The sequence below is a fragment of the Lolium perenne genome, chromosome 4 (genome assembly GCF_019359855.2).
Source record: "Lolium perenne isolate Kyuss_39 chromosome 4, Kyuss_2.0, whole genome shotgun sequence".
NCBI classification, from domain to species: Eukaryota; Viridiplantae; Streptophyta; class Magnoliopsida; order Poales; family Poaceae; genus Lolium; species Lolium perenne.
In genome coordinates this window covers 80,304,435-80,376,523 of record NC_067247.2, presented here as the reverse complement: position 1 = coordinate 80,376,523, position 72,089 = coordinate 80,304,435, and the positions used below count along the sequence as shown (strand labels likewise).

At 45.7% G+C, this 72,089-nt stretch overlaps 4 protein-coding genes across 4 annotated transcripts; all 4 read left to right on the top strand.

Annotated features, from left to right (window-relative positions):
- Positions 1–20,601: 20,601 nt before the first annotated feature.
- LOC139830004 (malonyl-CoA:anthocyanidin 5-O-glucoside-6''-O-malonyltransferase-like) lies at positions 20,602–22,365 on the top strand. Its single transcript, XM_071818681.1, has one exon. It carries the CDS (start codon positions 20,725–20,727, stop codon positions 22,105–22,107), a length of 1,383 nt encoding a protein of 460 aa, XP_071674782.1. The 5' UTR covers positions 20,602–20,724; the 3' UTR covers positions 22,108–22,365.
- An 8,941-nt stretch (positions 22,366–31,306) lies between these two features.
- Positions 31,307–33,022, top strand: LOC127293090 (malonyl-CoA:anthocyanidin 5-O-glucoside-6''-O-malonyltransferase). The gene has a single exon (XM_051322643.2). It carries the CDS (start codon positions 31,405–31,407, stop codon positions 32,806–32,808), a length of 1,404 nt encoding a protein of 467 aa, XP_051178603.2. The 5' UTR covers positions 31,307–31,404; the 3' UTR covers positions 32,809–33,022.
- Positions 33,023–38,660: 5,638 nt separating this feature from the next.
- On the top strand, positions 38,661–42,412 carry LOC127293093 (phosphatidylinositol transfer protein PDR17). Its single transcript, XM_051322649.2, has 6 exons — positions 38,661–39,020; positions 40,333–40,425; positions 41,068–41,244; positions 41,349–41,447; positions 41,571–41,816; positions 41,946–42,412. The coding sequence occupies exons 2-6, from the start codon at positions 40,363–40,365 to the stop codon at positions 42,210–42,212; spliced, it is 852 nt and encodes a 283-aa protein (XP_051178609.1). The 5' UTR covers positions 38,661–39,020; positions 40,333–40,362; the 3' UTR covers positions 42,213–42,412.
- Positions 42,413–44,569: 2,157 nt separating this feature from the next.
- On the top strand, positions 44,570–45,058 carry LOC139839006 (uncharacterized). The gene has a single exon (XM_071829040.1). The coding sequence runs from the start codon at positions 44,570–44,572 to the stop codon at positions 45,056–45,058; it is 489 nt and encodes a 162-aa protein (XP_071685141.1).
- The last annotated feature ends 27,031 nt before the right edge of the window (positions 45,059–72,089 follow it).

Genomic DNA, 72,089 nt, shown 5'->3' with positions numbered 1-72,089 from the left:
TTTGATGACGGGAGTTCATCACCACCATCGCCGAAGGAGTAATTCATCATCGGTTTTGGCATCCCCTTGGTTTGTTCCAAGCTTGGGGGAGTGCCGCGGTATCACATTATCACTACCTTTTACTTTTATTGTCAAGTAGTGTCATATCATGAGTAGGGAAGTTATCATATAAGATGGGTTGCGTTTGGAAGTATCTCTCCTTTAGTTGGTTGTCTATGTATCCCTTGGTGTGAGTTATCGTTATGGAATATTAATGAGAAGTCTTATCATTTACATATTGCACATCTTATTTTAGTTTGCAATCTTTACTATATGATTCACCTTGTTGTTAGTATTGGTATCACTTTGGGAGCGTTGAATAAATCTATTTGGTTTTGGCAAACTTAGCATGGGTCAATAGCAACAACACCTTAAGGTTTAAATAGAAAAGAGAAATACATGTAGATGTTTCATTGTCTTTCTTGTTAGCTCATAGCTTATTATTCTGAAGTTAAAATTGTTTGTGCTTACAAGGAAGATGCATGATTGTTTCTATCACATGTATATTAGTTTGTTTCCCTCGACTCTTATGCTTGCTAATTAACCTTGCTAGCCAAAGACCTGTACTGAGAGGGAATACTTCTCGTGCATCCAAACCTTAACCCAAACCTATGCCATTTGTGTCCACCATACCTACCTACTACATGGTATTTTCTGCCATTCCGAGTAAATACTTCATGTGCTACCTTTAAACAATTCAAAACTTAGTATCTCTTATTTGTGTTAATGTTTCATAGCTCATGAGGAAGTATGTGGTGTTTTATCTTTCAATCTTGTTGGGCAACTTTCACCAATGGACTAGTGGCTACATCCGCTTATCCAATAATTCTGCAAAAAGAGCTGGCAATGGGATTCCCAGTCCCAAATTAATTAAATTAAATAGACACTCCTCCATGGTATGTGATTGATGGACGGCACCCGAAGGATTCGGTTAGCCATGGCTTGTGTAAGCAAAGGTTGGGGGGAGTGTCATCATCATAATAAAACTAAAATAAAAAGGCACTCCTTCATGGTATGAGATTGTTGGCAGCACCCGAGGATTCGGTTAGCCATGGTTTGTGAAAGAAAGGTTGGAAGGAGTGCCACACAAAATGAAAATAATATGGGAGCCGCTCTTAGGAGGTTGTCCGGCAAGGGGTTAGAGTACCCGCTACCGATCGTTGACAACAACAAACACTTCTCAAAATGTTACTTTTATTCTCTTTATATGATTGCAAAACTGAAAAAGCTCTAGCACATGATTTAATCCCTGCTTCCCTCTGCGAAGGGCCTGTCTTTTACTTTATGTTGAGTCAGTAAACCTATTTCCCTCCATCTCAAGCAAGCATTTGAGTAGTTTTGATCAAACCATTATATTGTGATTTGCTACATCATGTCTTTTATTCTTCCTTGTTTAGTACAAGTTTTATCTGAATGAATATAGCTTTGCAAGTTATCAATGATCATGAGAAGACCATTATGATTGAGTATGCAAGTTGTGCCTTATAAACTCTAACATGAGAGCGCTGCTCAATAAGATAAATATAATCGTTAGTTGTTCTCGACCAAGAACGAAGTTTGCCATCACCAATCATGATTTCTCATGCACCTTTACTTGTGATTACCCTATACTTGTTTCAATATGAGTTATAAGAGGTTGTCTACTATAATGTCCTGTGTGAATGAATATGATGCTTCTTGTCCGTATTTTATTTATCGACTCTTCACTCCATAAACATGTGGTCATGTCTATCGAGCTCAGGTTCGCTTGGGGACAAGCGAAGTCTAAGCTTGGGGGGAGTTGATACGTCCAATTTGCATCACTATTTTATATCATAATTTGCTGTTATTCATTGATATATTTCATATTGGGACACATTACTTATGTTATTTCATCTATTTTGCATGTTTCATCATTATTGGAGGATCGAACACCGGAGCCGAGGATTCTCGCTGGAAAAAGCACCGTCGAACGCAATATTTCGGAAGATCAACTCTCGAAGGAAATTATACCAAAAATCCTATTTTTCAAGATGACGGAGGAAGCCGGAAGGAGGAGCCAGAGGAGCCAGGGTGGGCCCACACCCTAGGGCGGCGCGGCCTGTGCCCCGGCCGCGCCGCCATGTGGTGTGGAGGGCCCACGGCCCCTTTCGCCTCCTTTTCTTCGCCAAACCCTTCGTCCCGAAGACCTAAGCCACAGAGGGTACCTCGCGAAGAGTTACAGCCGCCTCTGCGGGGCGGAGAACACCAGAGAGAAAAGAGCTCTCCGGCGGGCAGGAATCCGCCGGGGAAATTCCCTCCGGGAGGGGGAAATCGACGCCATCGTCACCGTCATCGAGCTGGACATCATCGCCATCACCATCATCATCATCTCCACCATCATCACCGCCGTCATCACCGCTGGACACCATCACCGCCATAGCAATTTGGGTTTGATCTTGATTGTTTGATAGGGGAAACTCTCCCGGTATCGATTTCTACTTGTTGTTGATGCTATTGAGTGAAACCATTGAACCAAGTTTATGTTCAGATTGTTATTCATCATCATATCACCTCTGATCATGTTCCGTATGATGTCTCGTGAGTAGTTCGTTTAGTTCTTGAGGACATGGGTGAAGTCTAAATGTTAGTAGTGAACTATGGATGAGTAATATTCAATGGTGTGATATTTAAGTTGTGGTGTTATTCTTCTAGTGGTGTCATGTGAACGTCGACTACATGACACTTCACCATTTATGGGCCTAGGGGAATGCATCTTGTATTCGTTTGCCAATTGCGGGGTTGCCGGAGTGACAGAAACCTAAACCCCCGTTGGTATATCGATGCAGGAGGGATCGCAGGATCTCAGAGTTTAAGGCTGTGGTTAGATTTATTTCTTAATTACTTTCTTGTAGTTGCGGATGCTTGCAAGGGGTATAATCACAAGTATGTATTAGTCCTAGGAAGGGCGGTACATTAGCATAGGTTCACCCACACAACACTTATCACAACAATGAAGATTATTTAGCCGTATGTAGCGAAAGCACTAGACTAAAATCCCGTGTGTCCTCGAGAACGTTTGGTCATTATAAGTAAACAAACCGGCTTGTCCTTTGTGCTAAAAAGGATTGGGCCACTCGCTGCAATTGTTACTCTCGCACTTTACATACTCGTACTTTATTCAACTGTTACATTAAACCCCCCTGAATACTTGTCTGTGAGCATTTACAGTGAATCCTTCATCGAAACTGCTTGTCAACACCTTCTGCTCCTCGTTGGGATCGACATTCTTACTTATCGAAGATACTACGATACACCCCCTATACTTGTGGGTCATCAGAGTCACAAGTATCAACTTGGCCAGAGCCTCTACTAGCAACGGAGAGCATGCAAGAACATAAATAACATATATGATAGATTGATAATCAACTTGACATAATATTCAATATTCATCGGATCCCAACAAACACAACATGTAGCATTACAAATAGATGATCTTGATCATGATAGGCAGCTCACAAGATCTAACATGATAGCACAATGAGGAGAAGACGACCATCTAGCTACTGCTATGGACCCATAGTCTAGGGGTGAACTACTCACACATCGATCCGGAGGTGATCATGGCGATGAAGAGCCCTCCGGGAGATGATTCCCCTCTCCAGCAGGGTGCCGGAGGCGATCTCATGAATCCCCCGAGATGGGATTGGCGGCGGCGGCGTCTCTGGAAGGTTTTCCGTATCGTGGCTCTCGGTACTGGGGTATTCGCGATGAAGGCTTTAAGTAGGCGGAAGGGCAGGTCAGGGGGCGTCACGAGGGGCCCACACGCTAGGGCCGCGCGGCCAGCACCTGGGCCGCGCCGCCCTAGTGTGGCGTCGCCTCGTGGCCCCACTTCGTATCTCCCTCGGTCTTCTGGAAGCTTCGTGGAAAAATAAGCCCATGGGCGTTGATTTCGTCCAATTCCGAGAATATTTCCTTACTAGGATTTCTGAAACCAAAAACAGCAGAAAATAGCAACTGGCTCTTCGGCATCTCGTCAATAGGTTAGTGCCGTAAAATGCGTAATAATGACATATAATGTGCATAAAACATGTGAGTATCATCATAAAAGTAGCATGGAACATAAGAAATTATAGATACGTTTGAGACGTATCATCTCTCAACTAGCATGACGAGACTGATAAGAAATAAATTATATAAAGAACAAACCTTATCCTTATGAAATTCACTTGAGCTAGATGATGCTAATCTTGACCACACCAAGATGGAACTCTTTTCTTGATTGTGCTTGCTTGAAGAAGACATACGAATTGCTCCACATACTCCATTACGGGATAACAACAATTTACACATGTCTTCACAGATCCTTGATCACCAATTAGGTAGCAAGATTCAAGCATATGATCTATCCTAGATAGTTCATCTCTAACTTGCACTTCATTTCTTCTTTCTTTATCTTCTTGATGTCCCGAAGATACATAAGAGGGCTCATTCAATCTTCTTCTTGAAGACATACTTGCCAGGGGGTGCATCAGGGTGACCCGCTCTCACCTATCCTATTTGACTTCATGGTGGATAGGCTGGCTAAGATGCTCGCCAAGACCAATGCAGCGGTCCATATTTTGGGGTGGTGTCGCATCTCATTCCAGTGGGTGTGACACACCTGCAGTATGCAAACAACACCATGGTTCTGATCGAACTCTCTGATATGGGAATCACTAACCTCAAGTTTCTCCTGCTTTGCTTGAGAACATGTTGGGTTTGAAGATAAACTTTGACAAGAGTTAGGTTTCCATCATAGGGGTCGACGCTGGGGAGCAACGCACAATAGCAATGATGCTTAATTTCAAATTGGGTAAGCTCCAGTCCCCATGAAATACTTGGGACTTTCGGTTAGTGATACGTCTCAAACGTATCTATAATTTCTTATGTTCCATGCTAGTTTTATGACAATACCTACATGTTTTGTTCACACTTTATATCGTTTTGATGCGTTTTCCGGAACTAACCTATTGACGAGATGCCGAAGCGCCAGTTCCTGTTTTCTGCTGTTTTTGGTTTCAAAAATCCTAGTAAGGAAATATTCTCGGAATTCGACGAAATCAACGCCCAGCATCTTAGAATTCCACGAAGCTTCCAGAACACCCGAGAGGAACCAGAGGAGGGCCACAGGGCCACCAGACAGTAGGGCGGCGCGGCCAAGGAGCCAGGCGCGCCCCCCTACTGTGTGGGTCCTCCGTAACCCCTCCGACTCCGCCTCTTCGCCTATAAAAAGCTCCCTGACCTAAAACATCGATACGGAAAAGCCACGGTACGAGAAACCTTCCAGAGCCGCCGCCATCGCGAAGCCAAGATCTGGGGGACAGGAGTCTCTGTTCCGGCATGCCACCGGGACAGGGAAGTGCCCCCGGAAGGCTTCTCCATCAACACCACCGCCATCTTCATCAACGCTGCTGTCTCCCATGAGGAGGGAGTAGTTCTCCATCGAGGCTAAGGGCTGTACCGGTAGCTATGTGGTTAATCTCTCTCCTATGTACTTCAATACAATGATCTCATGAGCTGCCTTACATGATTGAGATTCATATGAGCTTTGTATCACTGTTAGTCTATGTGCTACTCTTGTGATGTTATTAAAGTAGTCTATTCCTCCTTCACGGTGTAATGGTGACAGTGTGTGCATCGTGTAGTTCTTGGCGTAGGTTATGATCATAATCTCTTGCAGGTTATGGAGTTAATTATTACTATGATAGTATTGATGTGATCTATTCCCCCTTCATAGTGTAAAGGTGACAGTGTGTATGCTATGTTAGTACTCGGTTTAAATTGCAAAGATCTATTATGCTCTAAAGGTTACTTAAATATGAATGCCGAATGTTGTGGAGCTTGTTAACTCCGGCATTGAGGTGCTCTTGTAGCCCTACACAACGAATGGTGTTCATTATCAAACAAGAGTATATGTAGCACAAAGGAAGAGAACTTATTTATTATGTGATCAATGTTGAGAGTGTCCACTAGTGAAAGTATGATCCCTAGGCCTTGTTTCCAAATATTGCAATCATCGCTTGTTTACTGTTTTACTGCATCTTTATGTCCTGCAATATTACTACCATCAACTGCACGCCAGCAAGCACTTTTCTGGCGCCGTTACTACTGCTCATATTCATCCATACCACTTGTATTTCACTATCTCTTCGCCGAACTAGTGCACCTATACATCTGACAAGTGTATTAGGTGTGTTGGGGACACAAGAGACTTCTTGTATCGTGATTGCAGGGTTGCTTGAGAGGGATATCTTTGACCTCTTCCTCCCTGAGTTCGATAAACCTTGGGTGATCCACTTAAGGGAAACTTGCTGCTGTTCTACAAACCTCTGCTCTTGGAGGCCCAACACTGTCTACAAGAATAGAAGCACCCGTAGACATCAAGCACTTTTCTGGCGCCGTTGCCGGGGAGGTAAGGTAAAAGGCACTCATACTCCGGTCCCAGGTAACTAAGTACTTTTCTGTTGCCGGTGTGTGAGTGCTCGAAGCTATTTCCTTTAGATCCTACAATTGCATCTTTTTGTTTCTTGTTAAACACTAGTAAGGCATAATGGAAAACATCTGTGAGCTTTTTAAACTATTTCCTGAGTCAAGACATGAATGGTTTAATGCGAAAATTACAAAACCTATGGAACCTTATTTGCATGCTAGTAGCAATGATATTAGTATGAACGCTTTGAACACCATTGTTGCTAATGATATAGAAAATTCTAAGCTTGGGGAGGTCGGTTTTGATGAAAATGATCTCTTTAGCCCTCCGGGTATTGAGGAGAAAGTTTATGTTGATTATGATATGCCTCCCATATATGATGATTATAATGATAGTGGTCTTCTGGTGCCGCCTACTATGGAGGATAAAGTTTATTATGATGATACTATACCTCCTATATTTGATGATGAGAATAATAATGATAGCTACTTTGTTGAATTTGCTCCCACTACAACTAATAAAATTGATTATGCTTATGTGGAGAGTAATAATTTTATGCATATAGCTCATGAAAAGAATGTTTTATGTGATACTTATATTGTTGAGTTTGTTCATGATGCCTCTGAAAGTTATTATGAGAGAGGAAAATATGGTTGTAGAAATTTTCATGTTACTAAAACACCTCTCTATATGCTGAAATTTTTGAAGTTACACTGGTTTTATCTTCCTATGCTTGTTACTTTGCTCTTCATGAATTTGTTTATTTACAAGATTCCTATGCATAGGAAGCATGTTAGACTTAAATGTGTTTTGAATTTGCTTTTTGATGCTCTCTTTTGCTTCAACTCTTATTTCTTGGGAGTGCATCATTAAAACTGCTGAGCCTATCTTAATGGCTATAAAGAAAGCACTTCTTGGGAGATAACCCATGTGTTTATTTTACTACAGTACTCTTGTTTTATATTTGAGTCTTGGAAGTTGTTACTACTGTAGCAACCTCTCCTTATCTTATTTTATTGCATTGTTGTGCCAAGTAAAGTCTTTGATAGCAAGGTTCATACTAGATTTGGATTACTGCACAGAAACAGATTTCTGTCTGTCACGAATTTGGGCAGGGTTCTCTGTAGGCAACTCAGAAAAATCTGCAAATTTACGTGCGTGATCCTCAGATATGTACGCAACTTTCATTCAATTTGAGCATTTTCATCTGAGCAAGTCCAGTGCCTCTAAAAAATTCGTCTTTACGGACTGTTCTGTTTTGACAGATTCTGCCTTTTATTTCGCATTGCCTCTTTTGCTGTATTGGATGGATTTCTTTGTTCCATTGACTTCCAGTAGCTTTGAGCAATGTCCAGAAGTGTTAAGAATGATTGTGTCACCTCAGAATATATGAATTTTCGATTATGCACTAACCCTCTAATGAGTTTGTTTTAAGTTTGGTGTGGAGGAAGTTTTCAAGGGTCAAGAGAGGAGGATGATATACTATGATCAAGAAGAGTGAAAAGTCTAAGCTTGGGGATGCCCCCGTGGTTCATCCCTGCATATTTCAAGAAGACTCAAGCGTCTAAGCTTGGGGATGCCCAAGGCATCCCCTTCTTCATCAACAATTTATCAGGTTTCTTCTCTTGAAACTATATTTTTATTCGGTCACATCTTATGTACTTTACTTGGAGCGTCTGTTTGTTTTTATTTTCATTTTGTTATTTTCCTTCTCTGAATAAATTCATGCTTGTGTGGGAGAGAGACACGCTCCGCTTGTTCATATGAACACTGGTGTTCTTAGTTCTATCTTTAATGTTCATGACGGAGTTGAAAACCGCTTCGTTAATTGCTATATGGTTGGAAACAGAAAATGCTGCATGTGGTAATTGGTATAATGTCTTGAATAATTTTATACTTGGCAATTGTTGTGCTCATATGGATTATGTTTAAGCTCTTGCATCATGTACTTTGTACCCATTAATGAAGAACTACATAGAGCTTGTTAAAATTTGGTTTGCATGATTGTTCTCTAGAGTCTAGATATATTCTGGTTAAGGTGTTTGAACAACAAGGAAGACGATGTAAAGTCTTATAATTCTTACAATATGTTCATATGTGAGTCTTGCTGCACCGGTTTATACTTAAGTTTGCTTCAAACAACTTTGCTAGCCTAGCCTTGTATTGAGAGGAATTCTTCTCGTGCATCCAAATCCTTGAGCCAAAAACTATGCCATTTGTGTCCACCATACCTACCTACCACATGGTATTTCTCTGCCATTCCAAAGTAAATTACATGAGTGCTACCTTTAAAAATTCTATCCTTTGCCTTTACAATACATAGCTCATGGGAAAATAGCCTTAAAAACTATTGTGGTGAAGAATATGTACTTATGTGTCTTATTTCTTAATAAGTTGCTTGTTGAGCGGTAACCATGTTTCTGGGGACGCCATCAACTTTTACCTTTGTTGAATATCATGTGAGTTGCTATGCATGTTCGTCTTGTCTGAAGTAAGGGCGATTTTCATGATCAAATGGTTTGAGTATGCATATTGTTAGAGAAGAACATTGGGCCGCTAACTAAAGCCATGAATCATGGTGGAATTTTCAGTTTGGACACAAATCCTCAATCTCTTATTAGAATATTATCTGTTGTTGAATGCTTAAGCATTAAAGAGGAGTCCATTATCTGTTGTCTATGTTGTCCCGGTATGGATGTCTAAGTTGAGAATAATCAAAAGCGAGAAATCCAATGCGAACTTTCTCCTTAGACCTCTGTACAGGCGGCATAGAGGTACCCCTTTGTGACACTTGGTTGAAACATATGCTATGCAATGATAATCCGTGTTAATCCAAGCTAATTAGGACAAGGTGCGGGCACTATTAGTATTCTATGCATGAGGCTTGCAACTTATAGGATGTCTTATACATAACACATATGATTTATTACTACCGTTGACAAAATTGTTTCTATGTTTTCAAAATGAAAAGCTCTAACACATGATTTAATCCCTGCTTCCCTCTGCGAAGGGCCTATCTTCTACTTTATTGTTGAGTCAGTTTACCCACTTCTTTCTATCTTAGAAGCAAACACTTGTGTCAACTGTGCATTGATTCTTACATGTCTACCTATTGCACTTGTTATATTACTTTGTGTTGACAATTATCCATGAGATAAACATGTTACGAGTTGAAAGCAACCGCTGAAACTTATATCTTCCTTTGTGTTGCTTCAAAGCTTTCTACTTTGAATCTATTGCTTTATGAGTTAACTCTTATGCAAGACTTATTGATGCTTGTCTTGAAAGTACTATTCATGAAAAGTCTTTGTTATATGGTTCAGTTGTCTACTCATTGTCTTTACTATTGCTTCGAATCACTGCATTCATCTCATATTCTTTACAATAATGTTGATCAAGATTATGTTGGTAGCATGTCACTTAAGAAATTATCATTGTTATCGTTTACCTACTCGAGGGCGAGTAGGAACTAAGCTTGGGGATGCTTGATACGTCTCAAACGTATCTATAATTTCTTATGTTCCATGCTAGTTTTGTGACAATACCTACATGTTTTGTTCACACTTTATATCGTTTTGATGCGTTTTCCGGAACTAACCTATTGACGAGATGCCGAAGTGCCAGTTCCTGTTTTCTGCTGTTTTTGGTTTCAGAAATCCTAGTAAGGAAATATTCTCGGAATTGGACGAAATCAACGCCCAACATCTTAGAATTCCACGAAGCTTCCAGAACACCCGAGAGGAACCAGAGGAGGGCAACAGGGCCACCAGACAGTAGGGCGGCGCGGCCAAGGAGCCAGACGCGCCCCCCTACTGTGTGGGTCCTCCGTAACCCCTCCAACTCCGCCTCTTCGCCTATAAAAAGCTCCCTGACCTAAAACATCGATACGGAAAAGCCACGGTACGAGAAACCTTCCAGAGCCACCGCCATCGCGAAGCCAAGATCTGGGGGACAGGAGTCTCTGTTTCGGCACGCCGCCGGGACGGGGAAGTGCCCCCGGAAGGCTTCTCCATCAACACCATCGCCATCTTCATCAACGCTGCTGTCTCCCATGAGGAGGGAGTAGTTCTCCATCGAGGCTAAGGGCTGTACCTGTAGCTATGTGGTTAATCTCTCTCCTATGTACTTCAATACAATGATCTCATGAGCTGCCTTACATGATTGAGATTCATATGAGCTTTGTATCACTATTAGTCTATTTGCTACTCTTGTGATGTTATTAAAGTAGTCTATTCCTCCTTCACGGTGTAATGGTGACAGTGTGTGCATCGTGTAGTTCTTGGCGTAGGTTATGATCATAATCTCTTGCAGGTTATGGAGTTAATTATTACTATGATAGTATTGATGTGATCTATTCCCCCTTCATAGTGTAAAGGTGACAGTGTGTATGCTATGTTAGTACTCGGTTTAAATTGCAAAGATCTATTATGCTCTAAAGGTTACTTAAATATGAATGCCGAATGTTGTGGAGCTTGTTAACTCCAGAATTGAGGTGCTCTTGTAGCCCTACACAACGAATGGTGTTCATTATCAAACAAGAGTATATGTAGCACAAAGGAAGAGAACTTATTTATTATGTGATCAATGTTGAGAGTGTCCACTAGTGAAAGTATGATCCCTAGGCCTTGTTTCCAAATACTGCAATCATCGCTTGTTTACTGTTTTACTGCATCTTTACTTCCTGCAATATTACTACCATCAACTGCACGCCAGCAAGCACTTTTATGGCGCTGTTACTACTGCTCATATTCATCCATACCACTTGTATTTCACTATCTCTTCACCGAACTAGTGCACCTATACATCTGACAAGTGTATTAGGTGTGTTGGGGACACAAGAGACTTCTTGTATCGTGATTGCAGGGTTGCTTGAGAGGGATATCTTTGACCTCTTCCTCCCTGAGTTCGATAAACCTTGGGTGATCCACTTAAGGGAAACTTGCTGCTGTTCTACAAACCTCTGCTCTTGGAGGCCCAACACTGTCTACAAGAATAGAAGCACCTGTAGACATCAGTTAGCAGCAAGCCTCTAAATGTCACGGACTGGGACTTTCTCCCTAAAAAGGTAGGTCATAGGCTTAACCCGTGGCAAGACCTTTTCCTTGCCTCAGCAGCTAGGCTTGAGTTGTGAATTCATGTGTGTCTAACATTTCTATGTTTGCCACATGGGCATCTATATGTTGCATGAGTCAACACACTTCAACATGGATAGACCTGGGTCCTGCTTCTTTTGGGAAGGAGTGGGCAATAACCGAAAATACCACATGGTGGATTAGGTCACTGTGTACAAACCGAAGTAGTTTGGGGTTTGGGTATCCTCAACACTAGTTTTATGGATATTGCGCTAATGCTAAAATGGATATGGAAGCTATATCAGGTTGCAAAGGGTTTATGGGCTGACCTTATTCGCGCAAATTACCTGAGAGGTATGACCTATTCTCTGTGGAAGTGCCAACCCGTGACTCCCAGTTTAATGTGATCTAGAAAATCAAATGTTATTTCAAACTTGGGTCCAAGCACAGGGTGTGCAATGGAAAACACACTTTCTTTTGGCTTGATTAGTGGACTCTGACAACCCCCCCTTTGCGCTAGATTCCCTCTCATGTTTAGCTGCTACGCCAACCCCTTCAACATTGTGTATGACACTAGGGAGGTTGGGGATGCCGCTGTTGCATGGGGCATCTGCCTTAGGAGACAATTTTGCCTCAGTCGGTGAGTGGGACAACCTATGCTGTGAGATCCAGGGGCTCCCCGTATCCTCTATGGAGGACACTATATACTGGCCCTTGAGGCGTCTGGTATCTACTTGGCATGGTCCATACATGTGGGGCTCACTCAAGGGGCTAACATTTCATACTTTAGAGAAGTGTGGGGGACTAGGGTGCCACCTAAGATCAAAGTCTTCCTCTAGCAACTCACCCGAGTAAAACTTCCGTCCAGTGATCAAGATGCCAAATAGATGGGTCCATCTAATGGTTTGTGTAGTCTCTGTTGGGAACTAGAGGGCTGCAACCACATTTTCTTCACATGTAGTATGGCGGGGTTCATGTGGGATGGGGTTAGGGAACTCATCAACTGCAATTGGAACCCGACTAGGGCTGGTGGTTTCATAGCTATATACCATGGACCCCTTTGTAGGTTGGTGTGGTTTATGTTTGCGGCCCAATGCTAGGCGCTTTGGAATATTCGCAATAACCATAGAAGGGATTATGATTAGCAACCCGCATGATGCGTTCTTTCATATGTCACTTGACATGCACTGTTGGAGGGTGTTGGTCAGACAGAGGGAAATGTTGTTGCTAGACGAGGCGCTGGGCGAGGTGAGGAGGCTACATGCGAGGGCTAGGGGATGTGCGTCCTTTTTAATATCTATCTATTCGTCCCGCTACGAGGCTTATGTATCCCGTATTTGCACTGCTCCTTGTATGCCTTGGGTTTCTGCTTTGCCGTTTCGGACTCATGAGTTGAGATGAAGTGTCGTGTGTGTTGATGTTGTAAGAATATGTTCTGATCGTTGGTGGCTTCATATAGAAAGTTTGGCCAGAGGGACTTATGTTAAAAAATACATACTTTCAATAGGCTCAACCTTCTCTCATGACCAATCTCTGAATCACTCCTTGATTAATGCCTTGGTCATCACTTCATCTTCTTATTTCATCCTTGAAGCCAACATAAGGTTCAAGAATTGTCTATGGATAAATCCTACAAACATAACTCAATGAAAATATTAGTACATATGGATTGCCATTAATTACCAGAAACATACATGGGGATCCAAGAACTTTCAATCTCCCGAATTTTGGTAACTGGTGACAATCTTTTTGAGAGGGTTTATATAGATAATTTAAAGAACAAATCAATTTGAATACATAGAGCAAACTCCCCCATGATATATGCATGTGTGAATGAACTTGAATTTCATTACATATATTGGCAATCAAAGCCTAGTTGAGTTTCCTCTAAACATTCAACCATGCAAAGTAACAAGATTAAAAGCATGAAAGAAAAATGTGCTTAAGCACAAAAAAGCATGAAAGCCAATTCCCTTAAACCCTCGAAACTTCTCCCCCATTGGCATCAATTGACGAAATGGGTGAAAAATTTAGAAGGACAATATAGTGAAAGTTCCTCCATAAGATATGCATTTCTCATAATGTTAGTGGAATAAAATGCACGTACCCAATGGCGAATACTTATAGGGGAATCCAAATTTATTGAGTATCAAAGAGTTCCGCATGATAACAAGGTGAAGAGGCTTCTACAAATGAAGCAAGGAATAAAATAATGGGATTTCTATTTCTGTGCCCTCGGGTCCTTAGTTGTGCTCAGTTTTCCCCAGCTCCTTAGTTTTTCCTCAGTTTTACCCTAGCCTTTGTCTGAAACCCGCAGAAGGAGCAGAAGCAGCTCGGACGGCAGGATTCCGTTAAGTTGACGGTTCCGTGCTGACGAGTGGGGTCGTGTCGTTTGTGGGGCCGCGTCGTGTGGGGCTGGTAGGAAGGAACCGCGTGGGACAGGACGAGACCATGTTTGTGTGGCCGTAGCGTGTGTGGCTGTAGCGTGTGGGGCCGTAGCGTGTGGGGCCGTAGCGTGTGGAGCCGTGTGGGTCCGGGACGTGGGCACGAGTGGTTTCTGTCTCTTTCGCGCAGATTAGCAGTTTTCAATGTACCTTTTTCCTCTCTCTCGCTCGATCTCATTCATATTTGATAGCCAAAATTGGTAGAAAATCTAGAGCAGCTTCTCCTTCTGTTTTTTAACGACATTCATTTCTTTATGCCTTCGTTTTTACCCAATCAGGTAGGAAATCTAGGGCACAAATCCAGAAAAAATATAGGATAAGCTGCATACAGCAGCCAACATAGCATAGATATGTTCACGACAGATCAACAGTAGTACCGATAGAACCCTACAACATAAGCTACATTTTACATGAATTTAAGCTACTCTACAGATAGAGCAGTCACATACAGAAAGTGCAGTAGGCATGTTCAACGCCTCCAGGTTGCGCCTGTGACTCGCCTGGAGGTTACGCAGGTGAATCCCAAGTGCTATGTGTTTGGCCAAGAACGCATGCACGTTCACTGTCGTTCCAACTCTAGCGCCGCATCTGCCAATGGATTCAGCATGGTTCACCAGGCAGTTGAAGTCGGTGGCGCGGAGCTTCCTGTTGCAGAAGGGGCACTTGTAAATGCCTCGAGCAAAGGGGCCATCGTAATGGCCGGACCGTAGCCTCCTGAGGACGTGACGAGTCTTGGTGTGGAAGGACTCGTCGTCGCTGTCGACGTCGCTGCTCTGCACCTGTCACGTAGCACCAAAGATCATGCAAAAAACACGGAGTCAATTGCAACGATGATGGAACAGAGAGTGAACAAAGATCACGCATGATAATATGGGCTCGAAAAAAAGAGGTAGCCTCAGTTACATTGGACACACTTATATCCAGGATTTGAGTCAGCAAACCACAGATCATGAACAACAAATTTGTACACACCAATTGTTTACTGACCAAACCCTGAATCAATTTGTGCCCAAATATTCATCATCATCGGCACAAATATTAAACAAAAGCAAATCACAAATGGATTGAACTAGGGAACAGACGCACCCTAATAACGCTAGATCTAACACAAATAAATTGAACTAGGAACAGACGAACCCTAATAATGCTAGATCTAACACAAAAGGATTGAAATGGGATAAGAACAAGGGAGCAAAGGGTTACCTCCGGCTCGTCGTCGACGATGCTGGTGTCGTAGGGGTTCTCCGGCGCGACGTACGGCGCTGGTTCGTACGGGTCCCAAGCGACGGGGGCCTGGACGGTGGCGGCGGCCGATGTGCCGGCGGCTGATGCGCCGGCTGCTACATTGGAAGCAGCGACAGGGGCCTGGATGGGGGCAGCGGCCGATGCGCCGGCGGCTGATGCGCCGACAATGGGCATCTCATTCTTCTCCATCGCCGGCGGTTTTCTTCGGGGTTTTTTCTTCGGTTGTGGAGAAGATGATGGGACAGGAGAGGCGGTTGCAGTGAGAAAGTGCGTCGAGGGAGAGAAAAAGGGCTCTATAAAGACGAAGGTGGCGTGTACCGCAACACGCGTCCGCTATGCACGGCTGCAGCGTGCACCGCGACACGAGTCTAACCCTGGGACGTTTGGTGTACTCAGTTATAACCTCGGGCCTTATACAGAAATTTTATCTGTACTTAGTTTTCCCCTCGAGTACTTAGACTGGCAAGTGCAATATACTCAGTTTTACCCTCAAGTAGCTAGTAAACAAATGAGATTAACATATCTAATTGAGTCATTTCATGCGCAAAAAAATCAAAAAAATAAAAACATAGTGGCACCTACTCATGGAGTCTTCCTACGCAATCTGCCACCAAGAAAACCTTAACAAACATATATAAATCAAGTTTTACCACAAATTGCCACTTCTCAGAATCACTAGTGTAGCTATGAAGATGCATGGTTTTCCACTCAAACCCCTTTGCAAAACATCTTCCCCAAAAACATAGTTTGTCTAAATGATGCCATAATTGTCACACTCATGTATATTTGAATTGCAAAAAATTTGATGTAGCCCAATATAAATTATATTGTACAAAACACGCATTTTTCATTTTGTAATTCTTTTTGTTTGAATCCCTTAGTCTATTTACTGTTTATGTGCCCTTGGATTGTTAGTACTACTCAGTTTTGCCCTCAAGTTCTATCACAAATGCTCTCAGAAGCCCAAATTTATCATGATTGGTTGAGCCGTTGTCACACGGATCGACTCCACGAACCGTTGATCAACTGATCTAACGGGCAGTATACCCCTCCCCGTCTCTTCGTGGCCACCCCTCTCTCTCTCTCTTCGTGGCCACCCCTGTCTCTCTCTGTCGGTGGATGCATTATTGTCACCTCTCTAACAATTATCAACTATCTTTCGTTTTCCTTTTTCTTTTAGGGGATATAGTTTTGGCATATAGTTTCGGTAATTTGAAACGGCCCAAAAGTGGTATAATTTCGGTATAAACATGAGGCATACATATTTGCGGATTTCGGTGAATGCATTATTGTCACCCCTCTAACAATTATCAACCATCTTTCGCTTTCCTTTTTCTTTTAGGGGATATAGTTTTGGCATATAGTTTCGGTAATTTGAAACGGCCCAAAAGTGGTATAATTTCGGTATAAACATGAGGCATACATATTTGCGGATTTCGGTGAATGCATTATTGTCACCCCTCTAACAATTATCAACCATCTTTCGCTTTCCTTTTTCTTTTAGGGGATATAGTTTTGGCATATAGTTTCGGTAATTTGAAACGGCCCAAAAGTGGTATAATTTCGGTATAAACATGAGGCATACATATTTGCGGATTTCGGTGAATGCATTATTGTCACCCCTCTAACAATTATCAACTATCTTTCGCTTTCCTTTTTCTTTTAGGGGATCCCATATAGTTTTGGCATATAGTTTTAGTAATTTGAAACGGCCCAAAAGTGGTATAATTATCAACTTTCTTTAGCATTCCAATATAGTTGGTAATTTTAGTGAATGCACACACTAACTATGAAAACAACTACAAGTACATGTAACTGAATAATGAATTTGTAACAAGGTATCCCTTGTAACAACTTCTAGCGCCTAGTGAGCAATGATAAGAATCCGATCGCAATTATACAACAGAAAAAACAACCAGCCATCAGATTAGCTTGCTTCTTCAACTCGATCAGCTGCCTTAACTGCTTGTTCATTTTCTTCAGTTCTCCCTTCACTTCCTCCAGTCCTACATTGGGAGCATTAGGCATAATCGGAACGGCTCCTCTCTCCGCCGCCTTCTCTACAGCAAGTCCCCCCCTCCCAAATTGCGCTCCCCAATAGCGCCAATTGATTCCTGCAATTGAAGCCTCCGAACGTACACATCGATCCACTCGAAATGCCTGCATTTCTTCAGGATCTGAAAACAACAACGGGAACCCTAAATCCCAAATTCGAGGGAATAGCAAGAAAATCGAGAGAAAACAGAGAAATTGGAGCGAGATCTAACCTTATCCCCTCTCTATATGACAAGCTCTCGCATGCAAGGAACTCACGTCCACGGTTGCCATTCTCGTCCGTCTTACAGATCGACCGCTTCAGAGGCTCCTGGCGTGGGCAGTCAGGGCATCTTGTCAAAGGCACGGGTCCATACTGCGGCCATGAAGAACGGGAGGTCGAAGAGAAACTAGACATCACCCGCCTGTCGGAGATGGGCTTCCGCTGGCGGAGAAGAAGAACAATGGGGCGCGGGGAAAGAAAGGGGAAGCAATGGCACGGGCACGGGCTGGCTCGGGCTCCCATTTTGCAACGGTCACCTGGGTAAGCTGTGGGTCCGACGCACTAACGTGGACAAGTTGTGGGTCCCACGATGATCTGGATAAGTGAAGACGTGTCCACTGCGGGGCACCAACAGCGGCCCCACTTGCCAGCACCAACCAACGTCAACTAAACGGGATTCCTTCCGTCCGAGCTCCTTCTGCGGGTTTCAGACAAGGTCTTGGGGAAAACTGAGGAAAAAACTAAGGGGCTGGGGAAAACTGAGCACAACTAAGGAGCCAGGGGCACGAAAATAGAAATCCCTAAAATAATCTAACAAACCAATTGAAAAAAAACAAATGTACCAATTGGACAAAATAAGATACCAAAATACAAATAGATACTATGATAAGATCGTCAAGAGTGCTCCAAATAAAATGATGAAGCTTCCCAAGGTACATGCACAAATTAGAATTTTGCATTTGAATACAATATGCATAACATGGAATCATCAGTCCCACTTTAATATTTAGAACAAATACATGTCAAAGAGAGCATAAAAATAAATAAAGCATGACACTTGCACCAAATACATGCTTGAGCAACAAGAAAGAGACAACATCATAAAATGCTCAACCAAAAGAATATATGAGAGGAATGGCAAAGCATATTATAAGAATAATAAAATTAGATGAGCAAAGAGCATCACCATAGTCTTCAATGAGTGATACTGCTTATCATGACAATCTACACACAATAAATAAAGAAGATAGCAAATGACTAGCAAAAAGGAACACAAACTTAATAAGATGCAAAATAAATATTAACGCTTGTTCCTAAACCAAATATGAGTGTGTGGAGATGCAATAAAATAAAAGAAGCACTCACAGGAAAATTCTTTGCGGAGCCACCAAAGGGTCAAACAAAAAAAAAGATGGACTCCCACAAACAGAGATAACAATTGGAGATGTATTATTTCTCATGTATATACGTTTCTCTAAGTAGAAAATGTCACAAAGATATTTATCCATAAAGAAAAATGTACACATAAAATGGATACTTAAGAAATTGAGCATGATATCCAAAACAAAGCCATCTATTATATCAATAAGATCTTTGCTTAATAGCATGGGAACCGGATTAATTTTATCTTATTGTACATTAATGAACTTCAACCATAAAAAACATCAAAAGCAAAAAATATCAAGCAAGTAAAGAAGATAGTTGGGATGCTTTGAGAAAGGAAACAAGTAACACAAAGAAGGGATACCAAAATAAAGATGCAAATTTGCAAATTCAATATTATTGCACATGTGAGCATTTTGAGGAAAACATATGAAATATAATTTCTAGATTGACATATTTGAGATTGGTGAATCATATCAACATACTCACATTTGCAATAATATCGGAGGATTGGTGAATCATATCAACATACCCACATTAGCAGAAAGAGGTCTCAACAGGAAGAGGATTGTACCATGAGAGAAGCACGGAGGTCAACCCGCTTCAAATATCGAACATGGATTCTGGCAATGCAATGGAGTTGAGTCCTCGTATCGATCTGATCCGAATGACTCAGCCTTTCGACAAAGGTGTGTTCTACCGTTCTTCAAGCTGCTGAAGTCGAAGAGGCCCATTGAGTGGACTCCCAACGCTGAAAGATCTTTGCAGGATTGCAAGAAGTACTTGGTCTCACCTCTCGGGTTGGTTGCTCCGGAGCGAGGATAACCACTCTTGCTATATGTCGCCGCCACCAATCAGGTGGCATAATGACACGACCACCCATAAACACATATGGGTTCCAACATGATAAATAACATGTATACAAAGGTGTAGAGCATTACATAAAGGAAACATAATTGAACAATAGTAGACATAGATAGCTACCATGTAGCTTCGAATCAACAGGATAGAAATAATAGTGGTGTCACTTGTAGTATAGGGAATGCAAACCAACACGTTCAGTGACTTTAAAGTTTTCATGAACTAGATAATAGCAGGATGTTATTTTCGTAACGAAAGAATGAATCGATAGAAGTTATAATGACAACATCTTTAGCAGACTATACTGATTTCAAGTGACACCTGATTACGATTAATATGAAGACTATTAAATTCGAAATCTCAGTTTTGTTATCCAACAGGTGGTAGGTAAACTATTAAATTCCAAATCTTAGTTTGGTTGTTCATCGGATTTTATTCATAAAAGTAGGTCGCACAAGTGTGTTTTGTACAGATTTCTTCCTCTGCTAATCACCTAATCGCATATTTACAAAGGCATGCATATTTTCCCAGAAAGAGAAAAAAACACCGATTTTTAGAAGCGATAGAGTATCACTAAATGAGCATATAATGTTTATAAATAATAAATTAAATTTTAGCATCTGCAAATAATGTAGCCGCTGCAACGGCACCGCCTTGGTGCTAGTATTGACTAAGAGATAACAACCCACAAAAATGGAAAAAAAGACTAAGAGATAGCAACTTCTAAATCTACCGAGAAATGGTTACTCTCTACAGAATAATCATTTATCTTATATGATTTTACATATAAATAAATGATTTTTCTAGGAGTAGCACAATCTAGAAGGATGCATGATTGAACCCACCTTTTTGTTTACGAAACAGGGCTGCACGGGTTCGTTACAAGAAGACAATAGCATGTTCGAACGGGTATCTGCTGGCCAGTGGCGAGCTAGCAATTGGAGTATGGTGTGCTTACGTCATCCATTACGGCGACACGTACGGGCAGAAAACGAGACCTTCCGCGCACGCATCTGCTGGCCACTGAGAACTCGAAATCTGGCACCACCACCAGAATTGGTACGATATATCGTCCGAGAGTAAGTAAGCAAGCCGTACTAGCCTTCTACCAGTAGTATTAAGCGAGCTTTCGGGCCCTGCCCATGCAATGAACCCGACGAAGCTCATGTGCTTCATCACCAAGTACATACTGTAGGAGTTCAGGATCAAGCAATGGGGCCAACACAGCAACACTTGACGACCCCAATCCTCAGCGTCCTCGAGACTACGCTCGTAGCACCCTCGCCGAGTGCCGGCGCAGCCCTGCCGGAGTCTTCCCTCCCGCTCACCTTCTTCGACATCCTGTGGCTGACCTCCCCACCCGTCGAGCGTGTCTTCTTCTACAGCCTCGCCGCCGACGCCGACGTCGCCACCATCCTCTCCAACCTCAAGGCCTCGCTCTCCCAGGTTCTCCACGCCTACTACCCGCTCGCCGGCCGCCTCCGCCTCAAGCCTGGGACGGCTGACCGCTACGAGCTCCACTACCTGCCGGGCGACGGCGTCACCTTCACCGTCGCCGAGTACTCCAACGATGGTTCTGACTTCGACGAGCTGGCTAGCGACGAGCCAAAGAAGGTCGCAAAGATCGCCCCGCTCGCACCGAGTCTGCCGGAAGGCGGCGCGCTGCTCGCGCTGCAGGCCACCGTGCTGCGCGGCGGCCTCGCCATCGGCGTGGCCGTGCACCACGCCGCCTGCGACGGCGCTAGCTCGACGCGCTTCCTGCACGCCTGGTCAGCAGCCGGCACCGGCGCCGCCAACGGTCCTCCACCCCCCGTCACCGACAGAGCTCTTGTAAACGACCCAGGGAGCCGTCTCTACGACTTCTTCGTCAAAGCCATGCCGACCGCCGACCAGATGGAGCGCGTCAAGTTGTCGGACGACCAACTCTTCGCCACCTTCACGCTGTCCAAGGAAGACATACAGCGCGTCAAGGACGTGGTCGCCGCCGAGGCGGGGCGGCGTGGCGCGGCGCCGCCGCGGTGCTCCTCGCTGGTCGCCACCTTCGGCTTCATCTGGTCATGCTACCAGCGCGCCAAAGATGATGCGAGAAGCAACATCGGCGACCGGCCGACGTACCTGTGCTTCCCCATCGACCACCGATCGCGGATGAAGCCTCCCGTCCCGGACGAGTACCTCGGCAACTGCGTCGGCGCCGCCATGCACGCCGCGCCCGAGGACCAGCTCGCGGCAGCCGGCGCCGGCGGCCTCTTTGTCGCGTGCACGGCGGTGGCTGCGGCGATCGAGGAGGCGATGGGCGGCGTCAGGTCGCCTGAGACGATAGAGTCGTGGATTGAGCGCTTCAAGGAGGCTGCCGTGGCCGGGACGGGGATGCTGAGTGTTGCCGGGTCGCCCAGGTTCCGTGTGTACGAGGTGGACTTGGGATTTGGCCGGCCGGCCAAGGTGGACATCGTGTCCGTTGCGAGAACCGGCGCGATGGCGGTGGCGGAGGGCCGGAGCAGCGGCGGCGGCATGGAGGTGGGCATCTCTCTGCGGGCTGCTGGCATGCAGAGGTTCCAGAAGTGCTTCGAGGACGCCATTCCGTTTCTTCACCATTGAACAATTGATACACTCATTACTAATGTTTTTCTTTTGGCAAAAACATTAATCAAGTGATATATGTCCTGTGGCGCGCTTCACCATGGCGCAACGGCTGCGGAACAACTTCGTTTTCGTCGATCCGACCTTTTCAGCTTTCTTTCTCTTTTCTTTCTTTCATGTTTTCTCTTGGGCGTGATTGTGCTGATGCCCCAGCTGTTGTACCGTGTGGTTGCTATATTAATATAGCGGGGCGAAAGCCTATTTCGAGGCACCATACTTCGATGTCTCTTATCTATGCACGTATCATACATACGTGCATGTGCATGCCTAGTGATGCTGGCATTTGAATTTTGGAACAATTTTATATTTGTGATACAGAATCCAAGTTTCTCATGTGTGGACCAGTGAACGTTCTCCGCCAGCCAGTTCCGGTCATAGAATTGTGTTTCTTGTAGCTAGGTCGAAAGAATTTCATTTTTTGTGTTCGTGGACAACAATGGAGGACGTCCTGTACAGAGCTCTCATGAAAGCTACAACTTACATCTACATGTGGAAGAGAACCGTCGCTGCATTTGCTACCCCGAAATTCTAGAAGGACGACTTCCGTTTGCTTGTTTTCTAACTTGCGTCGCTCTCCTTCCGTGCAAAAGAGCACTAGCCTTCTTTCTTCCCACAAGCCCACGCAAGAACATCCTATTTCGAAGCGTTTAATCAGGGTACATTTTAGATATGCACTAAAATACTTTAATGTCTTAGATAACCGTATAGATTAGCATTTTGACATAGGCATATTTCAGATATACCCTAAAGTGCTTTAATTTAGGGCACATTTATATGTATAAGTTGTTTTTTTTTCTTTTTCGAAATGGGGAAAAAAATCCCAGCTTCTGCATCCAACAATGCACACGCCTTTTTTATTAGATTATTCGTAGCGTCTTACAAGAGCAATACAAAAGATCAAACTCGAAGCCACCTCGCTAAATCTATAGAGGGATGAAGGGGGTGATAATACACCAACTCACATCATCCAAACAACCAAATGCCCTCCAACAACACCTATCTCATAAATGTTACTACAAGGAGGAGCAATGGATATATGATAGAGACATTATAATCCCAAAGAATTGGCTTGAGAAAATATAAATGATGAGGATCCCTTAATTATTTATGAGATAATGTAGTTTCCAATGCCCCCCAACAACACCTATTGATCAAGTTGAGCTTGTTGGTCCCCCACCAAGTTGGTCCTAAGAAGTTAGACACAATAGTCTTGGCAACTCAAATGGTTCTTTTCATTACACCACTTTGAGAACCAACATATTTGTCAAACAAATTGCCAACCTCATCCTGACAAAGAGAATATAAATCATCAATTATGCTAGGGATGTATGAGGTACCAATAGTGAAGTGGAGGATATGTGTCTCTTATCATGACATATGTAGCAAGTTCTTCCCTTCCCTTTTTCATCATTCAATTTCTCCAAATTTGGAGAATTTGCTCGATTCTTCTTTGGAAGTGGTATTTCTTCAACTTAACGTCGAGCATGAGCTTGAACTTGATGTCGTTCCCCTTTTTGCTTCTCGCTAAGAGTCTTCTTCTTCAAAGGGCAATATCTAAATTGGTGCCCTTCAATTTTGCACATGAAGTAAACAATCTTGTCCCGTTTTCTTTTTGCTGACCTTGGAGTTATTCTTGTTGTCGGAGATAAACCCAAGTCCACTCATTTCATTGGGGGATAGTTGCATACTCAACATATTATCAATTTTGGACTTCCCTTCATGACTCTTGACCAAGTCTTTCTTCAATGAATTGACTTGGGACTTGAGATTTTTGATTTACTCTACATCATTAGTAATAACATGAGAACTAGAGAAAGTAGAAGCTTCATTGCTAGAGAAACAAGGCATATAAGCAATTCATCACAAGTTGTAGCACTTACATTAGTGGATGAATTACTAGGACTAGCACATGGTAATATGGCATTTTGATAAGTGGTACTAATGCCCACATTAGCCTCACTATATCTTGCCTTTGATAACATAGTCCTAAGAGTTAACTCTAGACTATAATGGGAGATTAGAAGATCCTCATGGAAGCTAGAGAGATTTCCATAACCTTCTTTCCAAATCCCATAATTGATAATTAGCAATTGAAGTAGCCCTTAGTGTTGGGGTTATGCCGAATAGGGTATACCATGGTAGGGTATTGGATTAGCAAGCATGGGTGGTACATTAGGGTTGCTAAGACATAGGTCCAGGAGGGCGACCAAGTTGCAAACAAAATGGAGGCCCAACTTACTAACGAGGCCCAATCCGGATTCCAGGAGACTCAGGGAGACATAGACTTGAAGTACAAGACACAACATACTTGCTGACATAGATTAGGATCTGTAGTTGGCTAGGTATTTACTCCATCAAACCCTAGGTTATGGCGTCTTTGTAAGCCGGCCATGGAACAAACTTTAGGGCAACACAAAACACACCATTGTAACCTGTATTATCTCCATCATACTGAATTTCTAGCAGGACGTAGCATTCCTCCATCGAGGGGATGTGACCTGGTAAATCGCTAACTCACAAAGACTTGTACATCCCCTCGTCTAGATCCACTACTAACCCTTGCCTTGAGGACCCCCTCATGGCACTATCGTTGACAAGGAAATGATAGTTGGTGCCTACCGTGGGGCAAGGGTGGTACCGACCAAATCGTCTACTTCGGCAAAAATCTGTTCATCGTAGCGGAAACCTACGTGCTAGCTGCCGGCCACATTGTTTCCTACACGATCCTTCCGAATGGTGGCATCAACATCTTTGGCGGCTACACCTTGGTGTTGGCGGCACTTGAAGCTCTACGCCCCACCCAACCCACCCTAGATGCAGAAACTATTGTGGAGTTCGTATCTCGATCTACGCTGTCAACTGATGCAAGTGAGTTTCTAGATCGGATCGAATCCTAACCAGACATTCTCCACCCTTGCGGATGAGATCATGTTCGAAAGTGGATCTGCGCCCGTCCTCCCAGCCGAGGGTCTTAACTACCATCAACACCAATTCGTGGGTCACACCGACATCATCTTAGGATTGCCTGAAGGCAACAGTGATAATGATTCCATGCTCCATGCCATAAACGAGGAATGCGAGGATAGTTATTCGGACGTAAGCATCGGTACTGCCCCTGTCCATCAAGAAAAAAGTGACCAAGAAGGCCAATCTGGAAATTCTGATGCAGATTATGATTATCCAGATTACTTTGAGCACAAGATCCAGCAACCCTTTTCAGGCAAGCCGGGCGTTCCCTCGGAGACAATATCGGTCGTCTTCATGCAAACCGCCACAGGAATGGAGGAAATGCGCCTGTGACTACCAAAACCTCTGATGAAACACTCCGAGCACCTCCTATTCCTAGCACCCAAGAGTAGCGATATTGACCATCTTGAGTTTCTCTCTCATCCGATTATGCCTGATCCGACAAAGCTGGAGGCAATAAGGAAGTTCTTGGTGCAGAAAGCTAAATAACTTGCTGAGAAGACCATCTGACCCGACAGAACGCTTGACTAGATCTATTAGTTACTGAGTAGAAAGGGGGGTCAGCAGGAAGAGGATTGTACCATGAGAGAAGCATGGAGGTCAACCCGCTTCAAATATCGAACATGGATTCTGGCAATGCAATGGAGTTGGGTCCTCGTATCGATCTGATCCGAATGAATCGGTCTTTCTATAGAGGTGTGTCCTGCCGTTCTTCAAGATGTTGAATTCAAAGGGGCCCATTGAGTGGACTCCCAAGGCGGAAAGATCTTTGTAGGATTTGAAGAAGTACTTAGCCTCACCTTCTGTGTTGGCCGCCCCCGAGCGAGGAGAACCACTCTTGCTATACGCCGCCGCCACCAATCAGATGGCATAATGACACGACCATTCACAAACACATATGGGTTCCAACATGATTAATAACATGTTTACAAAGGTGTAGAGCAATATAAAAACGAAACATACTTGAACAATAGCAGATAGAGACAGTTATGTCTAGCATCGAATCAACCAGATAGATATAATAGTGGTGTCACTTGTAGTGTAGAAAATGCAAACCAACATGTTTGTTAACTTTAATTTTTTCATGAACTAGATAATTGTCAACACCCGGATTTTTAAGTCCAGATGCCTATTATGCCATACATCGCAATCCCAGGAAGATTGTTGTTGCGAGACATAACAGTTGATATCATAAGTCATCATTCATTACAAACCATAGTCGTCTTACAAATATAGATCACATGATCCAATATTACACAAATAGTTGATCTAATGATCAACGAACATATTACATATCGGAAGCGTAGTAGTAGTGGACTATCTAATCCACAGGCTAACGCTTGACGTCAGAAGATACTCCTAGTTATCGTAGACGTCCTGCTGGCCGTCATCTTGGTACTAATGCTCCTCTTCATAGTCTGGTCATTTGAATAGCCAGGGACACAGTCGCGAGTACTTTTAAAGTACTCACAAACTAATACTAGTGTACGTACTTAACAATTTTAGTCAAGGGGGTGCTAAGGTCTAGGTTTATTTGCATAAAGCCAATTTTAGTTCATAAGCATTTAGTAAAAGACTCAGCATTTGCTAACTACTCAAGTGGGAACATTAGTGTCATTCCCAGAACTCAGTTGTGATTTAAGTCAAGTCAACATTTAAATCATCCTTCCTTTTCAAGAAAACATCTGACAACGGAACAGTATGGCCTTTCCAATCGTCCGTAACCGTGGACACGGCTATTCGAATAGGTTTACACTCTGCAGAGGTTGTACACTTGTGCCACAACTTTTGATTACATCCGTCAGGGATAACCCTGAATAATCGTAACTCAGTATGCGGATCATCAACCATAACCTTTCACTTACATACCCTAGTATAGGCACCTCTCCCCATGAGCTTGGCCTCCCAGTGAAGACAAACCGTCAGCCTAGGAACTGCACAAGGCTTGGGCCGGACATTCACCTCATTTCACATCATTTCACTTTCAACGGAGGCAGCGTCGGCATACCCCTATGACGCTTGTTTAGAGGGAACCCATACTAAGATGCATAAACTTCCAGTTAAGCCCTACCCATAATCAGGTATTGTGGGGGTACTAAATAATTGAAAAGGTATCGCATCCGAAGCCAACCATCATTTTTTATCAAATTTCACCCTGTCATTCAAGTCATATTCACCTTCAAAAATCTTTGCATAGAAAGACTCATCATTCCAAGGTTTTCAAAGTCATTTCACTTCACAAGTTCCCATCTAGAGTAGCCAATTTTATTTGTTAGCACTAACACTAGTCATGAGGGGTGCTATCTAGCTTATAATGCTTTTAGGCTAAATTTGATACTCTTGTTCTACTCTATAACTAGACCAAGTGAATCATGAATCAAAAAGTAAACTTTGATAATCAAAAACTTGTAAGGTAAAGACTTGGGATTGGATCATGAAGCATAAAGTAATAGGTGAGTGTGCCTTGCTCTGGTAGAGCTTTGCACTTTGCAAGAATATTAGCTTGCCTTGGTTGGTGTACTGATCAAAGTGGTATTCTTCTTCTGGGAAGTAGACCTCCTCCTCCTGGTACTCCTCGGTACTAGCGTCTAAAAACGGATACGAGGTAACAATCACCAATCAAAGCTTAAGAGCTAGACTAAGCACACACAAGGTTCACACAAGCTAATCTATCATCGCCACATTGCTATCATGTTGGTTGGCTTTATTTTCTTCTTAAGAAAAATAATTTCCTCTCATTACAAATATTGATTAGGGCTTCTCTTTAGTTCTTGGAGAAATAATTTTCTCTCATTGAATCTTGTTAAGATTTAAGTTCCTCAAAAAATAATGTATGAACCCAAGTTGACCAAGGTCAACAATTCATAATTATCATTTGGGAAAATGGTTTAAATGAGGTAAAGTACATCATGCAATTTAACACTACCATAATCATAATTTAATATCACCAAATAATTCAATATGAGATTATGTAGACCACGGTCACTACCTCATGTTGAGATACTTGAGACAAGATTTAAATGAGGGAAAACCTCTCATAAGATTTAATAAATAGTTTTGGAAAATTTAAATGGACTAGAAATAGCCATAGAGCCATTATTTAATCTAGACCATGATCATACAAACAATGTGGTTTTTTTACATATTCAGAAAGACAATAAGAATGGTGATTTTTGAGAGTTGGAATCAACTCAAAAGCATTTATGGTTAATTTTTAATAAATGTTTGAAGTTTAAAAAGGCTTTGCCTTGTTATTTTTATCACATTAATTCTGCAACGAATCTAGTGTTGAGACCAGTGTAGTTATTTAGGGAATTTCATAAGCTTTCTAAATATATGAAATTCATCAAATTTGGTTTAGCCGATTTGATTCTATTTAAATTTGAACAAGGCACCACTAAGCAATTTGAAATAAATTGGAATATTCATATTTGAATTACTGGGCCAGCGCGGGAAACGAACTTAGGCTCAACAGAGAAAATAAAATGGGCCGGCCCAGCTGCGTGTCTCGCACGAGCGGGCCGCCTGACAGCGGGCTCCACCGGTTAGCCTCACTTAAACCACGAAGCGGTAAGGGCTGCTCTAGGACGCACGATTAGATTAGGATCAGACGGCTCACGGTCGTCGTCATCTCCGGCGAGAGAGGGTCACTGGCGCGGCGAGGGTTGGGGTCCGGCGAGCTCACCGGTGCTCCGGCGACGGTCGGCGAGGTGCGTGGGGACATTCTCGATGACGGCGAAGCTCCTGGTACCGACGGCGTATCCTGGGGCGGCTCCAATCGACGGCGATGTCTGCGGCGGCTCACGGGCTCCGAGGGTGAAATTGAGTTGCTCCGGTGGACAATAGAAGAGGGGAAGGTGGTCGAGGAGGTTGAGGGAGAAGAGGGTAGCGAGGTGGTGTGGGGAAATGAGGCGCGGGCGTGCTCCTTTTATAGAGGCTGGAGGTGCCGCGACTCTGTGGGGAGGGGCGACCATGGCGACGCGGCTACAGCGGTGGAGGGGCGTAGGCGAGGGCGCGGCGCTGTTCAGCGTGTCTTAGCGGTCCTCCTGGTGCTCTTGGCGCGGCTGGGCGGTGCCTAACGCGGCCGGGAACAGGCGAGGGTCTGCGCGGCCGTGGCGGCTTTCGTTCCCTTCTCCGGCGACGACGGGCCACGGTCGGGGAAGCGAGGGTGTCTGTGATGCTCGCGGAGCAGTGGCGAAGCAAAACGGGGCAGTGCGGAGGTTAGGCGAGGGCTAGGACAGTAGCGCTTCACGGCGTCCTGGCGCGCTCTGTCGTGCACGCGTCGACCTGGCCGTGCACACTCTGGCGACACTGGGCGTTGTGGGCACGGCGCGTTCCCGGCGTTGCGGTGCTCCTCTCCGACCAGGGCTAGCGTAGGTGTGTCCAGGAGAGCAAGGGGGCGCAGGGGGACATGGTCGACGAGGCTAGAAGAGAGGGGAGCTAGGGATGGCATGATGGGTGCATGGCATGGCCGGCATGGGCATGGCATTGCCATGTTGGCCATGTCTAGGGTTGCAAAGTAGGGGCATTGTGTTGGAGGGGACCACAGGACAGTGTAGGATCAGATGCAAATCAAATTTGGGCCAGAACACTATTTGAAATAGTGATTTGTGTTTTATTTGATTCTTGCCCACCAAGTGTTCGACACAATGGCCGCAAGAAGAAAATTTTCAAATTTTGAAATGAATTTTGGTGGAGTTGATTTATATAATATTTGGCACACAATGGTGGTGGTGGTGTGCAAATTTGAGTTGGTTTGTGAAATTTCAAAATGTGTATGATCTTGTTTTTGTTTCAAAGTTGCCACTTGGCTTGATGCTATTTTGAAATCTAGCAAGAATTTGCAGGGGTGTGTTTTACCAAAGTTGTTCACCTTGATGAGGTCTTGGATGAGGTGCAAAGAGTTGGGAGGTTTTAGTTTAGAAAACTCTTAATCCAGGGGCTCAAATTGGGCATCATGAGATAAGTGGCAGATTTGACCATTATCTCATGTGAGCTCAAATTGATTTCAAAATTGATTTGATTTGAGTTTCTTTGATTCAAAAGGTGTTATTAAGTGTTTAGAAACATTTTCCAACCAATGGCACAAGCCAAATTGACCTAGGCCAAGGTTTTGCAAACTGGCCATAAGCACATGTAGGTGATGAATTGCATTTTTCTTATTTCTTTTTCTTTCTCTCTTAGGGATCATGTGTTAGGGTTTTAGCACATTGTATAAGGTTGCAAACACTCATCATGGCAAAGTCACACAATAATGCACAATGACTATGCATAGCACTATATGCAAAATAAAAGTTTTTGTTGGTTCCTATTTTTGAACAATTGAAATTCTTCTTCTTCATTGATTTGAAAATTTGGGATGTTACAATAATAGCATGATGTTATTTTCGTAACGAAAGAATGAATCGATAGAAGTTATAATGACAACATCTTTAGCGACTATACTGATTTCAAGTGACACCTGATTATGATTAACATGAAGACTATTAAATTCTAAATCTCACTTTTGCTATCCAACAGGTGGTGGGTAAAGTATTAAATTTCAAATCTTAGTTTGGTTGTTCATCAGGTTCTATTCATACAAATAGGTCTCACAAGTGTGTTTTATACAGATTTCTTCCTCTTCTAATCACCTAATCGCATATTTTAAAAGACATGAATATTTCTCTAGAAAGAGAAAAAATCACCGACTTTTAGAAGCGATAGAGTATCACTAAATGAGCATATAATGTTTATAAATAATTAATTAAATTCTAGCATCTGCAAATAATGTTGCCGTTGCAACGGCACCGCCTTTGTGCTAGTATTGACTAAGAGATAACAACCCACAAAAATGAAAAAAAAAGACTAAGAGATAGCAACTTCTAAATCTACCGAGAAATGGTTACTTTCTACAAAATAATCGTTTATCTTATATGATTTTACATATTAGTAAATGATTTTTCTAGGAGTTGCACAATCTAGAAGGATGCATGATTCTTTTGACCCACCTTTTTGTTTACGAAACATGGCTGCACGAGTTAGTTACAAGAAGTCAATAGCATGTTCGAACCGGCCGGTATCTGCTGGCAGTGGCTAGCTAGCTATTGGAGTATGGTTTGCTTACGTCACCCCTTACGGCGACACCAGAATTATTGGTACGATATCGTCCGAGAGTAAGTAAGCAAGCCGTACTAGCCTTCTACCAGTAGTATTAAGCGAGCTTTCGGGCCCTGCCCATGCAATGAACCCGACGAAGCTGATGTGCTTCATCACCAAGTAGATACTGTAGGAGTTCAGGATCAAGCAATGGCGCCAACACAGCAACACTTGCCGCCCACAATCCTCAGCGTTCCGCCCCCAATTCTCAATGTCCTCGAGACCATGCTCGTAGCACCCTCGCCGAGTGCCGGCGCCGCCCTGCCGGAGTCTTCCCTCCCGCTCACCTTCTTCGACGTCCTGTGGCTGACTACCCCACCCGTCGAGCGTGTCTTCTTCTACAGCCTCGCCGCCGACGCCGACGTCGCCACCATCCTCTCCAACCTCAAGGCCTCGCTCTCCCAGGCTCTCCACGCCTACTACCCGCTCGCCGGCCGCCTCCGCCTCAAGCCTGGGACGGCTGACCGCTACGAGCTCCACTACCAGCCGGGCGACGGCGTCACCTTCACGGTCGCCGAGTACTCCAACGATGGTGCTGACTTCGACGAGCTAGCCACCGACGAGCCAAAGAAGGTCGCAAAGATAGCCCCGCTCGCACCCACTCTGCCGGAAGGCGGCGCGCTGCTCGCGCTGCAGGCCACCGTGCTGCGCGGCGGCCTCGCCATCGGCGTGGCCGTGCACCACGCCGCCTGCGACGGCGCCAGCTCGACGCGCTTCCTGCACGCCTGGTCGGCGGCCAGCACCGGCGCCGCCGACGGGCCTGCACCACCCGTCACTGACAGAGCTCTTGTAAACGACCCAGGGAGCCGTCTCTACGACTTCTTCGTCAAAGCCATGCCGACCGCCGACCAGATGGAGCGCGTCAAGTTGTCGGACGACCAACTCTTCGCCACCTTCACGCTGTCCAAGGAATACATACAGCGCGTCAAGGACGTCGTCGCCGCCGAGGCGGGGCGGCGTGGCGCGGCGCCGCCGCGGTGCTCCTCGCTGGTCGCCACCTTCGGCTTCATCTGCTCATGCTACCAGCGCGCCAAAGATGATGCCGGAAGCAACATCGGCGACCGGCCGACGTACCTGTGCTTCCCCATCAACCACCGATCGCGGATGAAACCTCCCGTCCCGGATGAGTACCTCGGCAACTGCGTCGGCGTCGCCATGCACGCCGCGCCCGAGGACCAGCTCGCGGCAGCCGGCGCCGGCGGCCTCTTCATCGCGTGCACGGCGGTGGCTGCGGCGATCGAGGAGGGGATGGGTGGCGTCAGATCGCCTGAGACGATAGAGTCGTGGATTGAGCGCTTCAAGGAGGCTGTCGTGGCTGGGACGGGGATGCTGACTGTGGCCGGGTCGCCCAGGTTCCGTGTGTACGAGGTGGACTTGGGGTTCGGCCGGCCGGCCAAGGTGGACATCGTGTCCGTTGCGAGAACCGGTGCGATGGCGGTGGCGGACGACCGGAGCAGCTGCGGCGGCATGGAGGTGGGCATCTCTCTGCGGGCTGCTGGCATGCAGAGGTTTCAGAAGTGCTTCGAGGACGCCATTGCGTTTCTTCACCATTGAACAATGTGAACTGATATGCTAATGTTTTTCTTTTGGCAAAAACATTAATCAAGGAGCATGTCCTGTCATCCTGTGGCGCGCTTCACCATACTTCGATGTCTATGCCCGTATCATACGTTACGTACGTGCATGTGCTGATGTGCATGCCTAGTGATGCAGCATTTTATTTTTGAAAACAATTTAATTTTTTGTGATACAGAATCCAAGTTTCTCATGTGCTGATGTCAAAGTTGTGACCGTTTGTGAACGTTCTCGATCCACGACGTAAAGTATATAACAAAAATATCAATCTCAAGCAATTTTGTTAGCCAGGGTCGAAAGAATTTCCTTTTCTGTATTCGTGGTCAACAATGGAGGACGCCCTGTACAGATCTCTCATGAAAGCTACACCTTACATCTACATGTGGAAGAGAACAGTCGCTGCATTTGCTACCCCCGATATTCTAGAAAGACGACTTGCGTTTGCTTAGTTATGCTACATAAAGCATCACGTTGCCGTTATGTTTTATCGCAAAAAAAAAAAACGTTGCCGTTATGTTGGCACACACCACCACTACGGTAGGCATATAACACTTCGATATGGTTTGCAGCAAGAAAACCACTCTCCTCTCTTCCGTTTGACAGCGATTGCTGGTGCAACGTCACCATTTTGATTAGGCACCTCCAACGACGGAGGATGGACAAGCATTGTTGGTCACCGAGGAGGAGTAGTCCCTCCCGCCGACTGACCACCAAGCCGGCTCCACCCCCTTGTACTCCGGCTGGTCCTCCGCTGATGACAAATGCCAAAGGAATTTAGAGAATGACAAAGAGCGCACACGCTTTCTTAAATGAAAACCGTTGTGCTGATAAGTATCGCACGAGGTTTCAGATATCTATCACAAACATTGAATTTATGAAAAAATGTTCTATGAATATTTTAGTTGTAAAATATTCCTGCAAGTTCACCGTTCTCGTTCGAAAGGCAAAATCAAAAGCTTCACACCCATTACATTCTCTCTCCTACAAATTTCTTCGCTCACCCCCCCCCCCCCCCCCCCCCCCCCGCGGCCTCCCCACATCTCTACCATGCGTCCTCACGAATCTACTCTGACTTGCATCGATCACGCGCTATCAGATGTGGAGGAGGACCATTCCTCACAGCACAAAAATGTTGTGGGAAGCATCATCAACCTCACGGAGTCTCACTCGGAGGAGGAACACACTCCAAAGTAGGAGTACCACACTCTGGAGAAGGAGGAGCTGGCCGGGATGCAGGAGGAGCACTTGGAGGAGCTAGCATATGGTGGAGGAGGAGTTCATCGTGTTGGTGTGGCGTGAGGAAGAAGCTGAACATCGATCGCGTGGTGGAGGACTCCTTCGAGACTCTCCGCGATTAATAGTTGCATGCATGGCTACGCACTAAGAATAAATGTAAGAGGGCCATCTGCGAAGCGGGTGTCCCGCGGTTTTCCACCGACAAACTTGCGGAGCTGTTGATGACCATGCTCGGAAGGCGCAGGCCGCCTGTGAAGCAGAGCCATTGGGCTCTAGCAGACCGACGATGAGGATGCAACATGCTCCAAAGAGGCTGTAGCCATCGACGATGCAAAGGCATTAGACATTGGCAATGGCGTCGACGTCATCAACGGCTGCTCTGGTGACGAGGAGGACTTTTAGTATAGTTATTTACAGTTTTATGAGGCCCTATATATATGTATGTAGTAGTTAAAGACGGTATTTTTTTGTAATAGGAAGTGCAACCATGTTTGATTGGCGCCCTTCTGACCGATGTCCAAATATTATACACTTTCTTTTGTATTTGTAGAAAGAAGGAAAACCATGTTTGATTAATTGGTTCCATTCTGGTATAAGCCCAACTATATTACAAACTCTTCTTCAATATGAAAATGTGTGACGTGCAAATAATTTTCTCTCTTTTATGCTCAAATACTTGCGGACGATTGAAGACAAAGATTGCAGGTGTAACACTGTCTCAGCAGGCTACCATGTCAACAAATTTCAAATTAGCCATGCAAATGCCATGCGATTTTTTTTGAATGCTTGTGTTTGCATGGTGTGCAATTATGTCCGGCCAAATCGTGTCAAACATTCGAACTGCCTTACTGCTAAATTCGAGGAAAGGTGCCAATCAAAAATCTCGGTGGAACCGTTTGTATAGCTCCGCCAATAACGCAAACGGCTCAGATTGGCTAGATCATGTGCAAAATATAGGCCCATCGACCTAACTAACCTAACCCTTACAACTTTCTTGTATATAAATCAGAACTAATAAGCTTATGTGGTCTCCCTCTATTCCTCTCCACTCCAAAAATTCCCCTCATTAGACTACGACTCGTCGGCAAGGCAGAAGTTAGCTTTTGCCCAGAGATCTTCCTCACTGGAATGGCGATGAGCACCCGCGTGCGACATGTTGGCCATGGAGTCAAGCCTATCCACGCGTTCGTAGGCTCGACCTACCTCGCGCTGATACCTTTGGCTAAACTGGCTCGTCCTTGACCTCCACCATGCCCAAGACGACGCGAGACTGCGTCCACACCCTGCCGCAAGTATATGTTGTTAGCTTTTCATGTTTACCTTTTATTATAGCTCAGATCTATCCTAAGAATCGATGTTTTTGGTGGCCCGATTGGATTATAGAGTGAGTTAGATCCATGTTTTGTTCATGAGTTAGATCTATTATCTAGTTAGTGCAATACTAATGTGTTAGTTAGATGTACATTATTGGGTTGTATTGACATAATCTGTGGGGCCACGATGACATCGTCTCTGGCGTAGTTTTTTTTCTGGTCGCGTCCTATGTTTCGATGTGGTTGATATTTCTTGATGAAGTCGGTTTTAGGGTTCTAGCTGATGGGTCTCCGGTGTCAGTCTCTATCTACAAGAAAGGTTTTCTCTCCTGGATGATTTTTACCTGTTATGTATAGCTATTTCATTTTTTTCTCGATCCCTGCCGCATTATTAACGCCGAGGGATGTTGTTGTTTGATGGTTTCGCAATGTCAGCCTCTTTGTACAAAAAATGTGTGCAATTTTCAATTATTGTTTTACCCATGATATTATGGGATACTTGACTTTTTTCCGATCCCTTGAGTTTACTTTTACCTTGTTAACCTTGATAGACATTGTTGGCTCATGGGTCCCCGTTGTCAACCTCCCTATACAAGAAATGTGTGATATCTTGATTATTTTTCACATGTGATATTGTGAGCTACTCGATTTATATTTTTTTAAACCCGATTGTTATATTTTACTTTGTTAATGGTGATGGACGTGTGCTTAAAAAAATTTGAGGCACTCTACAGGCCGATGGCTCCACAATGTCATCCTCCTTGTACAAGAAATGTTTTCTGTCTTCAATTAGTTTTACTAGTGATACTGTAGGCTATTTCCCATTTTTTATCCCTTCTATTAAACTTTACCAAGGGAAGTTGCCGACTATTTTGATCCCTTCCGTTAAACTTTACCGAGGGATGCGCACAACCATTAAAATAACCAACCAACATAATAAGAGTAGCAACAAAAGTATTTTAGGAAAAAAGCAACCGAACTGCCTGGTTGATGTCCCGGAAGCCGAGAATACGAATCACCATTATGAAGGATATATCATCGGGGAAAAATATGGCAAGGACAACCCTCCTCGCTGCAAGCACGAGAAAAGGCCCAAAATCGATTAGGACAAGCAAGATTTAAAGGACCATACCTAGAGAAATTTAACCTTCTACCACCACCATTAGCGTCGCAAAGAAGAGCTGGTTGAACGAAGGGTCCAATATCACTTACTGTAAATAATGTCATCTCAATTGACATGGAGGCAAAAAAACGGCAACAAAAAACCCTAAATCAATCTATTGAAAACTCTACTTTCAGTGAAAACTCCATTCATAAACCTACTTTTCACCCCTCCCTATACCGGTGAGGCCGGCCGGAGGAGACCAAAACAACTGAAGATGGAGGTTGAGGTGGAGGCGGCGGCTAGAGATGAGACAAGGATACATACTTTATTTTGGGAAAGCCATTCGGCACATTTTATTGGTCAACAAACATTGTTACATCATTTATGAGCCCATAATAAATCTAGGGTGTTCATCCACCCAAAAACAATTTAAACCAGAATGAAAAGCATTCCTATGAACCTCATGTGCCACTGAATTAGCTTCCCAATAACAATAGTCATTATTAGCTTGATCAAACCCACTTCATAAATTGCAACAATCATCATAATCGCAGCTGGAGATGTCGCCAAGAAACCACCATCTAACATTGTCTCTACAACTTGCATACAATCTGATTGAACAATAAAGTTATTGCACCCAATATGTTATGCTAGGGACATGTCCTACCTGACCGCATATGTTTGCAACTGAGTTATCCATCACATTAGATGCAGCTATGCATGACCCCTTGTCATCTCTGATGACCACTTCGGTTGCACCTGTTCCCGAGTCCTCATCAAACGCATCATCAACACTGATATTTTGTAGTTTGTGGCTAATAGAGCTATTGATATTCCAGATCTTGTTGGCGTCATAAGTACTCCTCAACCAACGTCCTCTCGTGTCGCCTGCGTGTGGTGGGCTAGGGGGGAAACCCTAGATCCCACGCCCCTCCCACCTCTCATCCATCCTCCTCCCTCCCCCGCCGCCAAGGGGCATGGCCAGGCAAAGCCCTGGCGGCGCCGACGACGGTAGTGCATCTCCGTTCCCTTGCGCGGTGTGGTAGATGCAGTGTCGTGCCTCCGGGTTAGGGCATGTCGCTACGTCAGAGGCCATGGCGGCGACGCTCAGGCTCAACCCGTGTGACGATGTGATGGGTGGTAAGGCAGTGGTGCACAACTGGGTTGACAGCGGATGGCCGGTTTCTTCGGGCGACGAGGGCTATGCGCAACATGGGCTGCTGGTGATCGTCTCTGCCTCTGGTGGAGGTGATGGTGCAGTGGTAGCGGGGGTCCAGGTTGATCGACGCGGACGACTTGGAGATGTCCTCCACTACTGCGGATCAGCCCCTCGGATTGCATGTGTATGTGCCCGTCGGACGGTCAGTGAGAGCCGGGCTCCGATCTTGTCGGAGCCGGCGATGGTGACGTCCTCGGACGTCATTACGTTGTTGAAAGTGTCGTGGATGCATATATCTCGCCTCCCGCCACATGGTTTGGGGAAAACCCTAGATCTGGGTCTGCTGGATCGGACAATGGTGACGCTATCAGTGCCGCTTACCCTCTAGGAGGCATCATATTGGAACTCATGATGCTTGGAGAGGTCTGCTTGCGAAGTGGTGTTTCATCTATAGCGTCGGCAGATCATTGTTTATTATCTTTAAGATTTTATCCCATACTCCCATACTTCACCGCACAAGCTTGGCACGATCACACGTGAATAAAATATGTTTAGTATCTTCGCAGCCTGCTGCGACAAGAATATACACGAGACTGTTAAAGCAATTAAACACTGTTACAACTGTAATAAAGATGAACGAGGGCCTAGTATAATGCGTTCACTATCCTTAATACGGTTCATCATCAGAGCCGTCGATCTTCACTTGGGACTTTGGGAGCTCATCGTCATTCTGGGTTGTACCATAACTGACGAAACTGTATGACTGAACTGAAACACTTGGACAGTATGGCTCTAGAGTTGGTCCTTCGTGGGTGCCTGACACCTATATTTAGCACCGAGGAGCCCGCTCCTTCTTGTTTTCATGGTGGAACCCCTTTCCATCTGTCTGATGGTCCATAAGATGAGCATGGTCGCAGATTTATGTGAGACAGAGACGCATATCGTACGAGCATGTGAGTCTGTTCCTTGTGATAAAAAACAAAATGCTTATCACGGGCCATCCAAGTCCAACAAATCCCACCTAACTATTTTTCAGTGCAGGCCTGCAGCAGCCTCAATCTGACGCCAACACTACAGAATCCAAAGCACAGCGCTAAGCGCCTTATCGTCATCATCAAGGAATAAACAAGCCGGCCACAAATTGACCCTCCAATGCCTTAGTCAGCGCGTGAATTCCGTTCCACGGCGTTGTTGCCTCGTCAGCTCCCTCCCGCGATTATTCTCGCCGCCCCGAGAGGATAAAAGTCCAGTCCAACTCTCTACATTTCAGTTCTCCTAACTCTAGCAGACCACCGCCGAACCAGTTCTTCTTGGTCTCAATCCCCGGTCTGGTTCGTTCTGCGTCTCGCTGGGGCTTCACGCTTGTTCTTCTTTCCTGGTATGGGGATCTTGCTTGGCTTTCTTGATTCGATTTCCATTTCTCGCACTTGATATCTGGTGGATTGGTAACTGCGCGCTGTGATGGATTCTTGCCTATTCATCTTCTGATGATACTCTCTGAAAAAACCTGCTTTTCCCTCTCTGTAAGCATGAACATGTTCTTCGTTTCAGAGGGGAAAGATGTGTAGCATCATCTGCAGAGCTTTATGGATTCCGAAATCTTTACACCCACTATTTTTATGAACCCGTCTTGTTCGTTCTGATCCATGCTGCGTTACGAGATTCAGGATTTCTGCCCAAATGAGTTATTCAGATGATAGGACTATCATGTTGAAACCTTCAGCGTCCACAACCTTTGCCTTTAAAGCAGAGTTTCAGTATAAAAAAAACCGCTCTCTGGAAACATCTGTGCCAATCCTATTTGGTGCCATTGTACAACGATCTCAACTTTACTTGGCCTTTGCGGTAGTATTGATCGACTGAAGATTACGGTTATATCTTTTTTTTTGAGGTAAGATTACGGTTATATCTGGAGGAGATTACGGTGGCATTGAGTGAATTGTTTGTGTTTTCTGTGTCTTAATTAGTTTCCTGGAATAGTACGTTACCTTTATGTTTATAGGCTTGACTTTTTGCTGGTCTACAGACCTAATTGGTACTGTGTGATAACAAATAAGGGGAAGAGGTACAGATCATTTTGCGCCGATAGAGAAAGCTGGCAAATCAGTGCTATTATTTATTATATGCGGAAATGGGTCCGAATATCTGTGTCTATAACTCATTGAAACTTCAGAGTATGTTTAAGTATTTTTGCAAAAATAATGAGTATGGTAAGTATATACTCAAAAAAGAAAATGAAATTCATTAGATTATAATATACTTTGAAGTATGAATATTGGCGCACAAAAGAGTATTATGCAGTAGAATAGTGGAAATTTTATTATGCTATAGTCAACTTATGTCCAATTTTAGTTATGATTTTTATAGTGTTCTTGGGGGCTCCTTTATAATAAGAACAAAGTGAGATAATATCTGGTTGCATACAGTACCAATCTTTACAATCTGTTTCTCTAAAAAAAATCACTGTAGACTTATTCAGATGTTTGATCAAACATGAAAATGATTTTCCATGTTTACTGTATTAATATTACTCTAGTATTTATATAAATCACATTCATTTCATATTACTTTCTTCTTCAATACTTCCATAATTGTTGTCGTGTTTTTAGTACTGACATGGACTATGTGGGTTTGCACAAGGCTTGGCCATGGTTACTTAATATTACTCCAAATATTTTTTTCTATTTAAGGATTCAGGATCATTGAGAGTTGAAGAAATCATGTTTCGGAGAAAGCATACCTCTCACTTCAGTTTAGATGACGCTGAACAGAGACAAGCAAAGGTATTTTTTGAATAAGTTTCAGGGTGGCAGTATTTGTTTATCTCAGGTGTCCCTCTTAGTATTTTTAAACAAATGAAAATTTTCAAACTGTGTATAGTACAGTAATAGCCCGAACAGCTTTGGCATATTAAATCAAGAACAGGGGGACATGTATGACAGCTTATATTTTAAGCCAAACACTTTATTTTCAGATATTGTGTTATTAGTGAACTTGCAACTCCACCTTCACCTGTTACATGATTTCCATTTTAGGATGATAACAAATCTCCATTATATAGAAAATGTCGCAAGGTCGTAATGACATATTCATGCACACTCTTTTGATATAAATGTATCAACCAGCTGCGAAATCTACTTAACATAGTTCCTTGCAAGGATGGTCATAGACGATTATGAATCATGATCTGAAGAAATGTATCTTACTTAGCACAAGGAACTCTCTTGTGGGTCTTTATGTTTTCAATTGTCGTGCTCATAAGCAATATCAATACTTACTAGTCCTTGTTTTGGAAAATTGTCATTCATCCTTTATCTGTATAAAGCATACAAGGTTGACATATACTTAATTTTCTGGTTTCTTTATTTACACATGTAGCTACATTTCCGCGTCGGTTCTCTTATGTAACAATCTCCTGTGAGCAGATCAATGAACTGAGAGCTGCACTTGGGCATTTGTCCTCTCATGGAGAGAAGTACTGCAATGAGGCATGCTTGGAAAGATATTTAGAAGCCCGAAATTGGAATGTTGAAAAGTCTAGGAAAATGTTGGAACAAAGTCTCAAGTGGAGGGCAGATAACAGGCCTGAGGCTATTCGCTGGGTAATTGTGTTTTACTTATTTTCCTTGCTTGCTTTGATAAAGTAATGTTTATTTGTTGGTAAAGTGGATAAACGTTCCATCAATTGTTTGTCTCTTGATTTCAGCCTGATGTGTCTGCTGAAGCAGAAACAGGTAAAATGTACAGAGCGAGTTTCCCCGATAGAGAGGGTAAAACCGTAGTTGTAATGAGACCTGCAAAGCAGGTAAGAACTCAACATGTTTAAAATTGTCATTTGGCTTTCCTTTCATTTTTGGAAACTGTTAGTATCTAGCTTCCTTAACCCAGAACTAGAACTTACCTGTACAATGTTGTCGTACAATTTCAGAATACATCATCTCACGAAGGACAGGTGCAGCATCTTGTATATACCTTGGAGAATGCAGTCCTCAGCCTGCCTGAAGGTCAGGACAAAATGGTGTGGCTGATAGACTTCACAGGATGGACACTTGCCCATGCAACCCCCATAAAGACTGCCAGAGAGAGTATGAGTGTCCTGCAAAACCATTACCCAGAGAGACTTGCAATTGCATTTCTATTCAATGCACCCAAAGTATTTGAGGCTTCTTTTAAGGTGTAGGCTTTGAACATCACCCCTTCATAAACATAGTGTTCAATATCTGGTTTTTATTCGCATTATATTAAAAATAGCTGTAGTGTCGGTATGAAAATTTTCCAACTTACATGTTTCAAATGGTTTCAGGTTCTCAAACGATTGGTTGACCCAAAATCACTCAAGAAACTGAACTTTGTGTACAAGGAGAACGAGGAGAGCATGAAGATAATGTACAGACACATTGATCCGGAAGTCCTTCCAGTTGAGTTTGGAGGGAAGAACAATGTGGTGTACAACCATGAAGAGTACTCCAAATTGATGACGAAAGATGACATCAAAACGGCAAGCTTCTGGGCAGCTGATGTTAACCATGTCACGAACGGTCACTCGGTTCCTGAGGTTACACCGCAGTAGTCTCTCGTTGTTGCTAAAGAAAGTTGAGGAGCATCACCCAGCCACTTATACGGATTTGACACCGCTCTGAAAGAGGAATACATAGATAAAGTAAACAGAGTCGTAGTGGTATTGTTTGGATAGAAGTCTCACTTGTAATGTTGCACTACCATGTATACTTCTTCATCCCCAAATAAGTGGTTATTTTTCTCACAGAACAATTTTCTCACATAGACCAGATCACCATAACTATACACACACTAAACAATACTGAAGCACGAGAGTTCAGTTCTTAATTTCTCCGCTCGGGTCGTCCCCTCTAGGGCGACTCGGGGCGGAAACCCTAGCCGCCGCTGCCGTCTTCCCCTCCCCCTCCCTCCCTCCTCCTCGTCCCCGGAGGCCGTCGCCGGCGAAGCCTGGCACGGCCGGTGATGGGGGAGGCGGGGATCCTCGCGTGATTCCCCGGTGCGGTGGATGGAGGCTAGCCTCCGCACAGGGGGATGGCCCCGGCCCGTGGAGGATGTTGGCGGCGCGGCCTCTCGCCGGGCGGGCGGTGATAGCGTCGGCGGCGTGGCCATGATCTGGTGGCGTGGCCTCTCCTCTTCCTCGCCGCGGCCTCATCGGGCGGGCGGTGATGGGGGCGGCAGCGCGGACCCGGAACCTGGCGGCGCGGTCCTCTCCTTCCGTCCTAGCCTCGGGATCGCCGAGCCAGCAGTGATGGAGACGGATCTCGTATAGCTCCTCCTCAAGTTCTGGGACCACGGCAACAAAGGGCGGCGGCCCTGGATGGCGGGGATGGCGTCGACCTGGTGGCAGGTGGCAGGCGTCTGGTGCCACTGACCGTAGCACCGCGGTGGTGGTCTTCTCGCTCGCCAGAGGAGATCGGCTAGTTGTGTTGCTAGTCGTGGCGGATCTCGCGATCCGTCGCCTAGCTCCCGATGGCGAGGCGCAGCTGCCGATGAAAGCCGGCCCGAACTTCGGTCATGGCGGATGATGGCGGCGTGCTTCGTCGTTACCTTGTTGAAGGCATTCTCTCTGCAGCTTGCGTTCTTTGTCTGGGCTGCTCCAGGGAAAACCCTAGACCCGGGTCTCCCGGATCGGACGATGGCGGCGCGCAACACCGTTCTCCCTGTTGGGGGCATCGTTTTTGGAGCAGACAACGGATGGCGGTGGTGCTGAGGTGGAGCAGTGTGCTTTTGCTGTGTCGGCGTCGTTGAGTCGCCGCGGCATGGTGCAATGGTGTCTCGGGACAGATGCAGTGTGATGGACATGCGCATGATGGTGGAGTCGTCTGGCGCCGTGGCGGCATCGATGGTAGGACTGGCATGGTCAATGCGAGGATCTCTCTTGAAGATGGAGTCGAGGAAGACGGCGGTAGCAACTTCTATGGCGTGTGTGTTGGCGTATGCTGAGAGTCTGCTTGACTGGATGTGCTTCTCATCTGCTGTTGGGCGGCCTGGGAAGGCATTTGGTTTTTGGATGATATGAGTTGGTGAATTGTCACCCCCTTCATCCTTCCGTAGGTTTAGCGAGGTGGCTTCGAGTTTTGATCTTTTATATTGCTCTTGTAAGGTGTTGTGAATAATCTAATAAAAAAACCATGTACATCCCTTAGATGCAGAAGCTGGGGCGATTATTTCTCCATTTCGGAAAAAAACTAAACAATACTACCTAGTAGTATCACTTGTCTTCTATCTGCAAGACCATTTTGGGTCGACTCCCCTCAACGCTGTCTGTCAAGATCGCTGGATCAAGCGTATTGGGGTCGCCTCTCCATAGCCACGCCCCCAATAGTCTTTATTATTTAATTAATCCGTAATTTAAATTTCACTCAAATTTTATTATATTTTACAAATTTGAATGAAATTCAACTAAAATTTAAGCCTAAACCTAAACTTAACTAATCGTGCTGCCGGTAATGGAATCAGTTGTAGTCCTCCTCCTGCGGCTTCTTGTCCTTGACGCTGCTAGGGCCTCTTGCCTACGACGCCCTTGTCGTCGACGAGGTCGAAGTAGTTGGATTTGTCGTGTGTTGAGGAATATGTTGAGGAATATTCTCTCGTGTATTATTGTGTATTATTTATTTCCTTATGGCCCTCTTCTTTTTTATATAGTTGAGGACGTGGTGACCCATATTGTACCTATATATATGTGTGCATATGCACCAGAGTAATACATCGTGCAATACAGTCTTTCTACATGGTATCAGATACCCTCACGATCCTAACCTAACCTAGCCGGCCGACCTCTCCCCTCTCTCGGCCGCCGCCCCTCCCCAACCCTAGCCGCGCGCCGCCTCTCCTCTAGCGCCGCTGCCGCCCCCTCCCCTCCAATACCTCCTCCTCCACCCTACCGGCCACCCCACCACCACCACCACCATGTCCTCCCTCTCGGACACCACCAATCCCTTCGCCTCTTCACCATCCTCCGCCTCCATTGCCCCCACCCCCGCCCTCATCCACGACGTCCCTATCGCCGCCCACATACCCATCAAGCTTTCCCGCGCCGACAACAACTTTCATCCATGGAAGACATACTTCTACCTCCTCTTCCGCGAGTTCAATCTTCGCGACCACATCAACGGCACCACCGACCTCCTCTCCATGCAGCGCGACAACGACTGGATGGTGATCGACGCCACCATCACCCGCTGGCTCTTCCTCACCATCGCGCCGGACATCTTCAAGACCGTCATCCACGACGGCGATGATGCTCGCACGGTTTGGACGAAGATACACGGGATCTTCACCGACAACAAGCTCCAGCGCGTCGTCTTCTTGCAGCAGGAGTTCTTTGGCACTCCCCAGGGCGCCCTCTCCCTGGACGCCTACTGCATGCGCCTCAAGGCCATCGCCGACGAGCTTTAGGACCTCGGTTTCACGATGGGGGACGAGACCCTCCTCTCCACGCTCATCGTCGGTCTCAGCGATGATCTTGGTAACGCCGCCGCTAATCTCACACTCATGACTAACCCTACTTTCGAGCGCGCAGTCTCGTATCTTCGTCTAGAGGATCGCCGCCTGGCGAACCAGCGTGCCCGCGCCCCTCACACCGCCCTCGCCGCTAGGCTTGGTCACAGCGCCCCGGCCCCTCCCCCACCGGTCTCCTTCCTGCCCCGCCCCGTGGCGCCTTTCGCTGCTCCCTCACCGTAGCAGCCCCAGCAGCAGGGCAGCCGGGACAACGCTATCGTGGCCGCGGCAATGGCCGCAACACTGGTGGCTACAGGGGTGGCTGCCCCCACCCCGCCTGGCAGCCAGCCCCTCCACCATGGAGCAGCGACTTCAACCCGTGGACCGAGGTGGTGCACGCCCTCCCGCTCCGGGTCTGCTTGGCCCCCGTCCGCAGACTCACCAGGCGCACTTCGCCGCGCCCTCGACCCCCGCGCCGGCCTACGGCGGCCTGCCCTCCTACGCGCCTCCCCAACAGGCGGGTTGGGACCCTGCGCTGGTCGCGGCTCTCCAACAGGCACACACCGCCGCCCCCTACGTCGGCGGGTGACAAGGTATTAACTTGTCAATGCCTACGGGTTGTAGACTAGGGTTTAGTTAGAAGTAGAGGGCAAGTAGATCTCGAAGGTTTCAGCCGAAAAGTACTCGACGATATGAAAACTAGGGTTTGTGAGACAATGAATCCATACTTTCTTTGTCCCTCGACTCCCCCTTATATAGGAGGTGGAGCCGAGGGATTCTTGATGTACAAGTTACAGAGTTCGGGAAGGTTTCCAACTCCTCCCGTAATATTTACAAGTGTTCTCTCCTAATACAACTCTAGTTTTCCTTAATACTAGTTTGGGCTTCCGAATCTTCATATTCATCGAGTTGTGGGCCTTCAGTAAACCCCGGGTACCATCTTCGGCAGGCCCATTGGGGATGCCTATGTCAGTAGCCCCCGAGATTTTGCTTGAATCGTAGAGTCAGGGAAAATCTCCACCTTTATATTTATTCAATAACTCTGATCTTCACCACATATCTTTGCATACGAATTTCTATATTGTACAGGGATAACGGTAATTGGGGCTAGTTCATCTGACAGATCAGGTACTAGTTAACTGCTCTAGTGGCAATCCGCAAAAACCTACTTCAAGATCACGTCCCTGGACATGATCTCGGGATACTGGCGTAAACTTCGACAGGTGCCGCTTAAGGTCTTACCATTCTGTCAAGTCCCAGTCATATTTATCGGGTACCTAACGCGTCCGTTAGGATTTTTCTTCGTATCTGTTGATACGGATAAAAGTAGCAAACCGACGTCAGAGACGGCGCCACGCCACACAGAACGGATCCGGGGTCTTACCTTCGCAAAGTTTTGCGGCATTCAGAAATTGTTCGCAACTTTGGCGTTCTGAGAATATATTGTCGAGCGCTTTTTCGGCTGTTGGAATAGCACATTTTACTGAGTCAACAGATGACTTATATTTCTCTCCCGATGGGAGTATATGTAGAGTTATGTATATAACTCGAAATATGCTCACTTTTTCTTCTTCTTTCTCTCTCTCTCTTTTTTTATAATTTCATCGGGCACGCGAACAGCGTTCCCGATGGGAGTAGCCCCCGATGCTACAACCAAGGACTTGTGCTTGGGTGTAGGCTCCATGCCTTATGTCGCTATATTTTTCACCTGTCGCATAATTTTTCAAATCTCTCGGGTGCGCGAACAGCGCTCCCGATGGGAGTAGCCCCCGAGGCTATGAGCAAACACTTGTATTTGATCATAGGCTCTCGCCATTTCTATTTTGTCTTTCTCGAATTTTTCATTTTTCCAAAGTAGCCCCCGAGCATTTGATCAAAAACTTGTATTTGATCAAAGGCTCTGAAAATAGTCCATAATCCTCTGTTGTCGCCTTTTTTATGAAGCTGCCTAGTCGAAACTTTCTCTTGCTAATGTGACATCACTGCTGACGATAGCCACGACCGCTGTTCCTGGAAAACGCGAGAAGTTCTCTCTCACTGCCTTGCGGGCCCATATTACGCATCGTATTGACACGTCGCGCAAGTGGGGGACACACGTCCTCCTATTTTCCTGGCACACGTACTGTAGCGCCTGTGCTTTCTCGTCTATATAAAATTACTTTTTACCCCTTGTTCACGTGTACACCATCTGTCCCGCAATCTCTCAATCCAACGGTGCGTCGATTCACCGCACCTCTATAAAAGGGCATCGTCTTCCTCCTCCAGTCCTTTCGCTCGCGCCGCACATCTGCTTCTCCTCTGCAAAATCCTCCATTGCTCTCATTGCTTCATGCGCTCCACCACACTCACACGCTTCTCCGCCAAGCTCATTGATGCCACCTCGCGCCTGTTTGTCCAGGCACAGCACTCCGGAGTCCAAGATGGGGACGGCGGATCTGGGAAGCGCCGAGTGGGAAAGATCCAAGATCTCCGCCCAAGATATGAACCTGCTGAAGAAGATGGGGTTCAACAAGAAAGAGAACTCCATCCGCTTCCCCAAGGATGAGAGCTATCCAAGGCCTCCAATCGAGTATCGGGTCAGTTTCGTTGACCACCTCATCCGAGGTCTCTCTCCCCGAATCCACGAATTTTTGCGGGGTCTTTTGTTTGTCTATGGGCTTCAACTGCATCAGTTGACGCCCAATTCCATCCTCCACGTGTCGATTTTTATCACATTGTGTGAGTGCTTCCTCGGGGTCCAACCTAATTGGGATCTGTGGAAGCATATCTTCTGCCTCCGCCGTAATGGCTCCCACAACGTCGCCTACAACATTGGCGGCGTTGTTATCTGTGTTCGCTCTGACGTTGAATATTTCGACGTCAAATTCCCCAACTCCGTCCAAGGTTGGCGGAAGAGGTGGATGTATGTACACGAAGAAAGCTCCAATCCAGTGGAGGACAACATCGCCCCTTTTGATGGAGAAGCCAAAATCCTTCGCCGCCGTTCTTGGGATGCCGAAGCTACCGAAGCTGAGAAATTGGCGACTGAAGCGCTGATGACTCGCATCCACGAGCGACAAAACACCCGCGGCAAGGAGCTGTCGGGTATTGAGATCACAGCGTATTTCCTTAGGATTAGAGTGCAGCCTCTCCAGGCTCGCAAAAATCCCCTCTGGAAGTATGTTGGTGAAAAAGATGTCGACAGGCTCTCAAAAGATCTTCCTCTGAAGGATTTTGAGAAGCTTATCCGAAGAATCTCATCGCTCAGCAAGAAGGATCCAATTCCATCTTCTTGCCGCATTACGCCATATAGTGGCGCCAATCCCCTCCCCGAGGTAATTTTCCTCTTGTTTGCTATATTGTCTCCTCGAATTTTACTATTTGTCGACTGCTATATTTTTAGCTTTTTGCACAACATTGTTTTTTTATCGACATTCTTTCTTTGTTTTTTTTCAGGACCACCCTGTTCTTGCTTCTCTTCCTCCTCTTCCTGAGGGTGGAGAGGTTGAGGACCGTACCGTTGTCGACGATGACAACCAGGGTACCTCGCGCCCTGAAAGTGAAGTCACGGGTTCTCACAAATCCGCGGCTTCTTCTGAAAAAGACGCTGATTCTGAGGCCACTGCCTCGACACATTCCCTTCCTCCTGCTATTTCTCCAAGGAACAAGAGGAAAAGGGACGACGTCGAAGACTCCGGCACCTCCAAAGCCGAAGAAGCTGCTCCTTCAAATCTGAAGGCAGCTTTCGATCCATACCTTGATGCCCTCATCAGCTCGTAAGTTACCCCTTGCTTCTTACTGTTTTTGCTCTTAACGTTTTGTGTCTATCTTGCTTCTACTGTCGCCATTTTACTGTAGTGGTGACGAGGAAGAGGCGCAAGCTATTGATGCGACTGCTCGAACGAGTACGTCGCATACTTTAGTTGTTTCTGAAGTGCATGTTGAAGGAGAAGAATCTTCGCCTCCTCAACAAAACACCGAACAACCTACTCCTCCTGCAAGCCCCCATGTCCCTTCGCCAAAAAGGGCGAGGGTTGAATCAATCACGGAGCCTGCCTTACAATTGGGTGGCTCCTCGACTCCTCTTTTTGATGATGTAAGTCTTTGAATACTTTTCGATGCTATCGATTTTTCCATTGTTTTGCTTCTTTTTTGCTTTGTGCTGTCGAGCTTTTAACTATATTGACGCTTTCTTTCTCTATCTTTCTTTATCAGCCTTTGATGAAGGAGTTCATCTGCTTCGGTGCCCAATTCATCGGGTACCGTGAATATGCTAGCAAGGCTGACGGTAATATTTTTCTGCTTTTCCTGGCGCATGACTTCTTACTCCTTTCTTGTCGTGATTTTGAGTGGTTTTGAATATTTTGGCAGAAAAACTTGCGGAAACCAACAAGCGTGTCGATGCACTTGCTCAAAAATTGGAGCAAAGTGAGAAGGCTCGTAAGGAGGCTGAAGCAGATGCGAAGAAGGCCAAGGCAGATGCTGAAAAGGCCAAGGCAGATGTTGCTGGTGTTGAAGATCTTCGGAAGAAGCTTCACGACGCAGAAACTGCTTTGAGCGAAAAAATAGCTGAGCAAGCTGCTCGAGAAGAAAAGATCCTCAGTCGCTTGGAAGCACAAAGTCGACGTTTTGTTAGTAAGTGCTTGACTCTTTGTGCATTTCCTCGAGTTACTTCTCATTTTCCGAGTGACATAGGCATCCCCAATGGGCCTGCCGAAGATAGTACCCGGGGTTTACTGAAGGCCCACTACCCGAAGAATAAGAAGATTCGGAAGACCAAGATATTGTTAAGGAAAGCTAGAGTTGTAATATGAAGCATTATTTGTAATCTTGCGGGATGAGTTAGAAACCTTCCCGGACTCTGTAACTTGTACAATACGAATCCCTCGGCTCCGCCTCCTATATAAGGGGGAGTCGAGGGACAAAGCGATCATCGAATCATTGTTTCTTAAACCCTAGTTTCATAATCGTCGAGTACTTTTCGGCTGAAACCTTTGAGATCTACTTGCCCTCTACTTCCAACTAAACCCTAGTCTACAACCCGTAGGCATTGACAAGTTAATACCTTGTCAATTGGCGCCGTCTGTGGGAACTAGAGGCGTCAAGGATCTGATCTCGATGGCACGTTCAAGATCGTCGACTTCATCAACCGCAAGCAACGCGATGGATCGAGGTAAATAGATCGCAACTGGTCTTGTCGATTTTGTTCCTCACCCGCCCTCCCGTTTGGATGCATATGCGTATCTGGAGGAGCCTATGGAGATGACGTTCAGAAGATTTCACTTTCGCGTCGAGAAAGAGGGATCGTATCGTGTCGAAATTCCGATTTCATCGGGATCGTCGGCGGTCGATTCCGATTTTTCAAGCTATACATCGTCAACCGAGTCAGGAGAAGAAGAAACTCCGTCGTCACGCTTCATCAGCACCAGGGCAAGAGAAAAACTTGCCAAGATCTTCAGCGACATGTCGTTTGAGTCATCTGCGGACTCCTATATAAGCGATGGCTCAAGCAGTGTCGATAGCTACGACTTCATCGACAAATCTACTACAGTGGGCAAGGTCTTCGCCAATCTTCATGATGGTGTCACCAAACCCAACATAGATCTGAATACAAAGTATCATCAGATTTATGTCATCGGAGAGCCAAGTCGTGATCAGGAGGAAACATCTGAGGCTTTTGACGATTTGGGAAATCCATACATCGATCTCTCTGATTTGCGACGAGGCCTAGGCAATAAATATATCGGACCACAGCCGCGAGATAGAGTCCAACTTACGCAAGCAGCATGGGATAGAGCCGCAAGAGCTATGGATGGCTCAGAACCAATGGCCACCATAGCTACGCCAGAAGAGTTACAAGCATATCAATATAGGCTCGCACGAGCTGCAAGGGAATTGGAAAAACAGACAGCTGAGTTAAACAGAAGAAAGGAGGCAGCCTCTGCATCAAGTAGGCGAAGGGCAGAGCTGAGTCGACAATCTAGAACTTCGGGTGATAGCCACAGGGAGGCTCGGAACAGAGCAAGATCAAGGTTACAAAACGTACCTGAAGGAGAAAGAGAGCACTTGGTTCAAAACCTCGACATGTCTTTTATGTCAATAGACACGAGAGGGAACATCATCCCCAAGACACCAGAAGCTGGGTATATGGCGACACAAGCTTTCATCCTTGCATCCAGGCCACCCCCAGGAGATCCAAGGGAGGCACTGTACAACATGGCGATGGCAGGAGTTGGAGCCATGGGAACGGCATTTGCGTCAACACCTCCCGAAGGAGCAGCAAGGCAAAATAGCCCACGACCTGCGGCAGCAACAGCAGCAGTTCCCGAAGGACCAAGTGGAGCAAGGGACACGGCAGCACAAGCAAGGGTCGACAGAGCGCGAAAAAGCAGAAGGGAACATCGGCAGTCCCCAGAGCTAAACGACGAGGACATGTGTGGTTTGCCATGCTTCACAAGGAGAGTTCGAAAAACTCGAGTCCCTTCGGGATTCAAGTTACCCGATAACTTCAAGAAATTCGATGGCCTTCAAGATCCAGAGGATTGGCTAGTTGATTATCTCGAGACGGTGAAGCTCACAGGAGGAACCAGAGCAACAGCTATGCAAAGCATCCAGGTGCATTTGAGTGGAGCCGCACGATCTTGGATAAAGAAACTTCCTCCAGGATCTATCGACAGCTGGGATAGCTTCGAGGACGTGTTCGTCAAGAACTTCCGGTCCACATGTAAAAAACCTGCGTCATTAGAGGAGCTGAGAGCGTGCCGACAAAAGCCAGACGAGCCAATGAGAAAATATATCCAAAGGTGGAATATCATCCAAAACTCGGCAGAAAATATATCTGATGAGAGAGCAATAGATGCGTTTGTCGCAGGGATCAGGCGTGGAGATTTTGTCGAGGATTTGGGGAAGACCAATCCAAAGACAGTATCTGCACTAATGGAAATAGCAAACAGATGGGCAGATGGAGAAGATGCTGTTCACAACAAACGGCACAGGTCGCCAGAGCAAGACCGCGGTCGAAATTATCAACCAAGGCGACGATTTCCTCGGCAGTACCCGAGTTATGACGCTCCAGGTCATATCTCGGCGGGCTTCCGAGCAAGCACCGGAGGAAACAACAGAGATGATTACCAGAGAAGCAATGAGCAACGGGGCAACAATAGAGATGACTCTCGAAACAATAGGCAAAATAGCGGGCCAAGGTTTCATAGACCTTTCGTGTCTCCCGAAGAGATGATGAACGGGCCGTGTCAGATGCATTTTTTCCTCGACAGCAACGGAAAAAGACAGTCAGGACATCTGCAGAAGGATTGTAGAAATTTCCAGGCAATGCTAAGGTATGCAGGGCATGCTAATGCTCAGGCAGCACAGAGAAATCCTCGAGAACCCAGGAGTGAGATTCACTTGCCACCTCCTCCCGCAATTACGGACGACAATCGACATCAGCTCAGAATAGCGGCAACACCAGCACCACCGCCTTATGTTGATCCTAACTCTAACGGAGCGGTCTCGATGATTCAGAAGGGAAGGCCATCCAACAGAGCTCAGAAAGTAATCTCGCGACAGGTGTTCATGGCAGAAAAAATGCCTCCACCAACAGTCGAGTATCTTAATTGGTTAGGGCAAGACATTGGCTTCACCATAGCGGATCATCCACAGCAAGTTCCTCGACCAGGGCAGTCAGCACTTATCCTACCAGCAGTCATCGCAGGGTTCGACGTCTCTCGCGTGTTCATAGATGGCGGCAGCAGCTTAAACCTTATGTACGCAGATACATTAAGGAAGATGAACATATCCCTAGCAAACCTGAAGCCAACAGACACGAGATTCCACGGTATCACACCGGAGAAGCCAAGTTATCCGCTGGGGAAGATTAATCTCGACGTTCAGTTTGGTACCCGAGAAAATTACAGAATCGAGAACTTGGAGTTTGAAGTCGTAGATTTTCCATCACAGTACCACGCTCTGTTGGGACGACCAGCATATGCTAGATTTATGGCGGTACCACATTACACGTACCTGTTGTGGAGGATGCCTGGACCTAAGGGACCAATCACAGTCAAAGGAAGCTTCGCCCTAGCCGATAAATGTGATAAGGATTTTCATCGAATATCAGAGACTTTCGGGATGCAAGCTAAGTATTTGGCGTCAAGGCTCATGACTGACTACGACGTGCTGCCAGACGTTGGAAGGCCAAATAAAGAATCAACTTTCAATACTGAGAAAAATTCTAAGGAGGTGCAGATTCACCCAACGGATCCAAAAAAGACGACATCCATCGCAAACGACATGGACCTCGCATAGGAAAGCGCGCTCATTGAGTTCCTCCGTGAGAACTGGAAAATATTCGCATGGTGTCCAGCTGACATGCCAGGAGTACCCAGGGAACTTGCCGAGCACCACCTAAACTTGGATCCACTAGCGAGACCAATCAAACAACCTTTGCGACGTTTTTCGGAACCAAACCGCAAGGCTATGCTGTCAGAAATTGATCGACTGAGAGAAGCTGGTTTTATCAAGGAGCTGCACACAGAGGCCACATGGGTAGCAAATCCAGTGTTGGTGCCGAAGAAAAACACTAAGGTCCTTCGCATGTGCGTCGACTTTACGTGTCTCAATAAACATTGTCCAAAGGATCACTTTCCCCTCCCGAGGATCGACCAAATTATCGACTCCACGGCAGGATGTGAACGTCTTTCCTTTTTGGACGCATATTCTGGTTATAACCAGATCAGATTAAAAGAAGAAGATGAAGTAAAAACAGCGTTCATCACACCTTACGGCGTGTTTTGCTATAGAACAATGCCTTTTTGTTTGAAAAACGCGGGAGCAACATATCAGAGGATGATGTAGAAGTGTTTGGCGACACAGATTGGAAAAAATGTGCAAGTGTACATCGACGATGTCGTCATAATGTCAAAAAAGGGGACGACGTTGATCGAGGATCTCAAGGAAACCTTCGACAACCTCGACAAATTCTGCCTCAAGCTGAACCCGACGAAGTGCTCCTTCGGCGTCCCAGCAGGAGAACTTCTTGGGTTCCTAGTTTCAGCAAGAGGGATTGAAGCAAATCCCGACAAAATACAAGCTATTGTAACAATGAGGAAGCCAACAAAGTTAAAAGAAATACAGCAACTAACTGGGCGAGTCGCAGCTTTAAGCAGATTCGTCGCCAGGCTGGGAGAAAAGGCGTTACCGTTCTACGCTTTAATAAAGAAAGGGGAAAAATTCCAGTGGAACGAAGAAGCCGATAGAGCTTTCGAGGATCTAAAACGCACAATCTCGACACCACCAATCTTGGTGGCACCGAAGGAAAAGGAACCTCTCCTGCTATACATTGCAGCCACACCCCAGGTGGTTAGCACGGTGCTAGTCGTCGAAAGAGAAGAAGAAGGAAAGCTCCATGGAGTACAAAGGCCGGTATATTTCATCAGTGAAGTTTTATCGCCTTCCAAACAGCGGTACCCGCAGTACCAGAAACTAGCATATGGAGTGATTACAACGGCAAGAAAGTTGCGCCACTATTTTTCGGCACACCCGATAATAGTAGTCAACGAAGCACCTCTTTCAAATATACTGAACAATCCAGAAGCTACAGGGCGTGTCTCCCTTTGGGGAATAGAACTTTCCCCTTGGGACATCACGTATGAAAAAAGAAAGGAAATCAAGTCGCAAGTTTTGCCAGATTTCATTGCAGAGTGGATGGAGCTGCAAAACACGGGACCCCCAGATTTGTCGAGAACTTGGACCATGAACTTTGATGGATCCAAGAGAGTAGAAGGAGCTGGCGCAGGAGTAATACTTATATCACCCGAAGATGACAAGTTAAAGTATGTCCTACGGATGACGTTCCCAAACGCATCCAACAATGAAGCAGAATACGAAGCCCTCATACACGGGATGAAGATGGCGAAAGCTTGCGGTGCAACTCGACTAAAAATCTTTGGCGACTCACAATTGGTGGCTCAGTAAGTTATGAACCAGTGTGATGCAGTCAATGATAGCATGATAGCATATAAGGAGGTGTACAATGAGCTTGAGAAGCTGTTTGATGGATGCGAGGTAAATCACATCAGTAGGTTGAGCAATGATGAAGCCGACGTTCTCGCAAACATCGGGTCGCAGTGCCTTCCAATCCCGCCAGGCGTATTTTGGGAAGAGATAGCGGAGAGATCCACAAAGCCGAAGAAGGCGCAGAAAAAAGCAAAGGAAGAAAAAACTTCGGCGCCCCTCAAAGAAGCCGTGGAGGACGAAGAGGACCAAGAGCTTGTGATGATGGTAGAAGTTCCTTGGATGCAAGCGTACATATCGTATATCCTTAGGAAAGAAATACCCGACGATCCAGTTGTGGCAAGGCGAATTATTCGACGATCCAAAGCTTTCACAGTGGTCAAGGGTGAGTTATACAAGCGAAGTATTTTAGGCGTCCTGCAAAGGTGTGTCACACCCGAAGAAGGAAGGATAATCCTAAAAGATGTGCATGAAGGAATATGTGGTCACCATGCGAGAAGTCGAGCTATTGCAGCCAAGGTTTTTCGGGCAGGATTTTACTGGTTGACACTAATCGAGGATGCAAAAGAGATAGTAAGAACCTGCGATGCGTGCCAGAGATTCGCCGCAAAACCTCACTCTCCGGCGGTAGAGCTGATGCCAATACCATTGTCGTGGCCCTTTGCCCAATGGGGACTTGATATGGTGGGCAAGTTGCATAAAGCTTCGCCAGGAGGATACGAGTACCTGTTGGTTGCTGTCGACAAATTCACCAAGTGGGTAGAAGCGAAGCCAATAAATTCACCAGATGCAGCGTCGGCAATAAAGTTTGTGAAGGGCCTCATTTTTCGGTTTGGAGTGCCTCATAGCATTGTCACAGACAACGGTACTAACTTTACAGCTAAGGAGTTCAAGGCATACTGCGCAGAAGTAGGCATCAAATTACACTTTGCGTCAGTTGGACACCCGCAAACCAATGGCCAAGTCGAAAAAGCCAATGGTATCATCTGCAACGGCATTAAAAAGCGCCTACTAGGACCGCTCGAAAAGGCTCGACATACCTGGCCAGAAGAATTGCCAAGTTTTTTGTGGAGCATACGAACAACACCAAATACGGCGACACAAGAACCTCCGTTTTTTCTCGTTCACGGAGCCGAAGCAGTACTTGTTATCACCAGATTTTGGCCAAATCAGGAGATGGGCCGTAAGGGAGATGGGCTTGGAAGATTACACGTAGAAGATCTCTGAAGCGGCCTTGCACGAGGGGTTTGGGCTAGATTGCCCGTGTATCTGTAATATAGTAGATCGCATCTTAGATTAAAGGATAGAGTTTAAGCCATGCACGGTTAGGTGCACGCCTAAATTAGAAAGTCCCCTGGACTATAAATATGTATCTAGGGTTTACGAAAAAAACAACAACCAACGTTCACCACAAATCAATCTCGGCGCATCGCCAACTCCTTCGTCTCGAGGGTTTTCTTCCGGTAAGCATCATGCTGCCTTGCGATCTAGGCAGTACAAGCTTATTTCGTTGTTCATGCGTTGCTCATACTGAAGCCTTTTTGATGGCGAGCAACGTAGTTATCTTAGATGTGTTAGGGTTAGCATTGTTCTTCGTATCATATGCTGTCGTAGTGCAACCCTTACACATCTAGCCGCCCTTACACCTATCTTAGGTGTAGGGGCGGCACCCCGCTTGATCATTATTTAGTAGATCCGATCCGTTACGGTTGCTCCTTGTTCTTCAAGGATTAGTTTAATATCTGCAATAGTTAGGCCTTACAAAGGGTTGGAGGATCCAGCGGCGTGTAGGGTGTAGTTTGCTAGCCCTAGACAGGATGTTCCGAGGATCAACCTCGTGTTGGTTTTTAGGCCTTGTCTAGGATCGGCTTACGATCACCGTGCGCGGCCGCGAGGCCCAATCGTGAGTAGGACGTTCCGATTATGCGGTGAAAACCCTAAATCGTCGTAGATCGTTTTAGCTTTATTTTGATCAAGCAGGACCACCATATATTCGTGCACCTCGTACGAATCATGGGTGGATCGGCTCCTTGAGCCAATTCACAGGATAACCTGAGAGCCGATCGAGGCTCGTATTTAATGTTTACGTGTATGCCATGCAGGAAACTAAGCGAGGCATCTCCATCACCTTCCTGACCAGGTATAGGTCAGGTGGCACGCCCTTGCACCAGCATCGGACGTGCGCGCCAGAGGCTTTGCGGGCCGTCGCTCGGAGGGACCAGGGCCAGCCGCAGCCCTAAGTTGTTCCCGGCTCTACTGTGTTGCCCGTCGTTGGTCGCCGGTGGGTCTCTGACCGCAACACATTCTGGCACGCCCGGTGGGACAATCTTCTACATCAACCACATCGCCATCTACATCTGAGATGGCGGACGGCACTCCAGTCACGTACGAGGATCTGACCGACGAGCTCAAGAAGAAGTATGACGAGGTCAAAGCGATCCTCGAGGCCGACCTCATCGGCTCTTTTCACAGAACCCGTTCACATGGCATCAGGTGGAAGGGGTTCTCGCCTGATGGTGCGCTCGATGGGATAGACATGTCTGCCCCGTCAGAAGAACGCACCAGGTCCCTGCGTCAGGAGATTAACTACATGGTGGCTCACTCGCTGCACCGCCACTCTGAGAACCTGGTGAACACTTTGGAGCGTGTCGCTCTCCGGGTGATCCAGGAGATCATGAGGCACCAGTACTCTCCGTCAGGACCAGCTCTCGGGACACACCAAGGAGAGATGCCACTCCAGTCCCGTCCACCGCTGCCATTTGCGTTGGCAGCACCAGAAGTGCCGAATTCACCGGCATTCGTCGTCTACAAGATCGGTGGTGACCCTAGTGACTGCCAGTTCTTGCATGAGGCGCCTAAGGAGATCCCTCACGGGTACATGTGCACATACGTGCCAGACTGCGGTAACTGGGCGCTCACAAACCAGGCCGCAACATCAGGGACTTCTGGGAAAGCAGGAGGAACGTCTGCGATAGATCTTGAGAAGCAGACGTGGCTAGCTAAATATGCCACTCCGACGAACCTCCAGGGCTCAGCTCCTGCAGTTGGCTCAGAGCTGGAAAAGCAAGCATGGCTGGCTAAGTACGCCACCCCGGCGAATCTTCAGAGTTCGACTCCTGCAGCCAGCACCGCGGATCAAATCAGTACTATACTGAGAGATCAGTTCGGCATGGTGCCGAAAAGGAGGACAATCGGCTATTCCAAGCCGTACCCCGACGAGTACGAATTGGTCCCGCTACCGCCCAAGTATCGGCTCCCTGACTTCTCCAAGTTCAGTGGATCAGATGGTTCCAGCTCCATCGAGCATGTGAGCCGATATTTGGCACAGCTAGGAACGGCCTCAGCGTCGGATCCACTACGCGTGAGGTTCTTCGCACAGTCCCTCACGGGATCGGCTTTCGGGTGGTACACTTCGTTGCCACCGGACTCGATCCGGACTTGGAAGCAGTTGGAAGAACAGTTCCATATGCAGTTTCACTCAGAAGCTTCCGGGGCCGGCATTGCCGATCTAGCTCAAATACGTCAGAAGCGTGGAGAAACCGTGGCAGAATACATCCAGCGCTTCAGAAATCTGAGGAACCGATGTTATTCGGCTCGTGTAACTGAAAAAGAAGCAGTCGAGTTGGCAGTAGTGGGCCTTGCCTCACAAATCAAGGATATGGCCTCCCAAGCAGACTACCCTTCACTGGCGCACATGGTTCAGAAACTGTCAGCATATGAACAGCGCCACCCGGACTTGTACCAGGACAAATTCAAGCGTGCAGTAGTCCTGGTCGAGGCAGATGAAGACGAAGGTTCTGCGGGAGATCAAGAGGTAGCAGTGGCTGAATGGACTCGGGGGGCAACCCCCGTGTCCTGCAAATGGGTAAAGCCACCAGGTCCGCCCAGAGGGTTCGATTTTGACGTGAATAAAACTGAGCAAATCTTCGACCTCTTACTCAAGGAGAAGCAGTTGAAGATACCCGAAGGCCTCAAAATCCCCACGGTACAGGAGCTGAACGGAAAGCCATACTGCAAATGGCATAACTCGGTCTCCCATGCCACCAACGACTGCAGGGTGTGGCGTCAGCAGATCCAAATGGCGATAGAACAAGGACGTCTGATTTTTAACCAGTACGCCATGAAAGTCGACACCCACCCCTTCCCCGCCGTTAACATGGTGGAGTACACTTACCCTGAAGGTTGCCAGCCAGGATCCTCGTTCAGCATCAACATGGTAGGACCTGGACACCACTCTGGCAAGGATGGAGACGAGGGCAGCTGCTCTCGTAGCAAGGACACAGAGGAGGCCGCTCCACGCGATCGGCTCCGTCACGATGGCAAGCGCTACATCACAGAGGGAGAAGTGAAGAACATAAGATATCAGCGACCTCTCTCTGATCACCTCCTCAACAAGTATGTGAGTCAGTATAGCCAACGCCGGCGATCCAGCGACGATGACGATGAAAGAGATCGTCTGGATAGAGAAGCCAGAAGACATCGTCGGCATGATCGCGATGAGGAGGAGTACGAGCGCCGTGCCAAGGAAAAGTCAAGGGAGCGAGACGACGAGGATAGGCACTGGGACTGCCCCTTCTTCAGACACTGCTGGGATTCAGGAATGAGCCGATTGCCTACAATCGGCAATTGCCCAGAATGTAACCAGAAGAAGAAGGAGGCAGCCAACGTATCCGTGTTCAAACGTCTAGGGCCTCTCCCACCTCGAAGCAAACACGCTGAGCCCCCTCGGATGGAAGATCTCGAGGATTTGGAAGACGATGAAGAACAAGAAGAAGACAGGTACCACCGGCCAAGGTGGTGCCCTGATGGACTCAGTGATACGTCTCCGACGTATCGATAATTTCTTATGTTCCATGCCACATTATTGATGTTATCTACATGTTTTATGCACACTTTATGTCATATTCGTGCATTTTCTGGAACGAACCTATTAACAAGATGCCGAAGTGCCGATTCTTTGTTTCTGCTGTTTTTGGTTTCAGAAATCCTAGTAAGGAAATATTCTCGGAATTGGACGAAATCAAAGCCCAGGGGCCTATTTTTCCACGAAGCTTCCAGAAGTCCGAAGGAGAGACGAAGAGGGGCGACGAGGGGGCCACACCCTAGGGCGGCGCGGCCCCCCCCCCTTGGCCGCGCGGCCCTGTGGTGTGGGGCCCCCGTGCCGCCTCTTGACCTGCCCTTCCGCCTATAAAAAGTCTCCGTGACGAAACCCCCAGTACCGAGAACCACGATACGGAAAACCTTCCAGAGACGTCGCCGCCGCCGATCCCATCTCGGGGGATCCAGGAGATCGCCTCCGGCACCCTGCCGGAGAGGGGAATCATCTCCCGGAGGACTCTACGCCGCCATGATCGCCTCCGGTGTGATGTGTGAGTAGTCTACCCCTGGACTATGGGTCCATAGCAGTAGCTAGATGGTTGTCTTCTCCCCATTGTGCTATCATTGTCGGATCTTGTGAGCTGCCTAACATGATCAAGATCATCTATCTGTAATTCTATATGTTGCGTTTGTTGGGATCCGATGAATAGAGAATACTTGTTATGTTGATTATCAAAGTTATGCTATGTGTTGTTTATGATCTTGCATGCTCTCCGTTACTAGTAGATGCTCTGGCCAAGTAGATGCTTGTAACTCCAAGAGGGAGTACTTATGCTCGATAGTGGGTTCATGCCTGCATTGACACCGGGACAAAGGATGTAAAGTTCTAAGGTTGTGTTGGGCTGGTGCCACGAGGGATAAAACATTCGTTCTATGTTCAAGGATGTAGTCACTAGTTCCAGTACGCACCATACTTACTGCAATTGTCTGTTGTTTGCAACTTAATACTGGAGGGGGTTCGGATGATAACCTGAAGGTGGACTTTTTAGGCATAGATGCAGTTGGATGACGGTCTATGTACTTTGTCGTAATGCCCAATTAAATCTCACTATACTCATCATAATATGTATGTGCATGGTCATGCCCTCTTTATTTGTCAATTGCCCAACTGTAATTTGTTCACCCAACATGCTGTTCGTCTTATGGGAGAGACACCTCTAGTGAACTGTGGACCCCGGTCCAATTCTCTTTACTGAAATACAATCTACTGCAATACTCGTTCTACTGTTTTCTGCAAACAATCATCTTCCACACAATACGGTTAACTCTTTGTTACAGCAAGCCGGTGAGATTGACAACCACACTGTTTCGTTGGGGCAAAGTACTTTGGTTGTGTTGTGCAGGTTCCACGTTGGCGCCGGAATCCCTGGTGTTGCGCCGCACTACATCCCGCCGCCATCAACCTTCAACGTGCTTCTTGGCTCCTCCTGGTTCGATAAACCTTGGTTTCTTTCTGAGGGAAAACTTGCTGCTGTGCGCATCATACCTTCCTCTTGGGGTTGCCCAACGAACGTGTGAAATACACGCCATCAAGCATAGATTTCTGGCGCCGTTGCCGGGGAGATCAAGACACGCTGCAAGGGGAGTCTCCACTTCTCAATCTCTTTACTTTGTTTTTGTCTTGCTTAGTTTTATTTACTACTTTGTTTGCTGCACTAAATCAAAATACAAAAAAATTAGTTGCTAGTTTTACTTTATTTGCTATTTTGTTTGCTATATCAAAAACACAAAAAAATTAGTTTACTTGCATTTACTTTATCTAGTTTGCTTTATTTACTGTTGCTAAAATGGCCAACGCTGAAAATACTAAGTTGTGTGACTTCACAACCACAAATAATAATGATTTTTTATGCACACCTATTGCTCCACCTGCTACTACAGCAGAATTCTTTGAAATTAAACCTGAATCTTGTTATGCGAGAGCAATTTTCTGGTGTTAGTTCTGATGATGCTGCTGCCCATCTTAATAATTTTGTTGAATTATGTGAAATGCAAAAATATAAAGATGTAGATGGTGATATTATTAAACTAAAATTGTTCCCTTTCTCATTAAGAGGAAGAGCTAAAGATTGGTTGCTATCTCTGCCTAAGAATAGTATTGATTCATGGACTAAATGCAAGGATGCTTTTATTGGTAGATATTATCCCCCTGCTAAAATTATATCTTTGAGGAGTAGCATAATGAATTTTAAACAATTAGATACTGAACATGTTTCTCAAGCTTGGGAAAGAATGAAATCTCTGGTTAAAAATTGCCCAACCCATGGACTGACTACTTGGATGATCATCCAAACCTTCTATGCAGGACTAAATTTTTCTTCACGGAATTTATTGGATTCAGCTGCTGGAGGTACCTTTATGTCCATCACTCTTGGTGAAGCAACAAAGCTTCTTGATAATATGATGATCAACTACTCTGAATGGCACACGGAAAGGGCTCCACAAGGTAAGAAGGTAAATTCTGTCGAAGAAACCTCTTCCTTGAGTGATAAGATTGATGCTATTATGTCTATGCTTGTGAATGATAGGACTAATATTGATCCTAATAATGTTCCGTTAGCTTCATTGGTTGCACAAGAAGAACATGTTGATGTAAACTTCATTAAAAATAATAATTTCAACAACAATGCTTACCTAACAATTCTAGTAACAACTATAGACCATATCCTTATAATAATGGCAACGGCTATGGTAATTCTTATGGGAATTCTTACAACAATAATAGGAATTCACCCCCTGGACTTGAAGCCATGCTTAAAGAATTTATTAGTACACAAACTGCTTTTAACAAATCTGTTGAAGAAAAGCTTGGGAAAATTGACATACTTGCTTCTAAAGTCGATAGTCTTGCTGCTGATGTTGATCTTTTGAAATCGAAAGTTTTGCCTAATGAGAATCATCATAATAAAATTACTACTACAGCAAATGCCATTCAAGTTAGAATTAATGAGAATATAAGATTAATGGCTGAACTGCGTGCTAGGTGGGATAGAGAAGAAAATGAAAAACTAGCTAAAAAGAAGAATATAGCTAAAGTTTGGACTATTACCACCACTAGTAATGCTAATGCTACACATGTTGCTGCACCTCCTACTAATACTAATAAAAGAATTGGTGTTAGCAATGTTTCCCCTTCTAATGCAAAGCGCGAAAAACTGCCTGAAACTGTTAAAACTGCTGAAACTGCCTGTGATAAAGCTGCTGAAATTTTTTCCAACATTGGGGATGATGATCCCATTGCTTTAGATTATAATGGTTTGAATTTTGATGATTGCCACATCTCTGAAGTTATAAAGTTCTTGCAAAAACTTGCTAAAAGTCCTAATGCTAGTGCTATAAATTTGGCTTTTACACATCATATTACAAATGCTCTTATAAAAGCTAGAGAAGAGAAACTAGAGCGCGAAGCCTCTATTCCTAAAAAGTTAGAGGATGGTTGGGAGCCCATCATTAAGATGAAGATTAAAGATTTTGATTGTAATGCTTTATGTGATCTTGGTGCAAGTATTTCTGTTATGCCTAAGAAAATTTATAATATGCTTGACTTGCCACCGCTGAAAAATTGTTATTTGGATGTTAATCTTGCTGATCATTCTACAAAGAAACCTTTGGGGAAAGTTGATAATGTTCGCATTACCGTTAACGATAACCTTGTTCCCGTTGATTTTGTTGTCTTGGATATTGAATGCAATGCATCTTGTCCCATTATATTGGGAAGACCTTTTCTTCGAACTGTTGGTGCTGTTATTGATATGAAGGAAGGTAATATAAAATATCAATTTCCTCTCAAGAAAGGTATGGAACACTTCCCTAGAAAGAGAATGAAGGTACCTTTTGACTCTATTATGAGAACAAATTATGATGTTGACACTTCGTCTCTTGATAATACTTGATATACACTTTCTGCGCCTAGCTGAAAGGCGTTAAAGAAAAGCGCTTATGGGAGACAACCCATGTTTTTACCTACAGTACTTTGTTTTTATTTTGTGTCTTGGAAGTTGTTTACTACTGTAGCAACCTCTCCTTATCTTAGTTTTGTGTTTTGTTGTGCCAAGTTAAGCCGTTGATAGAAAAGTAAGTACTAGATTTGGATTACTGCACAGTTCCAGATTTCTTTGCTGTCACGAATCTGAGTCCACCTCCCTGTAGGTAGTTCAGAAAATTAAGCCAATTTACGTGCATGATCCTCAGATATGTACGCAACTTTCATTCAATTTGAGCATTTTCATTTGAGCAAGTCTGGTGCCATTTTAAAATTCATCAATACGAACTGTTCTGTTTTGACAGATTCTGCCTTTTATTTCGCATTGCCTCTTTCGCTATTTTGGATGAATTTCTTTGATCCATTAATGTCCAGTAGCATTATGCAATGTCCAGAAGTGTTAAGAATGATTGTGTCACCTCTGAATATGTCAATTTATATTGTGCACTAACCCTCTAATGAGTTGTTTCGAGTTTGGTGTGGAGGAAGTTTTCAAGGATCAAGAGAGGAGTATGATGCAACATGATCAAGGAGAGTGAAAGCTCTAAGCTTGGGGATGCACCCGGTGGTTCACCCCTGCATATATCAAGAAGACTCAAGCGTCTAAGCTTGGGGATGCCCAAGGCATCCCCTTCTTCATCGACAACATTATCAGGTTCCTCCCCTGAAACTATATTTTTATTCCATCACATCTTATGTGCTTTTGCTTGGAGCGTCGGTTTGTTTTTGTTTTTTGTTTTATTTGAATAAAATGGATCCTAGCATTCACTTTATGGGAGAGAGACACGCTCCGCTGTAGCATATGGACAAGTATGTCCTTGGTTTCTACTCATAGTATTCATGGCGAAGTTTCTCCTTCGTTAAATTGTTATATGGTTGGAATTGGAAAATGATACATGTAGTAATTGCTATAAATGTCTTGGGTAATGTGATACTTGGCAATTGTTGTGCTCATGTTTAAGCTCTTGCATCATATGCTTTGCACCCATTAATGAAGAAATACATAGAGCATGCTAAAATTTGGTTTGCATATTTGGTTTCTCTAAGGTCTAGATAATTTCTAGTATTGAGTTTGAACAACAAGGAAGACGGTGTAGAGTCTTATAATGTTTTCAATATGTCTTTTATGTGAGTTTTGCTGCACCGGTTCATCCTTGTGTTTGTTTCAAATAAGCCTTGCTAGCCTAAACCTTGTATCGAGAGGGAATACTTCTCATGCATCCAAAATACTTGAGCCAACCACTATGCCATTTGTGTCCACCATACCTACCTATACTACATGGTATTTTCCGCCATTCCAAAGTAAATTGCTTGAGTGCTACCTTTAAAATTCCATCATTCACCTTTGCAATATATAGCTCATGGGACAAATAGCTTAAAAACTATTGTGGTATTGAATATGTAATTATGCACTTTATCTCTTATTAAGTTGCTTGTTGTGCGATAACCATGTTCACTGGGGACGCCATCAACTTTTCATTGTTGAATTTCATGTGAGTTGCTATGCATGTTCGTCTTGTCTGAAGTAAGAGAGATCTACCACCTTATGGTTAAGCATGCATATGTTAGAGAAGAACATTGGGCCGCTAACTAAAGCCATGCTCCATGGTGGAAGTTTCAGTTTTGGACAACAATCCTCAAATCTCAAATGAGAAAATTATTAATTGTTGTTATATGCTTATGCATAAAAGAGGAGTCCATTATCTGTTGTCTATGTTGTCCCGGTATGGATGTCTAAGTTGAAGAATAATCAATAGCGAGAAATCCAATGCGAGCTTTCTCCTTAGACCTTTGTACAGGCGGCATAGAGGTACCCCTTTGTGACACTTGGTAAAAACAATGCATTGTGATGACCCGGTAGTCCAAGCTAATTAGGACAAGGTGCGGGCACTATTAGTACGCTATGCATGAGGCTTGCAACTTATAAGATATAATTTACATGATGCATATGCTTTATTACTACCGTTGACAAAATTGTTTCATGTTTTCAAAATCAAAGCTCTAGCACAAATATAGCAATCGATGCTTTTCCTCTATGGAGGACCATTCTTTTACTTTCAATGTTGAGTCAGTTCACCTATTTCTCTCCACCTCAAGAAGCAAACACTTGTGTGAACTGTGCATTGATTCCTACATACTTGCTTATTGCACTTATTATATTACTCTATGTTGACAATATCCATGAGATATACATGTTACAAGTTGAAAGCAACCGCTGAAACTTAATCTTCTTTTGTGTTGCTTCAATATCTCTACTTTGAATTGTTGCTTTATGAGTTAACTCTTATGCAAGACTTATTGATGCTTGTCTTGAAGTGCTATTCATGAAAAGTCTTTGCTATATGATTCACTTGTTTACTCATGTCATATACATTGTTTCGATCGCTGCATTCACTACATATGCTTTACAAATAGTATGATCAAGATTATGATGGCATGTCACTCCAGAAATTATCTGTGTTATCGTTTTACCTGCTCGGGACGAGCAGAACTAAGCTTGGGGATGCTGATACGTCTCCGACGTATCGATAATTTCTTATGTTCCATGCCACATTATTGATGTTATCTACATGTTTTATGCACACTTTATGTCATATTCGTGCATTTTCTGGAACTAACCTATTAACAAGATGCCGAAGTGCCGATTCTTTGTTTTTTCTGCTGTTTTTGGTTTCAGAAATCCTAGTAAGGAAATATTCTCGGAATTGGACGAAATCAAAGCCCAGGGGCCTATTTTTCCACGAAGCTTCCAGAAGTCCGAAGGAGAGACGAAGAGGGGCGATGAGGGAGCCACACCCTAGGGCGGCGCGGCCCCCCCCTTGGTCGCGCGGCCCTGTGGTGTGGGGCCCCCGTGCCGCCTCTTGACCTGCCCTTCCGCCTATAAAAAGTCTCCGTGACGAAACCCCCAGTACCGAGAACCACGATACGGAAAACCTTCCAGAGACGCCGCCGCCGCCGATCCCATCTCGGGGATCCAGGAGATCGCCTCCGGCACCCTGCCGAGAGGGGAATCATCTCCCGGAGGACTCTACGCCGCCATGGTCGCCTCCGGTGTGATGTGTGAGTAGTCTACCCCTGGACTATGGGTCCATAGCAGTAGCTAGATGGTTGTCTTCTCCCCATTGTGCTATCATTGTCGGATCTTGTGAGCTGCCTAACATGATCAAGATCATCTATCTGTAATTCTATATGTTGCATTTGTTGGGATCCGATGAATAGAGAATACTTGTTATGTTGATTATCAAAGTTATGCTATGTGTTGTTTATGATCTTGCATGCTCTCCGTTACTAGTAGATGCTCTGGCCAAGTAGATGCTTGTAACTCCAAGAGGGAGTACTTATGCTCGATAGTGGGTTCATGCCTGCATTGACACCGGGACAAGTGATGAAAGTTCTAAGGTTGTGTTGTGCTGTTGCCACTAGGGATAAAACATTAGTGCTATGTTCAAGGATGTAGTCACTAGTTACATTACGCACCATACTTAATGCAATTGTCTGTTGTTTGCAACTTAATACTGGAGGGGGTTCGGATGATAACCTGAAGGTGGACTTTTTAGGCATAGATGCAGTTGGATGACGGTCTATGTACTTTGTCGTAATGCCCAATTAAATCTCACTATACTCATCATAATATGTATGTGCATGGTCATGCCCTCTTTATTTGTCAATTGCCCAACTGTAATTTGTTCACCCAACATGCTGTTCGTCTTATGGGAGAGACACCTCTAGTGAACTGTGGACCCCGGTCCAATTCTCTTTACTGAAATACAATCTACTGCAATACTCGTTCTCTTGTTTTTACGCAAACAATCATCTTCCACACAATACGGTTAACTCTTTGTTACAGCAAGCCGGTGAGATTGACAACCTCACTGTTTCGTTGGGGCAAAGTACTTTGGTTGTGTTGTGCAGGTTCCACGTTGGCGCCGGAATCCCTGGTGTTGCGCCGCACTACATCCCGCCGCCATCAACCTTCAACGTGCTTCTTGGCTCCTCCTGGTTCGATAAACCTTGGTTTCTTTCTGAGGGAAAACTTGCTGCTGTGCGCATCATACCTTCCTCTTGGGGTTGCCCAACGAACGTGTGAAATACACGCCATCACTCAGCCGTTCTCAAAAGCGTAGGGTTCAGCGATTGCGCGGCTTGGAAGAAGCCGAAAGGTTATATCTGCACACGCTAAGGAAGGCGCGGCCTGATCTGGCCGCGAAGATCCAGCGAACCCTAGATGAAGAGGGTCGACCACAAAAAATGGTGTGGCGCCCCAAGCAAAAGAAAGCCGATGATGAGACATCGGCTGGCACAAACATGGTGCTCGTCCTTCCGACGGAGTTTCGTGCTCCAGGATTACACGAGGCACCCAATTTGGACGACTGCGAGCGCATCAACGTGACGAAGGGCAGGGTTGGGCTGGTCTTATCCACTGGCCTGACCGTGTAGCAAGAACAAACCGATGAGCAAACGTGGCGAGGCCGATCCTTGGGATCGGCCCCCAAAGGTATATGAAGGAAAAGCACAACGCCTTCATTGAGCACTTCGATCAATATGGAGGCCGATTCCAGCAATCGGCCAAAATTATCCTCACCACATGTTCTGCTTATGTTCAACATCGACCTACTGGGCAGCGGTTTTACGTCGGCTGATGAGTCAGGGAAAATCGGCATTGGTCCTGCCGGAGCCGACGTGCAAATACAGTGCCTTGGCTAGCTACAGAGCCGATATCTGCAGTTACCTGACAGATTCGGCTCGGGGGGCACCTAATCAGATGAACATGTGCAGATGAACATGTGTGCGGCGAAACATTCTGGGGCCGATAGGAAAAATCGGCCAGTAAAAAAAAAATTTGGGGCCGATAGGAAAAATCGGCCAGTAAAAAAAAAAATTTGAAGGAAGAAGGGTGATCGGCTCTGGTGCGTCTACCGTCGACCTGGCTAAGTTGGCCATTTTCCTAGCTGCGCTCGTAGGCGTGGTTAAGACCTCTGCGTGGCGGCTGTCTCAGTTTGCCTGAGTTCAGGGCCCTTGGACTGAACTGTGCATCCTCGCCACTGTTCTCACTTTAACTGAGGCTCGGGGGGCAGCTCGCCCTGAAATATCTTTGCTCTGGAGAGCCGATTTTGTTGGAATCGACTGGCTCTACATCGCAACTGTTCTGGAGAGTGGTGCTTTTGTTACAAAGTTATCAGTTTTAGCATCCAAGCTGACTCAGCAACAGTTCCAGGGCTCTCTTAAAGACGCCTGCTCAAGACCAAGTCGCCGACCTGCTGCGATCGGCTGTACCAAGTGCTATCGTCATCGGCGGAGCTGGCTAACTTGGAGGGATGACTGAATTGGCCTGTCTCGCAGATTATCGTGAGAGACCGATGCGTTGCCATCGGTCATTGAGCATTGATTAGGCTAACAGTCGACAAAATCAGATGAGGAAAAACCGGCTAAATAAGCATAAAGGACATCGGCAAAGGAAGCTTTTCATTGATAATAAGATGTCTTACAAAGAGAAGCCGATTGTTCAACAAGAAAGGAACAGACTGCTACTGCTAATCATATGCTAGTAGGTCCCTACTCTAAGGGCTGTTGCTGTCTTCGCCGTCACTGGGGTAGCTGCCGTCATTGCTGTTGTCGACGAGTCCCTCGTTGCTGCTACTGTAACCTTCAGCGGAGGCTTCTTCCTCGTCATCATCATCGTCCTCATCTGACCAAGCCCAGCCACGGATGCGCTTTGGCGGCGGTTCGTCGGAGGAGGTGTCGTCTTCCTGTTCCTTCTTCGTGTCGGAGGAGATGTCTTCGTCTTCGTCATCCTCGTTTTCTTCTTTGGTGATGGAGGTGAACTTACCCCGGAAGGGAGGGTCGTCGTCGTCGCTCTCCGCCTCCAGTGCTCCGTCAATCAGGAACCGGAGGTCATCCTCCCCGTCAGTCAGGGGCATGGCCCCATCTGACCAGACGAGGTCCTCGGGTAGGCCCTCTGGCACGAAATCGAAGTCCCACTCCTGCTCGTCCCAATGCTTGGGAGCGCGCCTGTTGTACGCCTCCATCTGGTTGTGCCCTGGGATCAACTCGCTTGAGGAAGAGGATGGGAGAGAAACGGAAGAGGAGGAAGAGGACGACATGGCTATGGAAGGAAAGGGTTTTTTGGCTGACGGCTAATTTGGAGCAGGGGGGACGAAGAGGTGAACTGTTCAATAAATAAAAGGGGATGGAATAGAGATTTATTGTTCGAGCAGTTTCCGAGGAGGTAGAGCCAAAATTGTCAAATCGTGCAGAGAAGTTGAGGTGGCAAGTCATCATGATGAAGAATATTGCGACGGTTCTGATCTGCCACGACATGACCCTTCGAAGGAAAAATAGAGTGGTTTTGAAATTATCATTACCAAAACCAGGGGGCATGTGTTATCACCAGATTTTGGCCAAATCAGGAGATGGGCCGTAAGGGAGATGGGCTTGGAAGATTACACGTAGAAGATCTCTGAAGCGGCCTTGCACGAGGGGTTTGGGCTAGATTGCCTGTGTATCTGTAATATAGTAGATCGCATCTTAGATTAATGGATAGAGTTTAACCCGTGCACGGTTAGGTGCACGCCTAAATTAGAAAGTCCCCTGGACTATAAATATGTATCTAGGGTTTACGAAAAAAACAACAACCAACGTTCACCACAAATCAATCTCGGCGCATCGCCAACTCCTTCGTCTCGAGGGTTTTCTTCCGGTAAGCATCATGCTGCCTAGATCGCATCTTGCGATCTAGGCAGCACAAGCTTATTTCGTTGTTCATGCGTTGCTTATACTGAAGCCTTTTTGATGGCGAGCAATGTAGTTATCTTAGATGTGTTAGGGTTAGCATTATTCTTCGTATCATATGCTGTCGTAGTGCAACCCTTACACATCTAGCCGCCCTTACACCTATCTTAGGTGTAGGGGCGGCACCCCGCTTGATCATTATTTAGTAGATCCGATCCGTTACGGTTGCTCCTTGTTCTTCAAGGATTAGTTTAATATCTGCAATAGTTAGGCCTTACAAAGGGTTGGAGGATCCAGCGGCGTGTAGGGTGTAGTTTGCTAGCCCTAGACAGGATGTTCCGAGGATCAACCTCGTGTTGGTTTTCAGGCCTTGTCTAGGATCGGCTTACGATCACCGTGCGCGGCCGCGAGGCCCAATCGTGAGTAGGACGTTCCGATTATGCGGTGAAAACCCTAAATCGTCGTAGATCGTTTTAGCTTTATTTTGATCAAGCAGGACCACCATATATTCGTGCACCTCGTACGAATCATGGGTGGATCGGCTCCTTGAGCCGATTCACAGGATAACCTGAGAGCCGATCGAGGCTCGTATTTAATGTTTACGTGTATGCCATGCAGGAAACTAAGCGAGGCATCTCCATCACCTTCCTGACCAGGTATAGGTCAGGTGGCACGCCCTTGCACCAGCATCGGACGTGCGCGCCAGAGGCTTTGCGGGCCGTCGCTCGGAGGGACCAGGGCCAGCCGCAACCCTAAGTTGTTCCCGGCTCTACTGTGTTGCCCATCGTTGCTCGCCGGTGGGTCTCTGACCGCAACAGTACTACCAATCGAAATAGAGCATGATTCTCCAAGAGTAACAGAGTATGACGAGGAAACATCACGAAAAGCTCGGGAGGACGATATGGATGCACTCGATGAAGCTCGAGATGAAGTACTATCACGAGTTACCAAGTACCAGCAGGACCTGAAAAACTACCACAGTCGACGATTGCGGCCTAGATCTTTCCAGGTCGGCGATTTGGTCCTACGGCTTAACCAGCAAAGTACTGAAAAGCTCGAGTCACCATGGTTGGGACCTTACGTCGTCACGGAAGTCATCGACGGAGGAGCATACAGGATCAAGGACAAGAAGACAGGGGTTCCCGAGAAAAACCCCTGGAACGTGGCGCAGCTCAGGCGGTTCTACGCTTAGAGTCAAAATATAGTCATCCTCTGTAAAAATACAATGTACTGAAATGCCCGCGAGTTTTCAGACGCACTCTTTTCCTTTTCGGGGCACCGAGCGGGGCCGGAAAGGTTTTTAATGAGGCGGGCTCGCGGTGCTGCAATATAATAAAGATAGTGGGGATACACTTCTTATTCTTCGACACGCTTGGGGGCTCAATGCCTTTAAGTTACAAAATATACACA

Coding starts and splice junctions, on each gene's coding strand:
- LOC139830004 (XM_071818681.1), top strand. CDS start 20,725: ATGGGGCCAACACAGCAACACTTGACGACCCCAATCCTCAGCGTCCTC.
- LOC127293090 (XM_051322643.2), top strand. CDS start 31,405: ATGGCGCCAACACAGCAACACTTGCCGCCCACAATCCTCAGCGTTCCG.
- LOC127293093 (XM_051322649.2), top strand. CDS start 40,363: ATGTTTCGGAGAAAGCATACCTCTCACTTCAGTTTAGATGACGCTGAA. Junction 40,426..41,067: donor CTGAACAGAGACAAGCAAAG/GTATTTTTTGAA, acceptor TCCTGTGAGCAG/ATCAATGAACTGAGAGCTGC. Junction 41,448..41,570: donor TAATGAGACCTGCAAAGCAG/GTAAGAACTCAA, acceptor GTACAATTTCAG/AATACATCATCTCACGAAGG.
- LOC139839006 (XM_071829040.1), top strand. CDS start 44,570: ATGTCCTCCCTCTCGGACACCACCAATCCCTTCGCCTCTTCACCATCC.